Source organism: Hibiscus syriacus, unplaced genomic scaffold, assembly GCF_006381635.1.
Source record: "Hibiscus syriacus cultivar Baekdansim isolate YM2019G1 unplaced genomic scaffold, ASM638163v2 tig00111213_pilon, whole genome shotgun sequence".
Classification (NCBI taxonomy): Eukaryota; Viridiplantae; Streptophyta; class Magnoliopsida; order Malvales; family Malvaceae; genus Hibiscus; species Hibiscus syriacus.
In genome coordinates, this window is record NW_024063022.1 from 1,963,904 (window position 1) to 2,035,992 (window position 72,089).

A 72,089-nucleotide genomic window follows, 5' to 3' on the forward strand; every position below is an offset into this window, starting at 1 on the left:
TTAATTAGAGTGTCCTATTTTAATAATTTCCATTTTAGTCCTAAATGTTGATGATGATTTTATTATGATTCCAGTGCCTAGTTTGTGTGATATTTTTCTTTATGACCATATTTTTATGGTTTTACAGTTTAATCCATGAAGTTACTATCTTTTTAGTCCAGCTATTCATTCACATATTCGATTAATATCCTATTACTTGCATTTAAGTTTCCTGTATTTATTGTATTTTGTTTAAGTCCTCGTTGGTTTCTCTTTACTGTAAATGCATATTGTATTGGGATAACATGTTGTACGAGGAATTTATGGAAGCGTACCATAACTAACAAGGAGTCCGTTTTTGAGAATTATTTGTACAAGACAAAATATATTTTTTCCATCTCAATGATTTTTCTTTTTATATTTATTTAATGTATGTAATTCATTAAAAATTAGGGCAATATTATCTTGTATGGAGAATCCATGGAAATACCCCTTAACTGACAAGGAAGGTATTTTCTAGAATTATTTGTACAAAATAATACCCCTTTTAATTTATATAAAAAGGATCTTAATTTAAATGTATATTCAAATTTGCCAATTTCAATATTGTTAGGATCGAAGGAAGCTCGAATTGACAACCAAAAGAGTTGCAGGGGTGAATTCATAATAATTTGTTTAGGGAGTAAGGAGAGTAAAAGATAAGACAATGAACACAAGAATTTATAGTGGTTCGATTTCTCAATTAAGTCTACCTCCACTACCTTAGCTCCTCACTAAGGATTTTCTAACAAATTCACTAATTTGTTATTTCTTTTTCAAGGATCAAGAGTAACCTGTACAACTCCCTATCTTTTCAATTGGCTAAGATAGAACCAATCCCCTTGTACAAAAGGTAAAAAGAAGTAAACAATAAAACCTCTCTAAGGTATGATGTTTACAAATTTAAGCTCACTAAAACACAAATATTTACAAGAGAGATAGAATAAGATTGAAAAACTCTTATCTTGTGTTTGATTGCTTGGATAGGTGTTCTTACCCTTCTTCAAGTGTCTTGAACTTGTATTTATATGTTGGAATGTTGTTGTGGCATTTTCTAGAAGTTAAGAGCGTTTTGGAGCAGTTGGGGATCAATTTTCGTGCAAAATAAAGCTGCCTAATAAAGAAGGTATCGGTACTCCTAAAAGAGAGTATCAGTACTACCTTCATTATTTTTAAATCAACTAGATGTTACTAGCCGTTGGGGCCTTATGGTATCGATACTATGCCTATGGTATCGATACTACTATACAAAGTAGTAACGGTACCCCTTTCGGTATTAATACTATTTTTGCATTATGGAATTTGAGAAATGCTGGTAGTATCGATACTACTTAGTGAGTATCGATACTTCCCTTACCTTTGGTATCTGTACCATATGAATAGTATTGGTGTTATTCATGAGATATCGACACTGTAAGAACAGTATCGGTACTTCTTGTCCAAAAAAACATTTTGTGCTCATTTCCACTTTTAAGGACTATGAATTATTTTCGAAAACTTTGAATCAAGTCCAAAAACATTTTTCCTTAAATTGTTATATCAAAATATAGTTCAATAATCTCCCCCTTTTTGATATAACAAAACATTTGAAAAATTATTTTTGGTAAAACTCCCCCTTAATTAAATATTTAATGAAAAAGATACCAATTGTTGGAAAATATGTGAAAATGTTCAGCTCTCCCTTTTTCATTAAGAAATTGAATTTTCAAACCCATACCTCTCCCCCTTTTTGTTATATAAAAAATAATTCAACTTTAAAGTTCTAAAATAACTTTGGAGAGTAAGTGATAATTTGTACATTAAAAACCATTTGAAAAATCAAAGCTTCCCCTCAAAAAGTGCATTCCAAACAAAAAATTAACTTTAAAAGTTTGACACTTAAAGAAAATTGATTTTCAAGAAAGAATAACAAACATGTTAGTAGCACATGAAATCCAATACATTCAAGTCTAAAATATTTTATGAAATGCCAATTATTGAAATTATGTACATGTGCATAAAGCTTTCCAAAAATGTTATGCATTTGAAAAATAGATATCAATTGTTAGAGATATATCATTTATAATAAAAATCACTTGCATAACCATTTAAAGACTAAGGTCAAAAATTTTAAAATTTGTAAAGCCAAAGCATTTGAAAAGTTGATATCAATTGTTAGAGAGATATAATTTGCATTTAAAACCAATTTTGACCACAATTAACTATGATGAACTAAAAATTATGAAAAATCATTAAAACTTTAAAATGTTCATCATAAAGCATTTTTCAACAAACATGAGATTAAAACAGTTCATAATCATTTAAAATCAAAACTCAAGCATGCATAAACTAAATGAGCAACCAAATAACCAAAATATAAGCATTAAGCTTAGAGGTTACCCATTCCTTTTTGAGTGTGACTAGAGCATATTGATTTCTTCATTTTCATCACCATTGTTCCCACACACCTACAAGAGACATTTAAGTAGATTTTGGTATCCAAATTGCTTTGGATCCTTGATCGTTAGTTTCAATGCCCTTTGTTCCATTAGGAACCCATACTTGTCTAATTTTAAAAGATTTTATTTTCTTTGTGGGACAAGTATGTTCCAAATGACCATAAAATGGCAATGTGAACATTTTTCCATTTTAGACATAATGAGTTGTTTTTATAAATGAATTCTTTTTGTTTTGTTAAGCTCTCAAGCTTAACTTTCAAATCAAAATTTTCTTTTTTTCTAAATCATTGATTTTAATTTTTGAAATTTCTAAATCATTTTTCAAAATTTCATTTTGATTTTCAAAATCAAATCATTTTCAACTTTAAAATTTGAAATTAATTTCTTATATTTGGAATTCATGGTCTCAAATTCCAAATACAACTCATTTTAAGCAACTTGTAACTCATCAAAAAAAAGAATCAAATTCATTTGAGTTAAAAGTTACCATTGAATCTTCTTTGAAGGCCATGAGGCATAGGTTGGCTACTTCATCTTCATCATTGGAGTCATCTTCATCACTCCAAGCTGCCACAAATTTATTTTTCTTGCGTGATCTTTTTTTCTTTAGGAGGGGACATTCATACTTAATATGGACCATCTTTGATATTCGAAGCACACCGGGGGACTTCTTCTTGATCGATTCATGCTTCACTTCCTTGGAAGTCATGAATCTTTTGAACTTTTTGAAGAGCTTGGCCATTTCTTCTTTTTCATCATCGCCTTCATCCACCTCTTCATTTGAATCTTGATAGCTCTCATTGGTGGACTTGAAGGCAATGTCTACCTCCTTCTTTTTCTTGTTTCACTTCTCTTCATATTCCTCTTTTCCTTCACCGTCAACTCATGAGTAACTAGAGAACCTATAAGCTCATCGAGAGTGAGAGACTTAAGATCTTTAGCTTCGATAATCGTTGTCTTCTTTGATTGTTAAGACTTTGGAAAATAGTGGATCATCTTCCTCACAAGATTTTCATTAGGGATTACTTCTCCAAATCCCTTTAGACCATTGACAATTACAGAAAATCTATTTGTCATAGCTTTGATGCCTTCGTCGGGTTTCATCTTGAAATTCTCATAGCTATGGTTGAAAAGACTTATCTTGGTTTCCCTCACTTTGTTGGTTACTTAATGAGTGACTTGGAGCTTATCCATGTATTCTTGGCATTGGAATAAGAGGAGACTCTTCCATATTCATCCCGACCTAATACACAAAAAAGGATGTGCATAGCCTTAGCATTGAGCTAGAACTTTTTCTTCTCTCTATCACTCCAATTGTCCATATCGTCGGTTGGAATGGTGTATCCTTTCATGATTGAGTTTTAAGCTCCTAGATCGTTGGCTTGAATGGATAATATCATCTTATTCTTTCAATAGGCATAATATGCTCCATTGAAGTAGGGTGGCATATTGATCGGTTGTGAATCTTTAATGTAATAGGCACCGGAGGTTGAAGCCATTTCTTTGTCGGTTGCATTGGAAATCGGTAGAGCTTCTTCAAGGATAATCTCAAGGTGGTTAAACCTTCTAATGAGTCAAGCTCTTATACCAATTGTTAGGATTGAAGGAAGCTCGAATTGACAACCGAAAGAGTTGCAAGGGGGTGAATTGATAATAATTTGTTTAGGGAGTAAGGAGAGTAAAAAATAAGACAATGAACACAAGGATTTATAGTGGTTCGACTTCTCAATTAAGTCTACCTCCACTACCTTAGCTCCTCACTAAGGATTTTCTAACAAACTCACTAATTTGTTCTTTTTTTCAATGATCAAGAGTAACCTTTACAACTCCCTATATTTTCAATTGGCTAAGATAAAACCAATCCTCTTTTATAAAAGGTAAAAAGAAATAAACAATAACACCTCTCTAAGGTAAGCTGTTTACAAATTTAAGCTCACTAAAACACAAATATTTACAAGAGGGATAAAATAAGATTGAAAAACTCTTTACTTGTGTTTGATTGCTTGGATAGGTGTTCTTACCCTTCTTCATGTGTCTTGAACTTGTATTTACATGTAGGAATATTGTTGTGGTCGTTTCTAGCTGTTAGAAGCGTTTTGGAACTGTTGGGGATCAATTTTCGTACAAATTAAAACTGCCCAGTACAGAGGGTATCGGTACTCCTAAAATGAGTATCGTTACTACATTTTTTATTTTAAAATCAACTAGTTGTTATTAGCCATTGGGGCCTTATTTTATCGATATTATGCCTATGGTATCGATACTACTATACAAAGTAGTATCGGTGCCTCTTTAGGTATCGGTACCATTTTTGCATTCTAGAATTTGAGCAATACTGGTAGTATCGATACTTCCCTTACCTTTGGTATCAGTACCATATGAATAGTATTGATATTGTTCATGAGGTATCGATACTATAAGAACAATAGTGGTACTTTTGTCCAAAAAAACATTTTGTGCTCAATTATACTTTTAAGGACTTTGAATTATTTTTGAAGACTTTGAAAACTTTGAATAAATTCAATTCAAGTCCAAAAACATTTTTCCTTGAATTGTTATATCAAAATATAGTTTAACAAATATTCAGATGACGTATAATCGCTTAGGTACTGATTTTGGGCACTGTAGGGGTGCTAATCCTTCCCCACACATAATTGAATCTCAAACCTTTTTCAAAACGAGTTTCTGGTTAAACGCATGTCACATTTTATCTTTTAAAATTATTTTTCTTAAAATTATTTTTAAAAGATTTTTTTAGGTAATCAACCTACCTAACCCGAAGGTCTATGGCCACTTCGATTCTATTTATTTGTTCTTTATTTTAAAAACTCAATATTTCCTAAAATTAAGTTAGATCGCTCCCCGCCATAGCCCTAAAAAAGGCTTGAGGATCATTCTGACTACTTGGCGACTCTATTGGGGACATTAGAGGGTCATGCCGTAATTGATTATATGTCATCTTTGTAGTTAAAAATGGTAAATTTTGAATGATATTTAAGTTTTGATCCTTATATTTTGTTTGCATCACATCATGTCGTACATCTTTTAACTATTATTAGTTGTACTAATGTGTGGTTTCCATTGTTTAAGATTTCTAACCTTTTTAAGTTTGTTTGTTTTTGGATGAGGCAAAGGATTATGAGTTTCCCCTTACAAACGCTAAAACCATGGATATTTAGAGCCTTCTAACTCTGCTCTGTCTCGTTAGGTATGGGTGAACACTACGCTTACGTGTGAAAAATTAATTTTCTCCCCACGGGCTTTAGCAAGTAAACTCTAGGGTATATATGCCTTGTGTTTATGAACGAAAAATTAGGTTTCCTCGCATGGACATGGGGAAATGCCGTTTAAGCCTATAATGGGTGAAGATCAAGGGTCTGGCAGGCCCAATGGGGCACCAGCAAATGACAATTCTAGGAGCCTTTTAATAGTACCGAAACTCTGCCCTTTTAATACCAAAATTCTATAAATGGTTCTTCAAAAGTCACAAAGGGGAAACTCATTCTAACCTTTTCCTCATATTTATTTATTTATTTTGTAAAAAATGAGTATACGGTTAGGTTTTATATTTTCGTATGAAGCCCGTGACTAGATGGCAGAGGTTAGGATTTATATGATGAACAAAGTATGGGGGTAGAAAACATATTTGGGTAGGACTATTATAAATGCATGTTAGTGTAGATACTATTTTGGGTAGGATCTTTTCTTTTCGTAAATATTTTTCTGCTTTATTGGTTGATTGGTACTAACAATTTGCTTTGTTTTATCTTATTTTTCTCAGTCTTCTGTTTACATTTCCATTTTCACATCATAACTAGATCAGGTGTTAATTCGCAAGTGATTGACCAAATTAGAAGGTTTTTATATTGACATAAGAGGTCCATAACTAAGTAGTCAAATTCATATGAATAGCGACGACTTACAAACAAAGTTGATCGACGAAAGAAGAACTCAAAGTCGATCGATGACTCATATTAAATGAACAAAGATCAAAATGGTACCAAATAATCTTATTCTAGTTGAGTTAAGAATAAGAAGATCCTTCACGAGATATCAAGGCCTCTTTCCTCATGAATAATCCCACGAAAATGGAGGTCTAGAGATCCAACAATCACAGTAAATGAAGAAAATGAAGCTCCTTTGTCTAGTGTAAGGAAATCTTATAGTCTGATGAAGATTGTTATATGGTGGTCGCTTTTGGAATTAACACCTTATGCATTTGCATTTGCATTTGCATTGGCTTTCTTGTTTTTCATCAGCTCATTAATTAATTTATTTTGTTATTATTGTCTTTGTAATAATTTTTGTCATTATGTTATCTCATTTATACTAACTTGTTTTTATTTTGCTTTTCTTTCTGCGATATCATAACATTTTTCATAGGTGTTGATTTGTGAGTGGTTATCAGGATAAAAGGTTTTCATGATATACATAGGGTTTCATGATCAAAAAGACTATAACAAAACTGGGTAGTGGCATCTTGAGGAACTTCGAAAATATTAGAGAGTTATGTACCCAAAGATCATATGTCCGACGAAGAGCAAAGGGAGATAAGAGACATGAGAGAGAAAATATCCAAGATAATGGATAAAATAGCTACTTTGGCCAAATGAAAAGAGACATCTGCAGAAGAAAGGAAATAGCTTGATGAAAATAATCCCGCAATGTCAAATACAAAATGAACTACTTTAAAACAAGTTGATCCTAGCTAGTCTAAGAAATCACACCCAATCACCATTCGTATCAATAAGTTGTCTGGAGACACCAAGGAAATAGTGACAAAGGTAGAAGTTTAGAAAGAAGAGAAGAAGCCATGCAATCAGAACTCATTGGTGTCTGAAAGTCTACTTCAAACGTCAAGGGGAATAAACCTGAAGACTTCTATTCAATCCAAGACAGGAGGTTGCTCTCATTTTGATTCTATCCCTATATCATATAAGGAGTTATATGATAAGCTTTTGAAATCCTGAGAGGTGGCCCCAAATTATGTGAAACCTTGGTAACCTCCATATCCAAGTTGGTATGACGTCAATGTTCGTTGTGAATATCATGTCGGAGCCCAAGGACAATCCATTGAGAATTGCACTGCCTTCAAGCATCGAGTTTAACACCTTTTGGATCATGGAATATTGGAGTTTGAGATCAAAGGTCGACCTAGTTTGGTAGTTGATTGTCATTTTAAAGGGGAGCCAAATATGTCCAAAGTTAAAGGTATCAGTGGTGACAACTAGGAGAAAGAATGTTTCTGAAGCTCAAGTGCATCATTTGAAAATTGAAAATGATAAAATGAATAGAAAGATGGAAGCCATGCATGATGGTTTTCAAAGGATCGGTCAAGCTTTTGAAAATGTTGGTATAGGAAATACCCCATAGGAGTGGCCAAAATGGGTCATTAAACTAAAAAACGATGTTGAACAATGGAGAAAAATTGCAAGACGTAAGAAGGTCGAGCCAATAAATTCTCTTATGATTTACATATAGCAGAAAAAAGGTGTAATACAGCCATTAATGATTTTGGAAGATGTCAAGCCAAAAATCAGATGTTGACTATGTCCATAGCCAATATGGAAGCCTCATATCAACGCCACAAGCGTCATAATGATGCTGAGCTAGAAGCCACTAAAGCTAAGAACAAGACATTGATGAAGATTGCAGATGATTACGAAGATCTTGTACAAAAACTTCTTGACCACAAAGACTATCTTATAAGTGAGAATGAATAATATTGTCTACAGATATGAGAATTGGCACATAAGATGAATGAAAAAGACGATGTCATGAAAGAATATGTCACCCAAACAAGCAATGTGGCTCACAAATTGGTCGATTTAGCTGGCTTTGCAAGAGAATTGAAGCAGATTGACAACTCAACACCTGAGCATGAGTGGAAGCTAACTTGGTTTTTGAGAGAGATATAGAAGTTAGGAGTGAAAGTTGTCTCTTATATGTAAAGTTTTTGTAATGTGTCGAAACCTTTTTGTTTAATGAAAGTTGTTTTAAGATGGTCACTCTGGAATGATACCTTTTGCTTACGTACATTAGCATCGCATTTGTTTATTTAAGCATTTTACCTGCATTAGTTATAAAAACAAGGAAATAAATTATGGAAGGTTATGTAGATCATTCATTCATACTACTTCCTCATCATCACGAACAAAAAAATAGAAACAATGGAATAATCTCATAAGGAATCACAAGATTGGTTGCAAAAGCAGTTGACATGGTAACAACAATATATGAGGAATCAAGCATCGAGTACTCTACAAGAGGTATCAAATCAAATGATTCAGGTCTTGGCAACCAAGGCTACTAATAGAAAGAAAATAGTTGATAAAGGATATCAGTGTTATCAAACTAATGCGTTGAGAATGATAACCTACCTAGGAATTGAGAACCATGAATATGAAGTTTGGGGCATTCCACTAAGAACTGTGGGGTATCGAAGAGCAATTTACATAATCTGATCGATTCGGGGGCATGGTCTTTTAATGAGTAAGTGTGGAATTAGATTGTAATAACCCTGAAGATCAAGTCGAGCACCTATATATCTGATGAGTAATGGGGCATCCTAATCTGGAAGAGACCATTTCATCCATCATGAATCTTTTCTCACTTGCATTGTCTTGTTTGAGTGTGTTTTTGTTCTTTCTTTCTTTATTTAACTAAATAATCTGTAAAATTGCTTGTTGATTGAACTTATACCTTTTGAGGTTGTGAGCAATGAGTAAGTTTTAATCTTGAAATTATCTAAATATAAATGTGATTAAAGGTTCTTTAAATGATTAGAGTTATATATCTTTGACAAAGTGACAAGATTGAAAACTGATAAAACAATGACCCTTGAACTTACCCAGAGAATACACTCGAACACCATACCCTTCTCTTGTAGGGACCAATATAGTCTTTTACTCTCATGAGGAAATGATCAAGAAGCTTGGAATCTAGGTATGCATAGGAGCAAACAATATGGGCATCTTTTGTGTATGACATTGCAAAACTCACTAGACTATACTTCTACTGAGGACGTTCAATGTTGATCCTAATTTTCACAAATGGAATAGTGGAGTATATGAATTTAGTATAGGTTAGTTGTTTGGGAATTGAGCACTAAATATGGGATTCTCTGAACATCAATGACACCTAGACTATAATAGGTTATTCTTGATGAGCTTAAGAAATTATAAATCTGAATGCTCAAAAGGTTAATAAATTATTATTATTATTATAGATTATAAAATAAAGCTGAGCTATTCCACTAAAGTAATTGGTTATAGAGGAAACTCAAAAGCCCTGGCTTTATGAATTGATTGCATTCAAACCATGACATTGCTTGAGTACTCGATAATTTGGTGTTTGCTCCACTACGATTTCCAAGTCGAAGATTTTGTGATGAGATGAACCCTTCAACTATGCCTGGACAAAGGCAAACTAAATAAATTCCAATAAGTAAAGGCTCTAATGCCTATGGTTAATCTAATAATAAGTTTTAGTAAAATGGACTAAGGGAGTTAGGAACACCTATTATAGTTGACCTCACACAAGCACTCAGGAATTTTATATTTAGACTAATGTCTCTACACTACCTCTACTAAAGGAGTCTATAAAACTTGAACAAATGGAAGATTTCAGAGTACTGAAATAAAAGTATTCTAAAAATTCTAGTAATTGATTATGCTAGTTGCGTCATTTGTCCATATCTGATTAAAATACCAAGCCAAGAAAGAGGGGCATGTTATAATGTTCACAAGGACCAAGAAAGAAAGGACATCCTAGATAGATTAAACCTTAGAAAATATGAAGTCAACCTAAAGCCAACCCATCAATCTTGACACTTGTAAAAGAGCTATAACTTTGAAAATACTAAAGTAGCTATTGATTATTTTGATATTATGTGAACTCATGTTTACGATTTGCTTCAATTGTGAGCCTGGATTAAGGAGCAATACTTTACAAAATTCATTTTTTCTTTGATTTCTAAAATAAAATAAAGGAGAAAACATTTTCAAACAGGACAATCTCAAGTGAAAAATTCATTGAAGCCAGTGAGGCTCATTCTACCTCTATTGGAGAAAAAGAATAAGCGATGTCATAATAATGAAACATTCCAAAATCTTGAAAGCAAATAGTATGAAATGGGCATATCCCATCTCATAGAAAAAATGCAAGAAATTTTGTTAGAAGAATTGATCACTTCTTAAGTGTCCATGGCATCATGAAGAGAAGCCCTCAAACTATTCGATAACATTGTTGTTTAGTGAGACCATAATGATATCATTCAAGATTAAGATGTTTGGGCACAAAGAGAGCCACGAGTACGCACATTGGGGCATTACCAAAATCAGGCCTCGCATGATTCATACGATTTAAATCAAACAGACATTGAGAATGAGCCTTACAACTTGGAATGTTGGGATATTTTTGAAGGCTCATATCATCCAGAAATGATAAATTTTGGGACATTTTTGAAGGCCCATATCATTCAAGAATACAATATCATTGAATTGAGCAAACAGCAGAGAGGTGTGAAGAATGAAAATGGTGAAACGGGGACAATGGAGCTTACTATATGTGATTATATTGTCCATCATACAATTGTTTTATTCTGGTGATTACCCGTGCATTAATGTTGACAAGCCAAAACTTCCCACTTATATTACCAGTGAGCTTTGTTCTTTGGTGCCCTTATAATACTATACAAAAGCTCTAAACACCATGCAAAGAGCTTCCCTTGTTGAAAAATCTAGGTATAAGCAACATAAAATGATGAATAAGTTGTCAAATGTTTTATAAACTAGTAACTATGGTGTTGAACCAATGTTGCGCTCATGTGGTATTCCCTTAAAGTCTAATTTTACCCAAGATAAATATTGTCTTCTACAACCTCCGAGGTTAAAAGTGAGGAATGAAGAATATTTATGTCCACGGAATGGGCGATGGAATTTTAACAACAAGAAACTAGTGGAGCCAACTAAGATTGAATTACGGGATGTTGTTAAACCTCTCGACATGATGTGATACAAATAACCTTGTTCGAGATCTGATTAGATGTGGAGACATGAAAGGAATTAGGATAGACATTCCCTTTTATGTGTTTCAAGAGTCAAATCAGAACATGCACTGATCTCTTATTGATTTTTATGAATCTTGTCTAGTTTGGCATAGTCACATACATAGTCTCCAAAGCCTGAAATGGTAGATCATCTTTTCAAAGATGAAAGCTCTATTAGATTTCTACAAAAGTTTAGGCGGAAAAAGCCAATCTTATCAGGGGCAAAAATATTTACTGAAGGTAAGAAAAAATTTAAACAAGTTAAGAATTGCAAGAGTGCACGCTGGTGTAAATAAAAAGTAAATACAACTTAATCAGGAAGAGAACGAAGATCGCTCTTGCAGTCATTCCCACCACAGATCAAGAAAACATGCATTTATACATGATACATGAATTTGTATCATACATCATTCCATAAATATATGATAAATTTTGATCTCTCTCATGAGGATGTCTTTAAATTCTATTTTGAGAAATATTTTGTCTCTCTTAAGATGGTTTCCCTAGAAACTTCAATCGTGACCTTCTTAGAACATGACTTCTAGAAAACTCAATCTTGTCTTACTAAAAATCATTTTCCCTTGAAGCATCGACTTGACTCCCTCGTGAAGAGGAGTCAACCTTTCTATGTTATTCTTGACTCCCTCATGAAGAGGAGTCAATCTTTCAATGTTATTCTTGACTCCCTCGTGAAGAGGAGTCAATCTTTCAATGTTATTATTAACTTTCTCGTGAAGATAAGACAATCTTTCAATGATTCTCTTGACTCCCTCGTGTAGAGGAGTCAATCTTTCAATTTTATTCTTGACTCCCTCATAAAGAGGAATCAATCTATCAATGTTATTCTTGACTCCCTCGTGAAGAGGAGTCAATATTTCAATGTTATTCTTAACTTTCTCGTGAAGAGAATTCAATTTTTCAATGATTCTCTTGACTCCCTCTTGAAGATGAGTCACTCTTTTAATGTTATTCTTGACTCCCTCGTGAAGAGGAGTAAATCTTTCAACGTTATTCTTGACTCTCCCATGAAGAGGAGTTAATCTTTTAATGTAATTCTTGACTTTATCTTGAAGAGAAGTCAATCTTTCAATGATTCTCTTGACTCCCTCGTGAAGAGGAGACAATCTTTCAATGTTATTCTTGACTCCCTCGTGATGAGGAGTCAATCTTTTAATGTTACTCTTGACTCCCTCGTAAAGAGAAGTCAATATTTCAATGTTATTCTTGACTTTCTCGTAAACAGAAGTTAATCTTTCAATGATTCTCTTGACTCCCTCGTGAATAGGAGTCAATCTTTCAATGTTATTATTGACTCCCTCATGAAGATGAGTCAATCTTTCAATGTTATTATTGACTCCCTCATGAAGATGAGTCAATATTTCAATGTTATTATTGACTTTCTAGTTAAGAGAAATCAACCTTTTAGTATTATCATTCTTGACTTTCTCGTGAAGAGAAGCCAACCGCTCAATATTGTTATTTTTTTACTTTCTCCTAAAGAGAAGTCAATCTTTTAGTGTCGTTTTCCTTGACTTTCTCATGAATAGTCAATATTTTAGTGTTTTCCTTTTTAACTTTCTCACAAAGAGGAGTTAATCTTTTAGTGTTGTCCAGCTTGACTTTCTCACGAAGAAAAGTCAACCTTTTAGTTGTGTTATTCTTGATTTTCTCACGGAAAGGAGTCAACTTTTCAGAAGTATCCTTCCTCAATTTGACTTTCTCGTATAGAGGAGTCAATCTTTGTGTAATGTTGTATTCAATCCTGACTCTCTTAGAACTGGTGTTTTAGAAAGTTCAGTTTAGTTTTCCTAAATATTGTTCCCCAAGGAACCTTCTCCTTGAGGTTTTTAGGCTCGTTTATTTAGAAACCTCGCATTAGTCTTTCTTGAGATCGTTTCCCTATAAACCTCAGCCTTGTCTTCCATATGACTCTGGAAATTAATCTTATCTATGTTGGGTCATTTCGGTGAAAGTTATAATTTTGTCTTTCTCGAAGACCTTTTCACTTTCTCAAAAGATTAATAATAAATGAATTGCATTATTGCATTCATTGTTCAGATACGTTTCACTTTCAAGATGAATATTTTATAGGTTTTTCAAGAAACTAAAGATTTATGACAATTAGAAGTCATCAACCAATTGAAAGTCCCAAGAAGGGAGAGGTTCAAGTAAAACTCGAGTCAAGACAGTTTCCCATATTTAGTTGCTTCGAGACAAGTTCCCACAAGAGAAATGGATTTTCAAAGATTCTCTCAAATTCTTAACCTTCGGGTATGATGTTTTCAAATTCTCAAACATACACTAATGGTTGGTGTTATTTGATTTTTAGATTCGATCTCCTTGAAGACAAAATAAGAAAATTGATCCCGATTCATTTCTTTCCAAAGAATGGTGGAGTGAATCAAATTTCTTTGAAAGATTCGGTTACCCGAAAAAATGGAACAAATTTTTCCTCTATTAGATTTGGTTTTCCCTGAGAGCAAATGAAGCAAATCAAATTCGGTTCAACCTTCCCTGAAGAAAAGCAAAGTGAATAAAAATTTTCATATCTGATTACCCAAAAAAGTGTAGCAGATCAAGTTCGATCTACCCTGAAGTGGTAGTGGAGCGGATTAACCTTTTGATTTCCTCATAATCGGTAAAATATGCCCATCCTTGATCTTTGCTCTATTCTCATTGCACAACAATGAGAAAAGGGGGCAGTTGTAGATGCTCATTTTGTCCAGGGATTCCTTTCGAGCTTTGATTATGTTTATATATAATTATATATTATTAATTAGATTGAATATTTGGTTAATTATTTAATATGTATATTATTATTATTATTATTATTATTATTATTACACGAATATATATATATATAATGTACTAAAATATAATTTAACTATTACAGGCCCAAAAACAAAAATTTTACAAGCAGCTCAAAATAGGAGGCCCAAACCCAGTAGCCATGACCCAACCCTGGATACAGCCCAAGCTGTTAGGGTTTAGAGGAAACCCTAGTTTTCCCCTCTACCCAATCGTCACTCAATCTGGATCGTCAGATCTGAACCCATCCAACAGTCCATATCTGGATCAACTAGGGGTTTTACTCTAATATTACATTAGTTTTCACCGCCAATGCATCACATCCGTTGGATCTAATCAGCGATCCAACGGACCAGCTTTACCTAAGGACATCATATTGTTTCGGATTAGCTCGTGCATTACAAGAGCGCCTCTCCAGCACGTGCTTGTGGGTCTGATCCACTCGCCCGTGACTCACCGGTTCCCAAGGTTTTCCATCGTCACAGGATTTTATGCGGGTCACTGAAAGGAGACAAAAGGCCTCAGGGTTAAAATTTTTTGAAATCAAAAAAGAAAGAAAAAGGCTTTCAATTTAGAGATAAAGAGAAAAGGAAAGAGTCATTTTTTGAAGAGAGAAGAACAAAGAATAAACGGGGAGAAGCTTACCATCCTTCTTCATTTGTTGGAGGGTCAAACGTCGCTGGAAGTTTGAGTTCGTCAAAGGTACATCCTTAGATCTAGAACGATCCACTTGTTTTTAGGCTTATTGGTATTCGGATCTAGGTTTAGGTGAAGGAGATGATGGTTTTAGGGAGGTTTTTGTAGGCCCCAACCGCCGTACACGACGACGAAATGCTCTGGTGAGCGATGGTCGAAGGCTCTTGGCCTCCCCCGATGAGGGGTAGAGAAGAGAGAGAGGGTAGAGAAAAAAGGTTTTCTCTTTTAGGAGAAATAAATGAAATGATGCCAAATGGAGATCTAGGTGCATTTTCGGCCATGAGTTGGGTTTATATACTCGAACTCGAACGAAACCGTTTTTGGGAAGAAGAGTGAGCGTTTTAGCGCGTGGGTAAACCCATCCTGAGTCCTTCTAACATTGTAAAGATTCAATTTGGTCATCGAAATAAATTTTTATTTGTTTTAATTTGCACTTTAAGTTTTACCCATGTTCTGTTTTAGTCCTTTTCTACTGGAGATTTTATTTTTAGGATTGTTTTAATTTGAGTGCCCTATTTTAATAATTTCTATTTTCGTCCTGAATGTTGATGATGGTTTTATTATGATTCCAGTGCCTAGTTTGTGTGATATTTTTGTTTATGGCCATGATTTTTGTTGGTTATTCATTCACATATTCGATTAATGTCCTATTACTTGTATTTAAGTTTCATGTATTTATGGTATTTTGTTTAAGTCCTCGTTGGTTTCTCTTTACTGTCAATGCATATTGTATTGGGATAACATGTTGTACGAGGAATTTATGGAAGCATACCATAACTAACAATGAGTTCGTTTCCGAGAATTGTTCGTACAAGACAATATATATATATCAATGATTTTTCTTTTTATATTTATTTAATGTATGTAATTCATTAAAAATTAGGGCAATATTATCTCGTATGGAGAATCCATGGAAATGCCCCTTAACTAAAAAGGAAGGTATTTTTGAGAATTATTCATACAAATTAATACTTCTTTTAATTTATATAAAAAAATATCTTAATTTAAATGTATATTCAAATCTGCTAATTTCAATATTCAGATGACGTATAATCGCTTAGGTACCAATTTTGGGTGTTGTGAGGTTACTAATCCTTCCCCACGCGTAATTGACTCCCGAACCCTTTTCAAAACGAGTTTATGGTTAAATGAATATCACCTTTTATCTTTTAAAATTATTTTTCTTAAATTTTTTTAAATATATATTTTTTAGGTATTCAACCTACCTAACTCAAAGGTCGATGACGACTCCGAATATATTTATTTGTTCTTTATTTTAAAACCCAATATTTCCTAAAATTAAGTAGAATCGCTCCCCGTCATAGCTCAAAAAAAGCTCGAGGATCGTTCCGACTGAAATCATTAGTCGCTTGGGAGATTAACTCGGCTAAGGGATCATCGAATAATTCTTCACCAATCAGGCGACCTCGAGCCATACCTACAAGCATGTCAGCAATCGAATTCACATCTGTCGTTATAAGAGAGAAACGAAGCTCCCAATTTCGCTTCTAATTTGGTGGGCAAGGACAATTCCTTGTGTAGCTATAGTTGATGAAAATAAGAGGTTGAATACATCGGCATTACCGGTTTCTATAATCACCTTTTAGAAGCTCAATCTCTAAGCATGCTTTACCACGTACCTTATGTACCGCCCAAAGCTTTGTTGAAAACACCGAAAAATTACCAATACTCTTTGCAAATCCAAATAACCATCTACCTTGCTCGCCTCTTAGGAACCCCCTGCAGCAGCATCCAAATCATGTAAGAAATATATTTTGAAGTTAAAAAGTCTGGGTTTGAGATTTTTGAAGAAGGAAAAATTCATGTGTTTTTGCATAGATTTAAAATCGCATTAAAAAATGTAAAGTCCAGTCGAGTGACTTAACTTTTGTTTTTTTCCTGAAACTTTATTGATCAAATTGAAAATATACGGGTGATGAGAATGGAAACTCGTTCAAAGTTAGGCGACTAAACAAGTAGTTTACCCACATTTTTATTTCCTTTGTAGTTTTGCAGAAACTTCATTCAAAATTATGCCTTTTCAGGATTATCTTATAGTTGAAATGTATGCCCGTGCTGGGTATGTTTTGCCTAAGGTACTTCAAATGCCAAGATCGGAAGACTAAGGTGGAAGAAGAACAGGATTATTTGATAAAATTGATCACATTATATACTATTTCATCTAAAAATATATGTAATATAACAAAATATTAGAACATAAATTTAATCTCAAAGTCTATTAGATGTGATAATTAGGGATGACTCGTATTCTTAGAAATTTCAAATTTTAATATTGTTTAAGTAATTATTTTAATAATTTTTATTTATAATTTAATTTTGTATTCTTAAATTTTTAAGATACTAGTTTTTAAGTTCACATTCGTAAGATAAATTGTGTATTTGTTCGTGTCAATAACTATGTAAAATCATGGAAAATTCTATGGAACGCGTCGTATACCGCAACATGCCACTAAAGTGATATACCGAAATATATCACTAACTAAATTATCCTTATTAGGTAAATATTAAAAAGGATAAATTATAGTTTTGTACCTAAATTATCATTTTATTTAATTTTAGTATTTAAACTTTAATTTTTAAAAATTATTGATGGTAACGCTTATGTGGCATGACATATCAAGTTTTTTGTTTTTTTTAATTACAACATCACCTTCTTTATTTTTCAGTATTTCTTGAGTATCTTACATGAGAAACAAATTACTCAATCATTGAGCTAAACCAACCATTTGTGTAAATTTCACCACATTTTGAATTTAACTTATATAACAATATCACCACAAAACCAATAATTTTTTATGATTATAAGATTCAAATTTGGGGACTTTAAATTAATCACGGAAAACTTACTCATTCAACTATAGTGTGAATTTTTTATTATACTCAACTTAATACTTATACATTATTAAATTAAAAGTTAATTTTCCACTTTATTTAGAAATAAAAAATAATTCATATGTTTTTATAAGATAATATATGAAATAATTATAAAAATATATATTTTTAATAGTATAAATATATTATCTATTTTTAAAAATTAAATTATTTTTTTTTGAAATAATATTATTTTTAAATTATATATTTAATTTTAAATAATTTATATTTAGGGTTAATTATATGTTTAATATCCAACTATTATTTTAGTTATGTATAATGCTATTTAAATTTAAATAGATAATTTAAAAGTAATATTATTTCAAATAAATAAATAATATAATTTTAAACTAATTTTTTAAATATTTTCAGAATATTATAAATAAATATTTTATAATAATTTAATATAAATTTTATAAAAACATAAAAATAATTATTTAATTATTTTTTATTTTAAAATAAAGGGAACTTTTTTTCTTTAGTTTAATATTTATACAAGTAAATATTATGTTTGATATAATAAAAATAGATTCACATTATACTTAAATGACTAAACTTTTTACCATTAATTTAAAGTGTCACATATTCAGATTTTATAATTATCAAAAAATATTGATTTTATGGTGATATTATTATATAATTTAAATAAAAAATATGATAAAATTAATATAAATGAATAGCTTAATTCAATGGTTGACTACCTTGCATTTTTTTTGTAAGAGGCCTTGGTTCAATTCATGCTAAGAGCAAGAATAATTTCTTTTATTTTATCCTCATAATTGGTAAAATGTGTGTTAAATAATGAAAAAAATTGGCATGTCATACCAAATCATATTATCGTTAATGATTTTGAAAAAAAAAGTTTAGATACTAAAACGAAATAAAAATGATAGTCTAAGTACTAAACATATAATTTATCCTTTTAATATTTACTTAAAAAGGACAATTTAAGTACGTTTCAATCAGGGGCGGAACTAGGAATTTATTATAACGAGGGCTAAAATAATTTTTATTTTATATAAATACAATTTTTTAATTGAGGGGCTTGATAAATTTGTCTTTATTTATTTTATTAAAAATTATTATTTTATATTAATTAATAATTATAAATATAATTGGCAGGGACAAAGATCCCCTTACCCTCCCCTTGGTTTCGCCCATGATTTCAGCACATCGTTTTAGTGGTATATTGATGTGTGCGACGTATGTAAGAGTAAAAAAAAGGTAAAAAGAAGATAGGCTTACTACTTTACATATAGAATGTAATAATGTTGATTAGGTAAGATTCAAATGTTTTTTAAAGCAACTTCAATGCAATTTGTTCTCTGAACCAATCCTTCTTTCCATTGTTTATGTGAAAGACAAAGGATTGTTTTATCTATTAATATTATTGGTTAAATGTGATCTGTATGGATCAAGAAAAAATGTTCGAGTTGTCAAGTCGAAGATTTTCTGACAATTAAATCCTCTAATTAGGGGTATTCTGTTAAAGTAATAGGCTAGGTCAAGAGACCTAACTTTATGAATAGGATTACATTCAGATCATGACACTAGTCTCTATGTGTCGAGGCGAATCTCCCAACAAATCAAAGTGAATATAAAAATATTGAACTTAACGAAGTATAATTTAAACAAAGGCATTAAGGACTAAAATAAATTTGAATTGAGAAGTGTTTCAATAAAAGATGGACTCAAGGAGTTGAGAAACATTTTTTATAGTCAATTTCACAAACACTCAGGAATTTTGTTTTTAGACCAATATTTCCGCACTACCTATGCTGAAGGAGTCCATGAAGCTTGAAAAAATTGAAGATTTCAGAGAACTGGAATAGAAGTGTTCTAAAAGGTCTAGCAATTGAATATGCTAGTTGCAACATTTTTATCCATATCTGATTAAATGCTAAGCTAGACATGAGGCACCTGTACAACGTTCCCAATGACAGAGAAAATAAGGACTCGATGACTGAAGCCTTAGAAAAATATAAAGCCAGCCAAACCAACCCATAAATCCAGACACTTGTCAAAGGATATAACTTTGAAAATTTAAAGAGCATATGATTCTTTTGATACCCAGTGAACTCATGTTTTGTGATTTGTTTCAATTGTGAGCTTGAATTAAAGGGCACCATTTTGTTTTATAAAATTCTTCTAAATCAGAAGAAAAAGATGTCGAATGTTGAGCTCACAAACTCAGTGCCACACTAATAACCAAACTATACTATATGCGTCCATTATATGATCATGCTCGCTAACATAAATATTTGTATACAAAAATGAAAATCTAAACATGCATACAAGGGTGGGCATTATAGTGTGGTCGGAGGGTTTCGTTACATCACATAGACACACACCCCACTACCCTACCTAGGGTGACATCCATAATTTCTATATCGGAAAGTTCACCCAACCAACCTACTTCATACGAGTACTTGTGGCATCTACGACTGGTCGGTAATGAAGTGCCTTGTGCACTAATTAAGAGTTGTCCAGACATTCTACCACGTAAGCGTTTACCTAGCTACTAGAGTAGCTCAGGTGTCATGATTGTTTCTCGACCACCACACAAGGTAGGTTTTATGATTCCCTAATTTATATCGTTTCTAGAAGTAATTATAGTCATTAGTGTTGTTCTCACTTGGAGTCTTATTTATGAAGTTTGGATGGACTTTGATCTCCTAATCCAACTTATTTGATATGTGATAAGTTTCATACCCAAGTTAGGATGAAGGTATTGATATTGACCCTAAAGTATGAATATTAGTCTCTTAGGTATTGATACTATCTTCTGGGTATCGATATCGAAAATAGCTTTGATGTTTGAAAAATTAGCTAAGTGTTGATACCCTTAATTAAGGTATCGATACCCTCACCCCAGTATCGATGATCCCTTAAGTTTCAATACCAAAATGGGCTACTGGAATCCTAAATTCTAAAATGGTACGAAACTACCTTAAGTATCGGTACTCTTGGGATAATATCGATACTCTTAGAATGAGTATCGATACTCGCAGCTATAACACTCCATTATTTTGATTAATTTATGTTCCTAATAATTAAGAAAGACTATCGATCTTTAAATTCGTTGTTGACCAATTCAAACTCAAGATTTATTAGATATTATTTTTTATCTATATATAATTAAAATCAGCGTATAAATAGCAAGAAACTTTATATGATGATCACAAAACATATTTAACACACCACGTGTAACCTAAAAGGCGTTACCGTTCCATTGATGCTAGTTCTTTCCCTCCTGCATTTTCCAATGTTCAATGGTTGGTTCATAAACTATTACATCCATGTCACAAACGATATACCTTTATTTCATTCGCCACTGGACAAGTCGAATTTATATTTTCAATGCAAGCTGGTAATAAGGATATTGGTGATAGACCTATGCTCAAGGGGCAGGACTACACCTGGAATACCAAGATAAATTTTGTTCGGTCAACCCCTTTATATTGCAACGCACGATGGGTGGATCACAAGAGGATAACCTTCGACATTTTCAAGGCCAAAAGAGACAGATCTCGATGCAAAAAGTACCATAATTCTTTCTTGTGTTCGGTGAGGACCGATGGAATTTGACAAATGTCATAATTGTCAAATAAATAAGACATTTTCTTATATAAATAAGCTATAAATGTAAAGTAGGAAAGAAGGGGTCGATCGGATTAAAAAATTTCTAATTTTGAATTGATTAAATTGTGATCAGGAAGAAATTAAAATAATAAAAATAGAAAAGGGGTTTAGAACAAATAAATAAATTGAATAAAATTAAAGTAATGAAATCAAAAAAAAATAAATTGTAGAAATATTAATTATGATGAGAGATAGCATTTAGTTTTACTTTGTCTCAATTCTTATTGATAAGAGAAATAGATTTTACTTCAGATATTTGTTGGTTACAGTCTACAAGGCCTAACCCTTGTAACTTACTCTTCTATTTGATGAATTAATTTCCAGATCCAATCATTGGAAATTAATCTTTATTTGGATTAGCAACAACTATCGATGTTAATGCCAATTCTTTCTTTAGTACTGGAAAAGCTCATGTTCGGTTTATGGTATCTCAATGAGAATCGAACCCAATCTTTATTTTCCTTAGCGGATTGTCGCTAAGTTATTTTGAGTGAGTTTTATGAAAAACCAATTCGAAAAGAAAAAATAAGAGTTAAATGCGAATGTTTTAGTACCAATTTTTCATGGATAATAATAGGAGACATGTAACGGTCGAATGAGTTGGTTACTGTTAATAGGGACAAAAATTAATACATAAATTAAAGTGAAGTTTTTTTTAAGCTTTTAATGACAAAAGAGTTACACAAACTAAAGTTCACAAGAAAGAAATGACCTCTTTTTTTAAAACAAAAAGAAATAAAATGATTACATCATCAAGACCTTAACAATTTAACAACTCAATACTTATATCAAAGCCAAAACCAAAATTCAATATTAGAATTAAAATATTTTTAAATTTTAAAAGTAAAATATTTATAAAAATTCTAAAATTCAGTTACAGTTAACCCTAAAAGATTATATATATATATATAATAGTATTCCATGCTTTTATGCATATAATAAAGGTAAAGAACATAGGCATACTACTATTATATATAAAATGTGATACCATATCTACATTATCAACTATTTGCCTAATCATCAATTTCATTGTCTTAATACCATGTTTCCTACTTTTATTTGCACTGCAAACTAGAGATTGAGATATATTTAAAATATATATTTTTTGTTCATTTCATTAGTAAAATAGATGATGTTATCGATTAATCTTTTTATAATAATAAAATAATCTGATTATTTGTATTGTAAGGATTATATTTTTTTAAGAATTTAAGCCATCTTAATGCACTTTCTCCTCGAATTGATCTTCTTGAGTCATGAAAAAAAATGTGATTGTTTTTTATTAGTATTTTTAGCAAATTTTGATCCGAAAAAATCTATCAATTCTTTATTATTTTTTAACTAATTTAAACCAAAATTTTATTAGATATCATTTTTATCTAAAAATAACCATATAAGATTCAAAATCAAAATATAAATACTAGCAAACCTTATATGATGATCACAAAACATATGACAAGCAGCATGGGCAATCTCAAAAGTATTACTCTCCCATTGCTGCTAGCATTCTCCCTCCTCCTTCCATTTGCAGAGAGTGATTGGTTCATGAACTATCATATTCACATCACAAACGATTTACCTTTACGTAATTCACCACCCAACCAGCCGAATTTGTTTCTACATTGTAAGTCCAAGAAGAGGGACATCGGCGACAGACCGATGATGAAGGGGCAAGATTACACGTGGGACACCAAGGTTAATTTTTTCCGAACGACGCTTTTCTTCTGCAACGCACGATGGGTGGGTCACAAGAGAATATCTTTCGACGCTTTTGAGGCCAAAAGAGACGAAAAAAAGTGCTTGGAGTACCATAACTCTTGCATGTGGTCGGTGAGGGCAGATGGGATTTATTTCAGTAAAGATGATGCCACTTGGTTTAATGCATACCGTTGGTAAAAGTTAATCTATAAATTTATATTCTCATCAGAGAATATATTAACAATCAGTTGCATTTATTTGTTTATTGTTTAATTATTTATTAATTAAAGAAATTATAACTTCATCAACTATGAAATTTTGAATTTCATATTAATATTTATATAATTAAATATATTAATTTTGGATTAATTCAAAATTAAAAATAGGTAGTTTACTCGAGCTAAATCTATTAAGTTTAGTTGATTATCCATTAAACTTCATCAATTATCCAATTTTAAAATGAAATTATTTTTCTAAATAATTTTTTTGGAGGACGAATTCGATTATGGTAAAATATAGATTTTTAATATAGTATCTAAGATCATAATTTTGTCATCATGAAGCAAATTCAACTATGGTGGTAGTTAATTTTTTTTTATGTATTATGGGGAATTCAATTATGGATGCAAGTTTAGATAATGATGATTTAATCATAGGTTTAAGTCACATTTGAGGTCTAAATTACAAGGTATTTTTAAGAAAAATGTATGAAATTTAATTTCAGTCAAAGTCGATTTTTTTTAAATATACTCCAAAACTATTTTGAGAAATAATGTTATTTTAAAGTTATTTGAAAAATTAATCTTCTACCAATATTATTTTCTTTAATAAAACTTACTTTGCTATAAAAAAAAGAAACTTGATTTCAATCACAAACCATAGCTGACCTCAAAACTTGATCCCTTAAGTTGAATGGGTTTTGTTTATGCAAGAACAATGCTATATGGTGTTATGAATATCCAAGATGGATATCTTGGGAAGAATGGATTTTCTTTAATTTTAAGATTTTAGAGCTATATTTTAAACGTATTATTAAAAAATTTGATGATGATATTTATAATTTTTAATGAAATTTGTTATTTTCTTATATTATATTTAAATTTATTTTGAGTGTGATTAACATGTCTAATATTTATGTTGGTTAATTGATCCCATCTTCATTCATACATCACACAATTGGACCGCTTGCATAGCAAGAGTTACAAAATAACTTATATATTCAAATTTGTTTAAACAATCTTATACTCAATCCTTACTATTGTTAATAGGAAAAACGATAATTGTTTTTCTATTAATATTATTGATTAATTTATGTCCCTAAGATTCAAGAAAGACTATCAACTATGGTAAAATTCAATTTTTTATATAATAGCTAAGATCATAATTTTGTCATCATGAAGCAAATTCAACGATGATGGTAGTTAATTTGTTTATGCATTATGAGGAATCGAGTATAGATGCAAGTTTAGACAATGATGATTCAATCAGAGGTTTAAGTCATCTTTGAGGTCTAAAGTACGAGGCAATTTTTTAAAAAAATGTAGGAAATTTAATTTTAGTCAATATTAAATTTTTATAAAAAAAATACTCCAAAACTATTTTGAAAAATAACATTATTTCAAAATTATTTAGAGAATTAATCTTTCTCAATATACTTAAATTTTATCTTATAGGAAGACCATCAAAGGAGACCACAGTATTAGAATATAAAATTTTTAGATAAATTTTCATCGAATTTGAGTGTATTTAATGAAAAATCAATTCAGAAAGAAAAATGAAATGTGGATTTTTTTTTAGTTTCAATCTTGTTGCGAATGACGATCGATGAAAGACAATAATTGTTTGAAAACGACGACTATAGAAGTAGATTATGGCTTATAGGGACCAAAACAATACAAAAACTAAAATTTAGTGCCGAAATATAAAGTATTTTAAAGTTTACCGACAAAAATTGATATACAACCTAAAGTACACATGATAGAAAATGATCACGTTGGTATGCCATTAATGATTTTACGGGTTTGTACTTGCAATGAAGTCAAAAATTAAATCAATACTAGAATTGAAACATTTTAAAATTTAATGATTAAATCGATACATGACTGAAATTTATTGGCATTTGGAGTAGTTGACCCCAATAAAATTCCTTAAACCTAATAAACACAGTCTAAGATTGTCTAAGCCCAGCCCAAATAATAGAGAAGCGCGATAATTAATTATTTTTGGGATAAGCACCTGCCCCTTGATTTGAGTTTTGCAGAAGCTTGCTTCCTGTATTTTGAAGAAGCTTCAAGCTTGCTGCTTTACTTCATGACTTTCTTTTGAATGAATCCTTTTAGTCTGACGTGAAACTTGTAAATCTTCAATGGGATTTCTCTCACTCATCGTCTTCCTAATTTTCACTTCAATGGCGAATTCAGATAATCTCCAACAAAGCATCATTCTTGAATGCCTTTCGAATCATTCAATAGCTTCCCCTTCAATCGCTTCGGTTACTTACTTCCCTACCCATCCTTCCTACACATCCACTCTACAATCATACATACGAAACCTCAGATTCATCTCTCCCACTACCCCTCAGCCTCTCTTCATCGTGGCGGCCTCCCATGTTTCTCACATCCAAGCTTCCATCATTTGCTGCAAAACCCACGGATTTGAAATGAGAATCCGCAGCGGCGGACACGATTACGATGGACTTTCGTATGTCTCAGAATCCCCATTCATGATCCTCGACTTGTTCAATCTTCGATCCGTAAGTGTCAATTTAGAGGATGGGAATGGAACTGCTTGGGTTGATTCAGGTGTCACTTTGGGTGAACTCTTCTATGCAATCGGTCAAAAAAGCAAGACCCATGGTTTCCCCGCCGGTGTTTGTCCGACAGTAGGTGTTGGTGGTCATTTTAGCGGCGGCGGATATGGTAACATGATGAGGAAACATGGGTTGTCTGTCGATAATGTTGTCGATGCGAAACTGGTTGATGTCGGTGGCAATGTTTTGGATCGAGAATCAATGGGGGAGGATCTGTTTTGGGCGATCAGAGGAGGTGGTGGAGCTAGCTTTGGAGTTATACTTTCATGGAAAATCAAGTTAGTTTCTGTCCCTGAAATTGTTACTGTTTTTAGAATTGAGAAGACATTAGAGCAAGGTGCAACTGATATGGTTCATCAATGGCAATATATAGCTGATAAGATAGATGAAAATTTGTTCATTAGAGTTGTTCTGTTACCGGTGAATAAAAAGCATTTGCAGTCCATTAAAGCTAAGTTCATTGGATTGTTTCTTGGTAATGCTAAAGAACTGATTTCAGTCATGAATGAACATTTCCCAGAATTGGGTTTATTGACTGAGAATTGTATTGAAACGAGTTGGATCGAGTCGATACTGTTTTGGTCTAATTATCCCATTGGAACATCCATGGAAGTGTTGCTTGAGAGACAACCTCAACAAGAAAAGTACTTGAAGAAGAAATCGGATTACGTGCAGGAACCGATTTCGAAAGAGAATCTCCAAGGGATTTGGAAGAAAATGATTGAACTCAAAAGACCTGCATTGACATTGAATCCTTATGGTGGGAAAATGAGTGACATTCAGGAGTCCGATACCCCGTTTCCTCATAGAGCAGGGAACATATATAAAATCCAATACTCGGTCACCTGGAAAGACGAAGGCGACGAGGCATTGAACCGGAGTTTAGATCAGATACGAAAGCTTTACGAGTATATGACACCTTATGTGTCTAAGTCTCCCAGGAGTTCATATCTGAACTACAGAGATGTGGACATAGGGATCAATGAAAATGGCAATGCAAGCTACTCGGAGGCTGTTATATGGGGAAGAAAGTATTTCAAAGGCAATTTTGATAGATTGGTACAAGTGAAAAGTAAAGTTGATCCAGGTAACTTCTTTAGATATGAACAAAGCATTCCATGCCTTGGATCCTGGAAGAGTGCCCTTTCAGAATAGAAATCTGTTTTTATTTGGATAGCAGCTGCTTCAGCATATACACATAAACCTTGACTCTTGATTATTTGTAACTTAAATTGTAAAACTATATGTTGACTTGTTTTCTTGTTTTTGTTATATCTTTTTCGCTAATAAGGGTTGGATTCGTCATTATAACAACAAAAATATAATTATTAGATTAATCTATATATAAAATTGAGAAAAAAACTTAGTATAAGTTCAAGCCTAAAAAACCATGCCACTCCATCAGATACTAATATATCTATCATAGTTACTCACTCCAGTTCATCCTATGAACCTGTTTTACAACACTACATTCGTAACGCTCGTTTCAACACTACTTCCACACCCAAGCCCCTCCTTATCGTCACGCCTCTGACTGAATACCTCGTCTCGGTAGCCGTCTTATGCTCCAAGAACATCGGGTTTCAGCTCAGAATCCGAAGCGGCGGCCATGACTTCGAGGGTATCTCTTATGTATCCGAACAACCCTTTTTTGTCCTCGACATGAAGGATCGGTCGGCTTGGATTCAGGCCGGTGCGACCCTCGGGGAACTTTATTATAACATATGGGAGAAGAGCAAAGTCCATGGTATTCCTGCTGGGGTTTGTCCTACTGTTGGTGTTGGTGGTCTTATAAGTGGAGCTGGGTATGGTAACATGGTGAGAAAACATGGTTATCGGTGGAGTAAGTGTGGATGCTAAGATAGTTGATGTTGGCTGTAAGATTCTCGATAGAAAATCCATGGGGTAGGATCTTTTCTGGGCCACCAGAGGCGGTGGCGGAGCTAGTTTCGAGGTGGTTTTAGCTTTCAAAATCCAGCTCATTGATGTACCCTGAACGGTGACGGTGTTTAGAGTTGAAAGGACCTTGGAACAGAACGCAACTGACGCTGTTTATAAGTGGCAAACCATTGCTCCAACAACAGATGATGGTTTGTTCATGAGGAAGCTTGTGCAACCGGTTACATTAAACAAGCAAAAGACCATAAGAATCTCGATCTATGCACTGTGTTTAGGTTAGGGCTGCTAATGATGTTGTTTCTTTGTTGGCCAAGGATTTCCCTGAATTGGGTCTAGGAAAACAGGATTGCTTCGAGATGAGTTGGATCGAATCAACTCTATGGTGGGCTAGTTTCGACAAGGGAGCTTCGCCCGATGTGTTGCTAAAGAGAGTCTTACCATGTAAAGTTCATGAAGAGGAAGTCAGATTATGTCAAGACCCCGATACCAAAACAAGGGCTGCAATGGCTTTGGGAGAAGACGATTGAACTGGGAGTGCAAGGGTTGGTTTTCAATCCATATGGAGGGAGAATGAAGGAGATCAACGCCACGGAAACACCGTTCCTGGATCGATCCGGGAATCTGTTCAAGATACAGTTTTCGATAAACTGGAAAGAGGCAGGCTGGAGGCTGACGAAAGGAGCAAAGACTTGGTGAAGAAACTTCATGGTTAATTGACTGGCTTTGTGTCAAGGAATCCAAGAAATGCTTATTTGAACTATAGGGATCTTGACATTGGGATTAGTAGGAATGGTAGTTACCAAGAAGGTAAAGTTTATGGGGAGAGTTATTTTGATGTGAATTTTGAGAGATTGGTGGACGTGAAGACTGCCGTAGATCCCCATAATTTCTTTAGGAATGAACAGAGCATTGCACCTCGTACAAGCAATGAACCATTGCCCCTAGTACAAGCAAGTCATGGAACTAAACAAAACCTTTTACTATTATGATTATATTGTTTATAGCCATAGCTCATATAATATATTTATTTTTCTAAATGCACATTCTAATAATAGAGGGATTAATGTAATATGAGCCTTAGGTGGCGTTTGTTTTTCTAAAAAAAGTCTTTAAAGCTCTTATGTCTGCTCTGCGCAGACCACGCGCAGACATTAGACTTCGCAGACCGTTTGTTTTTTAGAAGACAGTAACTCTGAAAATGTCTGCGCGTCCTCTTCTTGGCGCAGACGTGGCCTTGTGTCTTCAAAACTCTTCCAACCTCTTCAAAGACATTGCTGATGATGAAGACAAGCCTGAAGGACATGGTTCTGTAGCGGATCGAGAATATATGACACAGCTACGAGATGAAATTGTTGTGCAATTAATGCAAAATATGGATTGATTTATTTTAAAAATTTATTATTGTAGTTGTATGAATTATTTAAATTTTAGTATTGTAAAACTAAAATTATTTAAATTTCAGTATTACAAAACTCTTTTAAATTTAAAAAATCAGTTTATTTATATTTCAGTTTATTTTAGCAGTCTGCAGATGTTAAAAAACAAACAATCTTCTTCTTGCAAACTGCAGACCGCAGACTTTTTATCAACCTCTTCTGCTGTAGATGCCTGCAGATGTGGTCCGTAGATTGCAGACCTTTTACCTCTGAAAACAAACAGCACCTTAGTGAACTCTAATCCTTATTTAACTCAATAATTGTGGTCTTGGATGGTAGAAAAAGGAAATCTATAATAACCAAAATATCATTGGTGGTAACTAAGCTAATAGTCTCTTCCATTGAATTAAAATAGAAAAAAAATCATAGATGACAAATGACTTAAATCTTGATTAACTTAACTTGCAAAAGGCAAAGCACAATGACACTTTCCAAGTTGGTCAATGGATCGATCTTGTGTTGTGTTGTGTTGTTGAGTTATTTATTTACGTGGGCAGCCTCGGATCCTGCCCATCAATCCCTTCTTAAATGCGTAAGCGGGTTCATAGAATCCCCAGATGTTTCCTCCATTATCATTCCCAACCCCAACCCCAACTATACATCCGTATTGAATGCACGGGTTCATAATGCTCGTTTCAACAGATCTTCCACGCTTAAACCAGCTATCATCATCGCTCCATTGCAGGAATCCCATGTTTCCGCCGCTGTAATTTGTTCCCAAAAGGTCGGTTTCCAGATTAAAACCCGCAGCGGCGGCCACGATTATGAGGGCTTATCTTACGCTTCTTCTGATAAACCCTTTTTCATGCTCGACGTGTATAATCTACATTCGGTATCTATCAACATGGAAGATGAATCCGCCTGGGTTCAAGCGACTCTCCGCGAACTTTATTGTAGCATATGGGAAAAGAGTAATGTTCATGGATTCCCTGCCGGGGTGTGTCCCACGGTTGGCGTCGGCGGCCACATTAGCGGTGGCAGTTATGGTATCATGATAAGGAAATACGGCGTGTCTACGGACAATGTTGTGGATGCCAAGATAGTTGATGTCAAGGGCAAAATACTAGACCGAAAAGGCACGGGAGAGGATCTTTTTTGGGCCATAAGAGGCGGAGGAGGAGGCAGCTTCGGTGTTATTTAGCCTATAAAATAAAGCTCGTCCGTGTACCAGAGACGGTCACCGTTTTCCGAGTCGAAAGAACATTAGAAGATAACGCCATCGAGGTTGCTTTCAAATGTCAAACCGTTGCCCCGACAACGGATAGCAATCTCTTCATGAGGATGCTCTTGAAAGCCTAGACGAAGAAGAAGAAAGCGACGATGCAAGCATCGATCTTGGGATTGTTTTTAGGCGGTGCCAATGGTCTTGTAACCTTGTTAAACAAAGATTTCCCGGAACACCAAGTGCACCACCAAAGACAACTGCACCGAGATGAGATGGATCGACTCGGTTCTTTGGTAGGCGGATTTCGATCTGGGAACACCACCAAGTGCGTTGCAAGATAGAAGCAATAAGGACACCAAATTCGCCAAAAGAAAATCAGATTACGTGCAGACACCGATTCCTAGAGAAGGGCTGGAATCTTTATGGAAAAAGCTGAGTGAAAATGGAAAAGTGGGATTGGCTTGCAATTCATACGGTGGGAAAATGAACGAAATCAAAGAAACGGAGACTGCATTCCCTCATTGCGCAGGCAACTTGTACAAGATACAGTATTCGGTAAACTGGGATGAACCCGGAATGGAAGCGGATACGAATTACACGAACCAGGTGAGAGTGGTTCACGAGTTCATGAATCAGTTCGTGTCCAAGAACCCGAGGAGGGCTTACTTGAATTACAGGGACATCGATATGGGTACCGCTAAAACTTGGAGCTATGAAGAGGGCAAAGCGTATGGGTTGAGCTATTTCCATGCAAACTATGAGAGGTTGGTCGACGTGAAGACCAAAAGTTGATCCCAATAACATCTTTAGGAATGAAAAAAGCATTCGTCCTCTCTCACCTAACACCAATTAGGACTAGTTTAGCGTCCTCATAACCAATTAGGATTAAACCACCGAAAAGGAAAGTTATGTATGTATGTATGTATAACTGATGCAAAAATATGGTATAGTTATGTAATTCATACGGATTTTATGTATATGGTAATTTGTAAGTTTTGTTAAGAATCATAAAGATGATTCTATGCACACATTTGTCTTTTATTTAGATAATTAGATCATCCATCTGTCATTTTTTAATATGTAGATGGATTAAAAGTTGGTTTTTTATATTTATAAATTACAATTTAATATCATGTTTTTAAAGAATAAAATCATTTTATTGAATGAACTTAAAGAGGGTTATAAGTTTATCCATTACCTAACTCGACTCAAACTTAACCAATTCACATAGACTTTTCCGCTTTTTTGTTTTATTTTTCCGTTCATCTATCTACCTATAAGACTTCTATTTTTTCCCATATTTCAATCAACGCATCTATCTAACTCTCACTTAATTTGCAGCGTTTTTAGTATTCTGTCTTAACAATCACAAAGAAATGTATTACAAGATATTGTGAAATTATCAATTATATTGTAAGTTAATTAAAGAGCATAAATCATAGAGTAATTATATTAGGTTTGTAATGATTTATGCTCAATTCTTAAAAGTATTCAACCCAACCATAGAATAATCATTTGATTATCAAATATTCGAGATATAAAATAGAATATTTTTTAAGAATAAAAGATTTATGCACTCTCTGAATCTCATACTTTCATAATATAACAGGTTAGTCTCTCTCTTTTCACAGACAAATTATAAATCGTCAGTTTTATCCTTTTTTTTCTCACCATTCAACCATTACAAATTATCATCATACGTATTGTACATTTACACCAACTACAGAAAATTAGATAAATATAATTATAATTATTTTGAGAAAACGACAATAAGTAACATATTTTTCAAAAAAATGTGATCTTCTAGAAAGGAAATATAATAAGCGTAAAAGCAATCATTGATGAAACAAGGCCTAAATTTAGAAAAATCTGAAAGCACTTGCATGCGAAAAGTAAACGGTCAAATATTACTTATATGCACCTTTTATACAAAAGGCTGACTTTATTTGTCAAACAAAGTTAAAAAAAATAAATAATATACGTTAGATCAAGTAATAAAAAATTTAATATTTTAAATAGAATATTAGCTTAGATTTTATTAAAAGAATTTATCGTTTAAAATAACATTTAAATTGATTCTATCTTAAATTTATTTAAAAAAAATATATAATTATTGAACACTGAAAAATTTAGATAATATATGTATATATGAAAATTGTTTATATTAAAATTTTCTATATGTTATGATATAACATCACGTTTTCTTTTGTTGTTTGAATATTCTTGGTACGTATGTTGCGTTAAGACTTGTTGATTGCTAAGACCGCGTATGTTTGGGTACTTTTCCACAGCTTTGAAGGGCCTTATAAATTGTTGTCACCTACATGCATTGTTACCCGTACCAAAACGCAAAAACAAAGCACAAAAATGCATAGTTCAATGCGGCTTTCACTTTCCCTTGCGCTGTTTCTTGTTCTGTTCAACTTTTCCCTTTCATATGCAGCCTCGGATCCTACTTATCAATCGCTTCTCCAATGCTTAAGTCAATCGATCCCATCCCAAAATGCTTCTGCCATTCTCTTCTCCAGCAACAACCCTTCCTATGCCTCCGTATTGCAAGCGTACATCCGTAATGCTCGTTTCAATACCTCCGAAACGCCTAAGCCGGCTATCATCATCACTCCGACGGAGGAATCCCATGTCTCCGCCGCCGTGACCTGTTCCCAGAAGGTTGGTTTCCAACTCAAAGTCCGTAGCGGAGGCCACGATTACGAAGGGCTATCATACGTTTTCGGTAAACCCTTTTTCATCCTCGACATGTTTAACCTACGTTCGATATCGATCGATATATCGAACGAGTCCGCCTGGGTTCAATCCGGTGCAACACTCGGTGAACTTTACTATAACATTTGGGAAAGCAGCAATGTCCATGGATTCCCTGCTGGGGTATGTCCCACCGTCGGCGTAGGTGGACACCTTAGCGGGGCTGGTTATGGTACCTTGATGAGGAAATACGGTGTATCATCGGACCATATCATGGATGCCAGAATAGTCGACGTAAACGGAAAAATTCTAGACCGGAATGGCATGGGGGAGGATCTCTTTTGGGCTATAAGAGGTGGTGGAGCAGCCAGTTTCGGTGTTGTTTTAGCCTACAAGGTTAAGCTCGTTCGTGTACCGGAAACAGTGACTGTTTTCAGAGTCGATAGACTATTAGCAGATGACGCCAATGCCACTGATGTAGCTTACAACTGGCAATCCGTTGCTGCAACAACAGACAATAATCTGTTCATGAGGATGCTTCTGCAACCCGCGACGAGAAACAGGCGAAGGACGGTGAGAGTATCAATCCGGGGACTGTATTTGGGCGATGCCAATGGTGTTGCAACCTTATTGAACAACGATTTCCCTGAGTTGGGTTTAACCAGAGAGAATTGTACTGAAATGAGATGGATAGACTCAGTTCTTTGGTGGACAAACATCGATGTGGGAACACCAGCTGCGGTGTTGCTTGACCGAAACATCAATGACGCTGATTTCTTGAAGAGGAAATCCGATTATGTGCAGACACCAATTCCCAGAGATGGGTTGGAATCACTGTGGCAAAAGATGACACAACTTGGAAACGTGGGGTTGGCTTGCAATGCATATGGAGGGAGAATGGACGAACTCAGTGCTACCGAGACACCGTTCTCACACCGAGCCGGAAACTTATATAAGATACAATACTCGGTGAACTGGGACGAAGCCGGAAACGAAGCTGACATGAATTACACAAGTCAAGCGAGAGAGCTACACGAGTTCATGACTCAGTTCGTGTCGAAGAATCCGAGGAGGGCATATTTTAATTACAGGGACATCGACATCGGCACCACTGAGAACTGGAGTTACGAACAAGGGAAAGTGTATGGGGAGAGTTATTTTACTGGAAATTATGAGAGGCTGGTCGATGTGAAGACTGCCGTGGATCCTAAGAATTTCTTTAGGAATGAACAGAGCATTCCTCCCCGGACATGAAGACAATGATTATTAGATTGTTGTAATTGTAATACGCAGATGATAATTTCGTTTATTAAAGACAATGATTATTAGATTGTTGTAATTGTAATACGCAGATGATAATTTCGTTTATTAATAATGTACTTTCATCTTCTTAAACAAATATCTTCCGTGTAGTGAACCAAATTTTGTGGTTGTGCATGCAGGGGCGGTTAGCCAAGCAAAGCATGGTCCTTGGTTTACGTGGCTTTCAGCAGCTCGAGGGTTTAAATGCATTAAAATAGAATTAATTACTTGCCCCACTCCTCTTATAGCTACAGCCTACAGGCGACATTTTTGACTTATTTTTATTCAACTTAAGGGATTGTGGATTATTGCATTGTTGCTTGGACTAGTTTTTCAGCTAGTGTTGGCGTTGCCATTAGTTTCCCACTTGTGCCCTGTCTTGATTTGGATGAAGAAAAAAGTATTTCTTCAAATTATATAAACGAATCTTAGTATCTAGGTTTAAAATTATGATTTTGATAATAAAAAAATTATATGCGACTATCCTTCATTTAGAATAACGAAATCTGAGTTGTCTAACAGAAATCATGACCTAGAAACGGTACAATAATAGTAGATTCAATAGCATAAATCACTTTACCATCGTTACTAAAAACTGAATTTCATGAATTCAAAATAAGAAATATCATCGGCTGTCGTTTGAGTGTAGCCGATTAGACAAAAGTGGCCCTTGCCCAGATGAAACAGATTAACGGGGCATGATTTGCAAAATTGGAATTTGGATAACAATAAGATGGGCAACCATTTGCCATTGACCAGATCGATGTATGACTAATACTAAAATAGGAGTAAAGAAATAGTTGAATGATAAATGATAATATTTACCCATAAGAAAATACACTGTCATTTAGTTTTTAATGGCGCATGAGTTTATAAAAATATTAAAAATTAAGTGCCGAAACGGATCAATCTAAATAATTTAAGTACTAAACACATAATTTATTCATTATTTTTTCAGTTTCAAAAGTAATGAAATCAAGTCTTGATCTTAATTTTTTTTTTGGTTTAATTATCTTTTTAAGATATTTCTATTCTAAAATTGGTGAAATTAAATTCGGATTCTTTAATTGTTACAATTTAATTATTTTTTAAGATCTCATATTATGTGTGATTGACAAGCTAAAAAAATAAGAGACCATTTAAAGAGATTACATATATAAAAGAATGCAAATGATAGGTCATTAAGATTGAACATGAAGCGTCTGAAACTCAATAAGCTTATTGTTAACAATAAATACCCAATCCCACTCTTTGCAAACTTGTTCGATGAGTTTGAAAACACAAGATGTTTTCCCAAGCTAGACTTTCTAGGTAATATGACTTGCATGAAAGATTTCAAAAGCTCACTTAAAACTAGGGATGGCAACTCAACCTGATGGGTTCCGACCCGACCCGACCCGATCGGGTTGGATTTTTTAAAAAAAAATTCGGGTTCGGGTCGGGTCGGTTTTTTTTAAATGCACTGTTCGGGTCGGGTCGGGTTTAGGGTAAAAAAATCAGACCCGACCCGACCCGAAAAATATATATAATTTTATCTTATATATTTAGGGATAATTACAATAATATCCCTCCATATATAATTTTTTTCAATTAAGTCACTGTTTTCATTGAATTAAATTTTTTTTTTATTATTTCGGGTCGGGTCGGGTCGGGTCGGGTTTCTAAGTCATATATTCGGGTCGGGTCGGGTCGGGTGAAACATTAATTTTGTCGGGTCGGGTCGGGTCACGGGTGGAGAACCCTTTCTTCTCGGGTCGGGTCGGGTGGCCCAAAAACCCGACCCGACCCGACCCATTGCCATCCCTACTTAAAACTAGGTCAATCTTACTTGATAAAATAAACTTGGGCAATTTTATGCAAAAATCATCCAAATAATTTAAAAAAAACACCATTATAACACTCTTTTTCTAATATTTATCAAACTAACACCCTTTCTAAAAACAAAGTAGGGAGGCACATTTGGGATAACATGCTTTACACCTGTGGCAAAAAAACTTTGTTGAGGTGGCATGACACGGGAATCACATCTCATAAGGCGAGCCTTTCTCAAATTTTCATAAAGCATATTTAAAACTAATTAAAAAAATAAAACTCTAAAAATCAATAATGTAATTTGATACAAATTAAATCCTTGAGTTTAAGAACCTAATGGAGTTAGTTTATATAGGAATAGTAGTATGCTTAGGTTATATTTACTAACAACGTGAGATAGAATTCTTCTACATTTTCCTTGTAATCTTTATTTTTTTTTTAATTTTACTTAATCTACTAAGTTAGAGTTTTTTATTTTTACTATTGAAATATAAATTAGAGTTCATATATAATTAAAATTGAATATCTTTTATATGTTAAAATATTTAAATATTTTTTTATTATGAGTTAAATTTATTTAAGAAATATTTTGATCACAATATTGTAATTAAAATTAAAATTAATTGAATAAGTTATTCACATAGATGACCAAAGAGTGTCAAAGAACTAGATAAGTTATAGAATCAACTACAAGTAAATTCATTGATTAGTTACAAATATATTTCATATTTTGGACTGCTAAAATGCATGAGCAATGGTTCAACAACATTCCAATTATTCGATGATCAACTATATAACACTCAAAGTAAGATTTCATACTATCGATTTCAACAAAATTGCATGCTTCTTTATTGTACACAAAACAAAGTAACAAACTATATCCTTTTATCGAGGAAGACCAAAATCACTACAAGAAACATAGTTCTTTCGGGCAATGAAAACTTACAAGCTTAGTTGACCATAAATTTCATAAAGTTTGTCACCTACTTCAATTTGCTTCTTGGTCATATGCATAAGAAATAAACCTATAAGTGTGCCAATTTCTTTCAAGTAGCATCAATAGAGTTATTGGGACACACAAAGTGCTCAATTCCATAACCAATTAGTAACTATAACAAACCTAATTTAAATATTCTCATCAAAAATATTTCTTAACAAAATTTAACTTAATAAAAAAATAAATATTTAAATATTTTCACATATAAAAGATATTCAATTTTAAATAATATGAACTTTAATTTATATTTTAATAGTAAAAATAAAAAAAACTCTAACTTAAAAGATTAAGTAAAATTAAAAAAAATTAAATATTACATGAAAAAATGTAGAAGAACTCTATCCCACATTATTAGTAAATATAACTTAAGGACTCCACTATGCCTATATAAACTAACACCATTAGGCTCTTAAACTCAAGAATCTAATTTGTATCAAATTACATTGTTGTTCTTTATAGTTTTATTTTTTAATTTGTTTTAAAGTATATTTTTATAAATATATTGAAAATTTGGGAAAGGTTCATCCCATGGGACGCGTTTCCCATGTATCATTAGGGGTGTATTCGGTTCGGTTCGGTTTGGTTTTTTACCAAAAATTGAACCGAACCGAAATAAACGGATTTTCAATATTTAAATCGAAACCGAATAGTTAAAAAACTGAAAAAACCGAAACTGGTTTTTTCGGTTCGGTTCGATTTTTTTAACGGTTTGGGTTTTTCGGTTCGGTTCGGTTTATCGGTTTTTCAATAAAAAAATCATTTGAAACTATAATATTTTTTACAAAAATTGCCTATTCGGTTCAATATGGAACAAATGGGTTCCATATGGAAAACCCGAACCGAACCGAATCAAAAAAATGAAGCCTTTAAACCGAACCGAAAACCGAACCGTTTAAAGCCAAACCGAACCGAACCGAACCGTTTTACTCGGTTCGTGTCGGTTTTTCGGTTTTCTCAGTTTCGTTGCTCAGCCCTATGTATCATGCCACTTCATCAAAGGTGCACCCCCTTGGATGTACCTTTTTTGCCACATGTGCAAAAGCGTGTTACCCAAATATACCTCCCTACCTCGATTTTTGAAAGGGTGTTAGTTTGGTAATATTGGGAAAGGGTTTGTTAGAATGATGTTTTTTAATTATTTGGTTGATTTTCAAATAAAATTGCCATAAACTTGAACAACCTTATTTAATAAAACAAAATTAAATAGGTACGAGTATTCGATAATAAAATCAAATTAGTTGAGCTTACAAGTCTTATTTCATAATTCAGACTTTATTTGAAATTTAGTTGTCACATGTGCAAAGCGTGTTACCCAAATGTGCCTCCCGATTTTAGAAAGGGTGTTAGTTTGATAATATTGGGAAAATGGGTGTCAGAATGGTGTTTTTTTTAACTATTTGGGTGATTTTCAAATAAATTTGCCATAAACTTGGACAACCTTATTTAATAAAACAAATTTAAATATGTATGAGTATTCGATCGAGTAGAGTGAATAAAATTAAATTTGTTGAGCTGACAAGTCTTATTTTATAATTCAGACCTTATTTGAAATTATTTTAAGTCGATTCTAGTTGTTTAAGTTTGTCTTTAAATTTTATTGTATTTATATAATATTATGATACATATTGATTTCAATTTAAATAAATTTCTCTAATCATATAAGATATGCATATATAGGCAATGTGAATTATTTTATTAAGTCATACAACCTTAAACCTAGTTGTGAGCATCGTAACAAACTAGGTTGAAAATGAACACTACATTTTCCAATAAACCACAAACTCACCCAACAAACCAGCAAGCAAAACACCCGAATGATAACAAAATTTACTCCTCATAAAAACTCCTACACTTACCAAAACTTGTGTTTGTGTCATCACCATACTCAAGGCACCAAACATCAGACTCTTGAAATCGAGCTGGAGATGGAATCCCTTCTTTCAGCACTTCAGCTTCACTCGTATTTGAGACAGAATCAACTTCCTCTCATTCTTTATCATTTCTTCCTTCAACTGAGATTCCAGATTGACCTTTGATCTCTCAACTTATATAATCCAATCTGCCTCCACAAAACTTCCAAAGACATCATAGATGCTTGAAAACATTCTGTTACCAATTTGGATAACAAATCTAGAACCAAATCCAAACAACATCGCCACTATTCAAAACAAAAACCTCGACCAAACCAGAATAAAAACCAGCACTATTCAAATAAAAGTGATCAGCAGCTGGCATCAAATACAACGCTCCGACCCAATAACAAACCAAACAGACAAGTCGATACTAATCTCCAACATAGCAGCACCCATCGATCAAGAAAAACGATTGTAAGCAACAAGGCCTTCAAGTGCATACCAAAGTCACTAATGATAAGTAATCACACCAAGAGCACAACACAAGCCAAAGCATAAATATTACTCCAACCCCAAAACAATTACCACTCGCCAGCGCCGTGAACAACAGAAAAAAACACCTATCGGTTGAAAGAATAATCTTCACCTTGTCGTGGCCAAGCCCCCAGCCCTCCCCGAAGCTTCAAAGAACTAGCGAACCAGGATAGCAGTCTGATGCTGCCCCCCTCTTCCACTCTTGGATATTCTCCCCCTCTAAAGGCCACGACCCCTTTCCTCTAGTAAGGCAATTTCCCGAACCACTTCTTCCTTTGAACCGATGATTTGTAATCCCAATTTCTTCCTCAGATCCAGCGTAGCCCTAGGTTCCTAAATCAATAATTTTCACCTTGCTAGCAATTCTGAATCGGTTAAGAATCTGCCTTATAATTCCGAAAATTCTATTTCTTTATCTTGCTTCCAGGACTCGCTCCTTTTTCTTCTTCTGCACTTTAGCCAGGGTTTTCTCCTGCAGTTTTGCTAAAAGGCCATATCTTTTTTGTTTACCCATAGGCGGCTTGAATTGCAATTCACACAAAAAAGCATTCATTTCATGTGACCCCTGCATACCCCTTATCATCTACAAAACTTGGGTTTGATATGTTATTTAAGCGATCAACTTCTTCGGCCCAAGACAAAACCCCACTCGGCCTTGCTGCTACCTCCTCCCCCGAGAAGTCCACGATAGGCTCATTATCAGTAGAATTAGACTGAATTAAATCAGTAGAATCATTCGGTGGATCCACCAACACTCTACTGGAAGTGGGCTCCAAAACCTCTAGCGAGATCTAATTAGCAGAACCACTTGACCAAGATATTCCACCCTCTTTTTCGTTCAAACACCTCTTGTCCCCCAATAATCGATCCAACTGCCAGCTCACACACCCAAGATAGCGTTGCCCTAGCTGCATACCATCTAGCTTCTTCTCCGCTCAATATGATTCAAAATATTTGCCTCGGAATTTGCTTTATTTCTGCTTCTTTTCTTACCGTTCATTCAATTTACTATTTTGCTTTGTTTGATGGCAGGTCTACCCATTCATATGTTGTGAGTTCTGTAGCTCATAATCTTGACATTCCGATTGAGCCCACTATCTGTCTTGTTACTGTACAATTAGCAGTGACAATTTATCGAAAATTGTCCTCTCAACCTTTGAGGAGAGATCATTCCGGTAAATCTTATGGAACTCTCATTGGATGAGTTTGATCTTATTCAGGGTACCGATTGGTTGAATGTCGAGTTAATATGAATTATGAATGCAAGAGAACAATTCTAAAGACTTCTGATGATATGAAAATTGTTCTGACTGATGAGCGTCGGGGTTATCTATCCAATGTTATATTAGCCTTGGCAGCTGAGAAAATGATTTGGAAGGGTACTATAGCATACCTTGCTTGTATTCTGGATTCGAGAAAACCTACTTTTGAAATTGAATAGATACATACTGTGAGAGACTTTTCGGAAGAGTTACCGGGTACCACCTGAGAGAGAAGTAGAGCTCAGAATTGAACTGTATCCGTGTACTGCACTAGTGTCCATGGCTCCTTATTGCATGACACCTAAGGAATTGAGAGAACTCAAGGTTCAGTTACAAAAGTTGTTAGATCGAGGGTGTATTCAGCCTAGTACCTATCTGTGAGGAGCTCCTGTGCTCTTTGTCTAGAAGAATGATGATACTTTGTGTATGTGCATCAATTATCAGAAGCATAATAAGTTGGCAATTAAGAATAAATACACATTATCGCGTATCGATGATTTGTTTGATCAGTTCCATGGTTCAAATAATTTCTTCGAGGTTGATCTTCGGTCTGGCTATTATCAGCTTAAGGTGAAAAATTCTAATCTTCCTAAAATGACTTTCGAAACTCGTTATGGTCATTATGAGTTTTCAGTGATGCCATTCGGGTTGACTAATACCTATGTTGCTTTTATGGATATGATGAATCGGGTATTCTAACTGTATTTAGATCAGTTTGTTGTTGTTTTTATTGATGATATCCTAATTTATTTGAAGTTCGAGTCTGAGCATGATGAGCATTTGAGGGTTGTTTTGCAAACTTTGAAGGAAAAGTAACTCTATGCGAAGTTCACTAAGTGCGAATTCTGGCTTAGCGAGGTAATATTATTGGGTCACATTATTTATGCTAAGGGTATTCTGTTGATCTGAAAACGATTGAGGCTATTCTGAACTAGAAACAACCTAAGAATGTGGGTGAGGTTCATAATTTTCTAGGTTTTACAGGTTATTACTGTAGGTTTGTAGATGGATTTTCTATGATTACAACTCCTTTGACGAAACTTCCAAGGAAGAATGTTTCATTTGTTTGGGATGAAGCTAATAGTCAGGTTTCGACCAGTTGAAATTTGTTTTGACTCAAGCACCAATTTTGATCTATCCGGAGTCTGGGAAGGATTATATAGTTTACAGTGATGCTTCATAGACTGGTTTAGGTTCTATTATGATGTAGGATGGTAGGGTAGTATCTTTAGCTTATGCGTCGCGTCATTTGAAGTCACATGAGTGTAACTACCCTACTCATGATCTCGAGTTAGCTAATGTACTTTTTACGTTGAAAATCTAGAGGCGTTATCTTTATGGGGAGAAGTGTTAAATCTTTACTGATCATAAAATTTGAAGTATCTGTTGGCTCAAAAATATCTTAATTTTAGACCACGTCGTTGGTTAGAGTTTCTAAAGGATTATGATTTCGAGATTTAGTATCACCGTGAAAAAACTAATATAGTTGTTGATGCTTTGAGTCGTAGAGCGACTACTGATTCGAGGGCAATATTCACTAGCCTGAATTTATATGATGATGGTACTTTGTTAGCTGAAATCCGAGTTAAGTATAGGTTAGGGAATGAGATTAAGTCAAAGAAATCTCTAGATGCATCCTTATTGTCGTTTGCAAAATGAGATGAGTAGGGTTCTAATTCTGAGTACACCTTCAATGAGGATGTTATTGTGTTCCAAATGATCCTGAGTTACGAAATACTATTTTACGAGAGGCTCACAATAGTCCCTATTCTATGCACCTGGGTGGAGTTAAGATATATCAAAATATCAAAGAAAGGTACCATTGGTCTGGTTTGAAAAGAGATGTCATTGAGTATTTGGTTAAGTGTCTAACTTATCAGCAAGTAAAGACTGGACATTAATTTCTATGTGGTTTACTTTAACCCATTCAGATTCCCGAGTGGAAATGGAAGCGAGTGAATAAGAATTTGTCAGTGGATTGTTGTTAACGTAATCCAAGAAGGATTTACTATGGGGTACATTGATCGTCTCACCAAGTCTGCTCATTTCATTTCGGTTCGGACTAATTTGTACTTTGGACAGATTGACTCAGTTGTATTTATGAGATTATTCGTCTTCATGGGGTTCTTTTATTTATTATTTCTGATTGAGATCCAAGGTTTACGTTGCAATTCTATAAGGCTTTTCATGAATCTTTGGGTAACCAATAGAATTTAGTACAACTTATCACCATTGAGAGGATGTATTATAGATTTTCAATACAATTGGGAGGTTCTGTTGCTTTTGGCTTAGTTTTCCTACAACAATAATTATCAGACTAGTATTTAGATGACATCATATGAGGCTTTGTATGGTTGTAGGTGTCGTACTCTGTTATGTTAGACTGAGTTATATGAGAGGAGGGTTGTAGGGTTGGATCTTATTCAGGAGGCTGAGAGTAAAATTAAGTTGATTCGAGTCATGCTTAAGGCTACTTTTGATAGAAAAAGTTTTATACTGACCTAAAAAGGTGAGATATTTGTTCAATGTGGGTGATCGAGTCTTTCTAAAGGTATCTTCGTGGAAGAAAGTTCTCAGATTTGGCCGTAAAGGCAAGTTGAGTCTAAGGTTTATTGGGCCTTATCAGATTCTGTGTTGAGTTGGTCTTGTTGCTTATCAACTTAAGTTGCCTCCTTAGTTTGAGTGCATTCATAATGTCTTCCATGTCTCTATGTTGACTTGTTATCGTTCATACCCATCATATATCTTCTCCATTGAGGATGTCGAGCTGAGACGTGATTTGAGTTATGAGAAAAAGCATATTTAAATCATTTCTTTTAAGGATCGTGTTCTAAGAAGTCGACATATACTAATGGTTAAGGTTCAATGGAGTAACTGTAATCTTTCAGAGGCCACCTGAAGACTCGAAGGTCGATGAAGGAACAATTTCCTCATCTTTTTCTGCTAGGTAAAATTTTGAGGCCAAAACTTTCTTAAGGGGGAGAGTTGTCGCATTCCAATTTTATATACTAATTTAAGATGTTTTAAAATTTCAATATCGTTTTGGGTATTTTGTAATTTCAAGGACCTATAGCGTAGTTTACTCAATTTTTAGGGTAATTTGAACCCATACTCTTTTTCCCTATTCCCTATTCCCAATTGTTTTTCACCACTTTTATTTTTTTTTCTCTATCTTATTTTCTCTCTCCACCATCACCCCTATTCAATTTTTCTAAATTTTGTCAACATTCAAGTCGTCGTAACTCTCACTGCCGATGTCATTGTGTTCGTCTCGCCATCGTCATTCACTTGACACCCTCAGTTTTTCATTTTTTTGTCATTAGCGTTGGGTGAGGGAGTTTAGTTTTAGAATTTTAAGAAAATTTAATTTTGTGGTTCTCTGCCACAAATCGACCTCGATAAGTTATTTCCTGTACATTAAAATAATATTCTAGAAATTTCAATTAAAAACTAGCCACCGAAGGGGTTCCCATACACCCCCACACGCCGCCGTACGCGTGTGGGACTACTCCGGCGGTTGAAGCTTTGAACCGACTGAATAGGTTGTTCCTGGAACGAAATGACTAGATCGATTGACCTGATTGACCGACCCGACTCATTTACTATTGTCAAGTTGACTTTTTTCAAAGACCCATAGCTTTATATTTTTCGACATCTTGAGTTCATTTTGCCAAATTCTGACCTGAAAGCCCTGTTTTGGGTCATTTATCCCTTAAAGTCATAATTATGTTTTGGGTCATTTATCCCTTAAAGTCTTGTTCTACTTAGTTTGATTTTGCTCTTTCGTCTCGAGATACACATAAGTTATGTTTAGTGATTTTATAGCTTATTTATGTTTAGCTGTTGGTATCCATATTCATATAAGGTTATTAGTTTTAGGTCCCCACTCTACATGACCTAGTGCGACTGAATGTGGGAAGCGTAAGGCGTAGCCGGTGTTATTTAGCTACTATAGTTGTGTCCCCTTTACCTGTTCGATACTTTGATATGTTATGCTATTATGTTATATGTTACTGTTTGAAACATTGTTCGAAATCTGATTATATTTATGTGTTACATTTCTAATTTCTGAATAATGTTGCATCACATAATCGGTTTATTGATGCATTTTTTTATTTTGCATGGGAATAATTCCATATCCTGATTTTGCAAGGGATTGATTCCCGTCCTGGTTCTGCATTAGATTGATTCCCCGTCCTAATTTTGCTAGGGATTAATTACATGTCCTTATTCTGCATGGGATTAGTTCCCCGTCCTATTTCTACATGGGATTATATCCCTGTCTTGTTTCTATTAGAATCCTTTTCGGAGGGTTAAATCCCCATTCTAATTCTTGTATTCTTACTTGGGTAACTCTTTGAAAGGTATTATTTCATGTTAATAATGCTACACTGATTAATAAATTTTGATATTAATGTTTATGCATTATTTGTGCTATTATATATACATATATATAATGATATATGTTTTACTGTAGAGCACACATTGGACTTTTTAGCTCACTCTTTTAGTTTCTATCTTTTCAGATCCTTTCGACCTCTAGGATTACGATTGGTACCTGGAGAATCATTCATGATGAGTAATTTATTTTGTCACTATTTCATCGTTAATTACTCCTTGTTGATTGTTTGATATTACTGATTTGAGTTGTTTTTATTCGATTATGTGCAAGACATTAATTTCCAAAAAATAACATTTAAAGAGCAAGTTTTGCATTTGTTTAATTTTCTGGAATCAAGGCAGAACTCATGAGCATGACTTAGGGCATGATGGTGTCTAACGTGGCATATTCTGGTAGTTCAATCAGTGATAAATTCTAGAAGGTGATCCAGTTAGCATTATCCAGAAGGGAGGCACGCAGAAATTACTTAGGATTTATGTTTGCATTTGAATTCATAACAAATATTTGAGAACTATCATTTTGTTAGTTAGGATTTTATTATTTTAATGTTTTTATGATTATCCTTAGTTATTTTATTTTATTTTCCTTAGGTAATTTGAAAGCTATAAATAAATACCCTTTAGGGTAAAGCTTGAGAGGTACTTGGATTCATTTTTTTCTTTTTTTTCTTTTATTTTTATAAAAAAATTATTCTTTCCATCTTTGTTTTTACTTTAATTCTTTACTTATTTTCTTTTAAGAAATGCTAAGTATGATTTCTATCATTCTTAGCTAATTTTCTCGATTAGCTGATGACTTAGCAACGACTCAATTCATTTTGTGAGAATTGAAAATCATTTAATATCTTTAGATATCATTCTCAATTTTCTGCAAACTTGGATTGGCAATCGACCTTTCCTTTAAAAATCTCAACACTTTCATTTCAAAAATACGATAAAACATACTTTTATCAATACATTCGAGGTTGACTCATCGCAAGTCATCCTCATATATTATAAGTATATAATAAATGCACTCACCTGGTATGCCTCAATATTATGGCTTAATGTAGTCCGACTATTCTGTAACTTTATCCTTGCCTTTTTGTTTGCTTGTCTTAGGAATTTGATTACGATCTACACAAGCATCCATAATCACACATACAATATAAAATACAATGTTAGTATATTTTCTAACATTTAACAAAATAATAATACTCAAAAGTACTATTATTTTCGAATTCTTTTAAAATTCATCATAATTTTTCCTTTTTATTCATAATGGGCCCTTGTCCTAAATTCTTAAATTAAAGCCCACATAAGCCCAAAAATTTCCTAGCATTAAACTTACAGCCCAAAATCTCAACAATACCCAAAATAAACCATCCACTTAAAATTTTAGACTGAATAATATCGGTACCCCTACTACAATATTGATACTTATCTCCTATGGTATCGATACCCACTTTAGTATCGATACCATTTTTGCATTCTGGAAATCCAATTTTCAATTACAATATCGATATGTTCCTCTTGATATCGATGCCTCCACATCAGTATCAATACTACTTCAATCAATATCGATACTGTTCATCGTATTCATACTCTTTCCTTCAATTTAACCTTATAGTATTGGTACTGTTCTTCCAGTACCAATACCCTTACCCATATTTTACTTATTTCACTTTGATTTTTACCCAAATTTCACCTAAATCTCTTACTCTTATCTCCAACCATGCCATCAAACTCATTATTACTTATCCCAACTAACTTACATTAATAAATCTCCTTATAACATCCAAATTCTCCAAAGAACATTTAAAACTAAAAATCATAGAAAATATTCAAACATGTTTTCAATCACTTATAAGGCTCCAAATTTCTTATTTACATCTTTGACAAGTCAAATATGGTTTTAAAATCCGATCACTAACCAAATTTTATCAATTCACTAAAAAACCCATTTTACTAATTCACTAACAATTCACTAATCTCTTACTTTTATTCATCCTTAAACTTTCCTTAAGCTTGTATATCACTCAAGGCTTCAAAACCAACCCAAAAAATGAAAGGAATAACCAACTTGAAACATATCTTACCTTAGCAATGGAGTTACGGGGAAGAGAAGAAGAAGAATAGATAACCAATGTTCCAACCTTTTCCTTTCCCCTTATTCAACACTTAATAAATATCTCTAAACAATAAATATTAAAATCATTTCTTGCTAAAAGACTATAAAGCCCCTCTATTCTTCCATCCTTAATAATAAGTCTTAATCACAATTTCCAAAATAAGTCATTGTACTTTTCAATTTATTCAAATCAAACAACCAATTTTTAAATCCTTATATTTTAGTCACTGGCCTAATGTTTGGGGTATTACACAATCAACAATCTTATGGTATGCTAATATGGTTAATTTTTTAGCCACGAGGGTTGTAATACCCCAAACATTGGTCAGTGACCATAGTGAAAGTATTTAAAATTTTAGTGGGTTAATTTGAATAAATTGAAAAAACAAGAATTAAATTTAGAGATTTTGTTTAAGACTTATTAGTAAGAATGGAAGAATGGAGAGACATTAAGGTCTTTTAGAAGGAAATGATTTTAATATTCATTTTATTTGGGATATTTATTAAGGGTTGCATAGTAAAAAAATGGAAAGAAAGCTGAAAATAACTTGGTTCTCTTCTTCTTTTTCTTCTTCCCGTCGTCCTCGTGCCCTTCATGGCCAAAGGTAAAATTCCTTCAAGTTGGTTTTTCCTTTCATTTATGGGTTGGTTTTGAAGCCTTAAGTGATATAGAAGCTTATGGAAAGCTTAATAGTGAATAAAACTATGGGATTAGAGATTTATTAGAGATTTAATATGAATTTTTAGTGATTTGATGAAATAGAGTTAGTTATTGGAGTTTAAAGGCATATTTGACTTGTCAAAGAAATAAATAAGAGATTGGGAGCTTTAGAAGTGATTAAAAACATGTTTGGAATTTGGGGGTGATTCTTAGTTTTGAGTGTTCTTTGGAGATTTTGGATGTTAAAAGGAGATTTATAGATGTAAGTTAGTTTGTATAAGTGATAATGAGTTTAATGGTATGGTTGGAGAAAAGAGTAAGAGATTTAGGTGGAATTTGTGTAAAATTCAAAGTAAAAGAGGTAAAATATGGGTAAAGGTATCGGTACTGTAAGAACAATATCGATACTATAAGGTTAAATTTGAGGAAAGAGGATGAACACGATGAACATTATCGATACTTATGCAAGTAGTATCAATACTGATGCGGAGGTATCGATACCAAGAAGAAGGTATCGATACTGTGATTAGAAAATGGATTCTAGAATGCTAGAATTGTATCGATACCGAATTGGGTATTCGGTACCATAGAAGAGAAGTATCGATACCAAATGAGGGGTATCAATATTATTCAGGCTGAACTGTTAAGTTAGGGCGAATTTTAATAGAATTCGAATTTAATAGTACTTTTGAGTATAATACTTTGGATAAATGTTAGTAAGTATAATAACATCATATTTGTATGTGTGATTATGAATGCTTGTGTAGATCATAATCAAGCCCCTGAGCCAAGAAAAGAGAAAGGCAAGGATAAAGTCGCAGAATAGTTGGACTACGTTTGAGCATTATAGAAAGACAAACGAGGTGAGTGCATTTATTATGTATTATATGTTGTGATACTTATAGATGCCTTTTGTTTAATGTATATGTTGGATTCTCCCTATTGACACTATGTGTGCAACCCTGTGAAATTCATAATGAGTTTATGAATTTATTCATAATGAGTTTATGAATTTCCGTATTAGCACTATGTGTGCAACCCCACGAAATTCATAATGAGTTTATGAAATTCCGTAATGGCACTATGTGTGCAACCCAACGAATTCATAACGAGTTTATAAAATTTCGTATTGGCACAATGTGGCAAGCCCACAAAATTCATAACGAGTTTATGAATTTTCGTAATGGCACTATGTGTACAACCCCACGAAACTTATAATGAGTTTATGAATTTCCATATTGGCACTTTGTGTGCAACCCCACGAAATTCATAGAGAGTTTATGAATTTTCGTATTGGCACTATGTGTGCAACCCCACGAAATTCATAATGATTTTATGAATTTTCGTATTGGCACTATGTGTGCAACCCCACAAAATTCATAATGAGTTCATGAATTTCCGTATTGGCACTATGTGTGCAGCCTACATAATTCACAATGAGTTTGTCAATAATCGTATCGACACTATATGTGTACCCTGAGGATTTCAAAATGAGTTTGTGAATTTCCATATTGGTACTTAGGTGCAAATTTATGTACCATGCATTCTCATTTAACATATATTGGGCAAATACAAGAATAATTTGGATAAATACTGATTGATAAGTATGCTGGGCATACTAAATATGGTTTCGTAGGTTATGTAAAAGAAACTTGGTTTACCAAGACAACTTTATGTATTATTATGATTTATATGAGTTAATTCGTATTTTTATATTTATGATATACTTATGTTTTGATTTCACTTTATTATTATTATGCCTCACTAAGTGAATACTTAGCGTGTGATTGATTTTCACATGTAGGTAAACGGCAGGATTATAAGTAGAGAGTACATAGCAACTCCAAGCATCAAGAAATATACTATAATATTAGTAAGACATCCTATGATGATAGTTTGACTCAGTTTAGTGGCATGTACTTATGAATATCCTATTAGCTGTATTTAAATATTTTGGAAACAGGGTTGTAATAGATTAACTGAATCGTCTTGTGTTGATTTTAAATATGGATAATATGAACTAGTATTACTAATTAAAGTAGACGTGTTTAATATATATATATATATATATAAAATTTAAGAATGTCTTATAAACTATATTATTAAATGGTTTTATCTAAAGAAAACGAAATTTTACTAATTTTCAAGTATCGAAAAATGTTTCAGTAGTCATGTGACATCTGTGACTCGTGTACAAAAACGTATACGAGAAATGTATATTACATTTATTGGTATCAGAGCTACATGTTTAGTCATTTCTGGACATGAAATGAGTATTAATTTTGTTAAGAATGTATACATGCCACTAGGATGTCAAAAGTTTACTGGTAGTCGTATTTATATACTGAGATGATGCTTATTAGGGAGTAAAGATTACCCTTTACTAATGTAAAATGAATTTGCCTCTGTTTAGATGTCAGAAACTAAAAATAAAGTTGATAATGTTAAAAAGAAGGTCGAGATCGAAATAGACCGAAAACAATATGACATGACTTCAGTATCTCACCTTAGAAGAGTAGAAGCTGCTAGGGATTTTCCTCTATTATGTTGAAGAAATGCCCCAGCGTTTAACAACATTTTTGCATTTAAGAAATCCATTAAAAAGTTTGAACGATTTATAAGAGAAGTTGAATCGGATGAGGATCCAAAGTAGATTTTTTAATCTAGTGATGACTCTAATGTTTCTTTAGGTAAGCTTAAATAATTGAGAAATATTTAAGTTAAGCATTAAATTGTTTAAAGCATTATTGAGTAGAGTAAGAGGAAATGAGTGATCGATAAATATGTTATCCGCCAAAAGCTTAAATAAAGCTGAGTTATTAGTGAATCAAATGATTATGAGTTTGTATAAGAATAGATGTTAAGTTTTAGGAATATAATACCCCAAATATCAGGCCAATGACTTTATTAAAAAGATTTAAAATTTGAAGATTTATTTGAATAAAATAAAAGGGTAAGAAATGATTTAGAAATAGTGTTTAAGACAAATTTGTATAAATGGAAGAATAAAAGGGGCATTGTGATCCTTTAAGGGGAAATGAATTTAAAATTCATTTTAATTAGGGTATTAAAGTATAGGAAAAAGGAGAAAGTAAACATTAAGCTAATTTCTCTCATTATTTCTCGTATTCACGTGTTCTCCATAGCCAAAGGTAAGGCTTTAAATATCTAGTTTTCCTTTCGTTTTTGGGTTGTTCTTGAAACCTTAAGTGATATGGAAGCTTAAAGAAGGATTATGGAGGAATGAAACTAAGAAATAGATGATTTATTTGAGATTGAAGAAAATGGGGTTTTGAATGGTATGTTGGAATATGAGTTTTTATTGATGTTTATTAGTAGATTTGACTTGTCAAAGACGTAAATAAGATATTAGAAGCTTTGGATATGATTAAAAACATGTTAGAAAATTAGTATGATTCTTAGTTTGAGATGTTCTTTGGAGAATTTAGAAGTTATAAGAAGCTAAACGGAGGAAAGTTGGTATAAGTAAAGAATAATTTAATACTATTGTTGGAGGTAAAAGTAAGGGAATTTGACCAAATTTGGGTAAAATTCGAGCTGAAAAATGGAAAATATGGGTAAGGGTATCAATACTGATAGAACAGTACTGATACTATAGGTTTAAATTGATAGAAATTCGATGAACAATATCGGTACTGATGCAATTAGTATAGATACTGATGTGGGTATCGATACTAAAAAAAGGTATCGATACCATGGATTCCAGAATATAGAAATGGTATCGATACTAAAAGAGAGTATTGGTACCATAGTATAGAAGTATTGATATCATGGTAGGGGTAGCGATTCTATTAAGCCTGAAATTGTAAGATAGGCTGAAATTGTAATAGAAATTAAAAATAATAGTACTTTTGAATATTATTAAAGTATAAATGTTAGAGAATATACTAACATTTGTATTGTATATGTACTAAATGGATGCTTGTGTAGATCATAAACAAGCTCCCGAATCAAGGAAGAAAAAGGGTAAGAACAAAGTTGCAGAGTAGTTGGACATCACTACAACATACTAGGGAGACATATCAGGTGAGTGCACATATTGTAATTATATTGTATGAGGAACACTCACAATAAATCAATCTCTAATGTTTGAATTAATGTATGTTTTACTGTGTTTGATATATGTTATATTATGTATGAAATTACTATTATGAATAATTTTAAGAGTAGGAACTGCTCTAAAATAAAAGGTTAATTGCCTAACTGTGCATTTGGCAGAAAGGTGCCAATAATGCAAGTTAGATGAAAGGTTAAATGCCTTTAGATGAAAAGTTAATTGCCTAACTGTGCATTTGCCAGAAAGGTGCCAATAATGCAAGTTAGATGAAATGTTAAATGCCTTTAGATGAAAGGTTAATTGCCTAACTGTGCATTTGGAAGAAAGGTGCCAATAATGCAAGTTAGATGAAAGGTTAAATGCCTTTAGATTAAAAGTTAATTGCCTAACTCATTTGGCAGAAAGGTGCCAATAATGCAAGTTAGATGAAAGGTCAAATGCCTTTAGATGAAAGAGTAAATGCCTAACTATGCATTTTGGTAGAAAGATGCCACTAATGCCAGTTAGATGAAAAAAATATTGCATTTCGGCTTAAATGGTGCCATATATTGGTTTAACTAAAAAAATTGTAAAGGATTCTCACGAAGTATACGAATTATCACGGTTTTGATAGTCATGACATGATTATGAATAAATTGTAATTCATTTACAGTATTATGCATAACTAAGTAAATACTTAACGTGTGTTGATTTCATGTGTAGGTAAAAATCTAAGATTTGCCGAGTAAGGAGTGTAGTAGCAACATCTATCATCAATTTAAGGTTGATTCGTCAGTAACATTAGGACAATCATATTTATTTTGAAAATTAGCTGGCATGTAATTGAAGTTAAAAAAATGTTTTGTAATGAATTTAAAGTGATAGTTTTTAGTAATATATTTCAATGAATGTTTTATCATTGTATTAAAATGCTAGTGCTCCTGCACATCAGGGGATGCCGGTGCATGAGTTTGGAGCTTTTATATAAGCTCTCGATGCCATTCTGACATGATTTCAACCTCCTTCGCCCTCTGCTCCTCCAATACCAAGAATGTTGATGCCAAAGGAGCTAAAGAGTTTAGGAGCTGCCAAATTCCATGGAGAAGAGGATGAAGGTCCTATGGAGGATGACTTATAACTGAATGATGTAATGATAATGCTTGAAAGTCTACACTACTCGAATTTAGAGAAGCTGGGTGGAGCTGTATCATTGCTAAGGGGATCAACTCGATTGTGGTGGTCAAATACTATAATGTATGCACCACTAGAACAATTGACCTGCAGTTCTTCCAGTAAGAATTTAACAATAAGTATATTGGTAAGAAATTTAGACGAGTGATGCTTATGAAGTTCCTTTATATTAAACAAGACGATCGAGAAGTATATGAGTACGAGGCTAAATATAATAAGTTGAGCCGTTTTGCTACCTAGGTGGTTCCCAATGACAAGGCTCGACATGATTGGTTTATTGAGGGATTGAGGCCAAAGTTGAAAGAGATGATGCTGGCTTTGAGTTTGCCTAGCTTGCAAGAAGTTATAAACCAACCAAGGCTATTGAAAGAGCTCAAGAGGAGACATTTGCAGACGGGGAAAATGATTAGAAGGCCTTTAACTCCCCATCATGTTAAGAGAGGCAAGGGCTTGAGTTCCCGATATACTGACAGAGATGGTTCTATTGTAACTTCACAGAAAACTAAGCAGTCTCAGTCTTTTGCTGCTAGCTCGGGTAGATTAGTTGGAGAAAGAAATTTATGTCATACATGTGGTAGACTGCACCGAGGAGTATGCAGACTTCTCAGTGGAGCTTGTTTCCAATGTGGCGAGACTGATCACTTTGCCTAAAACTGTCGTAAGAGATATGGGGATAATTCGACACAATCTGAAAGATTTGTGGCAACCTCTAATAAAAGCAGAGGAAGGGGTAGATCCATGGGACAAGCTAAATCAATGCAACGATAAGAGACTCGGGGAGTTGCCATAGTTTATAACATTAAGACCAATGAAAATTAGGATGACCCAGAAATCATAACAAGTACTTTCCATCTTTTTGATGAGCCTGTATTTGTTTTAGTTGACGATGGTTCTACACACTCATACATTAGTACAAAGTTGGTTAGAGTTATAGGAATTCTTTTAGAACCAATTATTAGTGAGATGATAGCGGTAAACCCTATTGGTCATAGTGCGAGAGTAACTCAGGTATGTAGAAAATGCCCTATAAAGATTCAAGGGATTGTGTTCTTGGTAAACTTAATGGAGTTTCCTTTCGATGAATTTGAAATCATTTTGGGTATGGATTGGTTATCTCCACATTATGGATGGGTCAATTGTCATAAGAAGCGATTGTTTCTAAAAGATACAGAAGGCTTAGAAATCATAGTGATCGGTGTGAAAACGAAATCATCATCCAATGTGATATCAACCATGACTGCAAGAAAATTGATGTCAAAAGGGTGTATATCTTTCATAGCTAATGTGATAGACACTTGAATATTAGACATTAGAGTAGATTATATCCCTACGTTAGGGAATTTCCAGATGTTTTTCCTGAGGAGTTACCGGGATTACCTCCAGATTACAAGGTGAAATTCAAGATTGAGATTTACCCGGGTACAAACCTATTTCTTTGGCTCCATATCGGATAGCTCCAATGGAGTTAAGAGAATTAAAAGCCCAACTACAAGAGTTACTCGATAAGGGATTTGTGAGACCCAGTGTTTCTCCTTGGGGAGCACCTGTGCTGTTTGTGAGAAAGAAGGATGGGTCTATGCGATTATGCATCGACTACTGACAGTTAAATAAAGTAACAATAAATAAAAAGTATCCTCTTTCGAGGATTAAGGATCTGTTCGATCAATTGAAAGGCCAAGAAGCGTTCTCTAAAATAAATATAAGGTCAGGGTACCACCAATTAAAGATAGAAGAGGATGATGTTTCAAAGACAAATTTTCAGACTCGGTATGGACACTATGAATTTGTGGTGATGCCATTTGGATTGACTAATGCTCCTGCAACATTTATAGACTTGATGAATCGAGTATTCCAACCTTACTTGGATCAATTCATGGTAGTATTTATAGACTATATTTTGGTGTATTCCAAGTCAAGAGAAGAACATGATAACCATCTTCGAGTAGTTCTTCAGATACTTTGAGAGAAGAAGTTGTATGCCAAATTGTCCAAGAGCAAATTTTGGTTAGTTGAGATTCCTTTCCTTGGCCATATAGTCTTAGCAGAAGGCATAAGAGTAGATCCTAGAAAGATCCAAGCTATAATGGATTGGCAACCATAAAAATAATGTTTCTGAAGTCTGAAGTAGATCCTAGGAAGGATTATAGAGGATTAAAACTAAGAAATGGATGATTTATTTGAGATTGAAGAAAATGGGTTTTTGAATGGTATATTGGAATATGAGTTTTTATTGAGGCTTATTAGTAGATTTGACTTGTCAAAGAAGTAAATAAGTGATTAAAAGCCTTGGATGTGATTAAAAAACATGTTAGAAAAGTAGTATGATTCTTAGTTTGAGATGTTCTTTGGAGAATTTAAAAGTTATAAGAAGCTAAATGAAGGAAAGTTAGTTGGTATAAGTAAAGAAGAGTTTAATAGTATTATTGGAGGTAAAAGTAAGAGAATTTGACCAAATTTGGGTAAAAATCGAGCTGAAAAATGGAAAATCTGGGTAAGGGTATTGGTACTGATAGAACAGTACTGATACTATAGATTTAAATTGATAGAAATAAGATGAACAATATCGGTCTGATGTAATTAGTATCGATACTGATGTGGGTATCGATACTAAAAGAATGGTATCGATAACATGGATTCCAAAATTTAGAAATGGTATCAATATTGAAAGGGAGTATCGGTACCATAGTATAGAAGTATCGATACCATGGTAGGGGTACCGATACTATTGAGCTTGAAATTGTAATAGAAATTAAAAACAATAGTACTTTTGAGTATTATTAAAATATAAATGTTAGAGAATATACTACTAACATTTGTATGGTATATGTACTAAATGGATGCTTGTGTAGATCATAACCAACCTCCCGAGTCAAGAAAGAAAAAGGGCAAGAACAAAGTTGCGGAGTAGTTGGACATCACTACAGCATACCGAGTCAAGTCTTCTTATTAAATGATGTGGATATTTTGACTTTCTTAGTGGAGAGGGAAAATGTTTTAATTGCTCGAGAATATTTTCAATGGATCCAAAAAAGTTACACAGATTACCTCCAAAATAAAATAATAAATTTTAAAATAAAGGTATTCTGTTCAACTTGATCTTGAGTGAGATGATAGCGGTAAACCCTATGAGTCATGAGGCAAGTATGAGATCATATTGGGTATGGATTGGTGTCTTAACCTTATGGTTGGGTTGTTATCTTAAGAAGCGATTACTTCAGAAAGATACAAAGGATTTGGAAATCATATTGGAAGAAAAGAAAATTCATCACCCAATGTGATATCAGTAATGATTGCAAAGAAATGATGTCAGAAAGATGTATAGTTTTTCTGGTTAGTTTGATAGATACTTAAGTATTTAAAGTAGAATTTTATGATATTCCCATAACTCAGGAATTTATAGATATCTTTTCAGATGAATTACCTGGGTTACCTCTAGATTGAGAGGTGGAATTCAAGATTTATGGTTAACAGGTTGTTGAGCATGTTTCTATGGATTCATATCAAATGATTTTGAGCGAGTTAAGATTCCTACAGGCTCAAATATAAGAGATGATTGCTCAAGATTTGTTCAGACCGAGTGTTTCACCTTGGGGAGTATTTGTGCTATTGGCTAAAAGAAAGATGAATCTATGTAGTTATGCATAGATTATCGACAATCAAAGGAGTTAACAATAGAAAAAGAACAAGTACCCTCTTCCGTTCATTGATGATTTTTTATGTATTCAAAGTCCAGAGAGGAGCATAATGCTTATCTTTGTATTGTTCTTTAGATTCTTTGAGAAAATAAGTTGTATGCCGAACTGTTCAAATGTGAATTCTGGTTAGCATATATTGCTTTTCTTGGCCATATAGTCTCCTCAGATGGCATACGAGTACATCCCAAAAAGATTCAGGCAATAGTGGACTGGAAAACCCAACAAATGTTTATGAAGTTCGGAGTTTCTTGGGGTTTGCTGGTTACTAACGAAGGTTCATGAATAACTTTTCGATTTTAGCTTCATTGTTAACCAAGTTTTTAAGGAAATATGTTTCTTTTGTTTAAACGGAGTAGTGCCAAGAGAGTTTTGAAATGCTAAAGAGGATTTTAATAGAGGCACCAGTGCGTGTACAACGTGAGTGGGGTAAGGATTATGTTGTTTTTAGTGCTGTATCTTAGAATAGCTTGGGATGTGTGCTTATACAAAAAGGTAAATTTACGGCCTATGCCTTGATAAAGTTAAAGACTCATAAGAGGAATTACCTTACGCATGGTTTAGAGTTGGTATAAATCGAGTTGCTTTAAAGATTTGACGCAATTACTTGTATGGTGAGCGGTGCTATGATTATACAAATCACAAAAGCCTAAAGTATTTGTTGACTAAAAAAGAGCTGAACTTGAGAACAAAAAAGATGAATAAAGCTTTTAAAGAATTATGAAGTGATCATTGATTATCATCCAGGAAAGGCAAATGTTGTTACAAATACACGTAGTCGAAAAAACTTTTGCAGTTTTGTGAGTTATGAATGTACGACTAGTGTTGAAAGAAATGACACTGTTGGCTGAATTAAAGATAAAGCCGATGTTTTTAGATTGGAAAAGACAATTAGAAAGGAATGATGAAAATTTCTTGGTAATAATTGCACAAGAAGAAAATGACAAAATTAAAGACTTTTGAGGTTAGGTCTGATGGATGTTTGTACTATCGTGAGAGACTTTGTATTTCTGATGAAGAAGGTCTAAAGAAAGATATTCTTTTTGGCGCATTAAGTCAGTTGACTATGCATTTAGGTGGAAACAAAAAGTACCAAGTTTTAAAGAGTCGGTTTGGTGGCCTGTTTTGAAAAGAACCATCTCAGAAATTGTGGCAAAGTGTCTGACATTCCAATAGAGGAAAGCTGAACATCAAGTATCTTCCGGATTGTTTCAATCGATCTTGATTCATAAATGGAAAGGGAAAACAAGTCATTGTGAGCTTTGTTACAAGGCTACATTTGACACATAGCAAGAAAGACTCAATATGGGTGGTTGTTAATAGATTTACCAAGATAGACGTCATTTTGGTACGAACATATTATTCGATGGATAAATATGATGAGTTATGCATATAAGAGATAGTTTGGCTGTAAGGAGTGCCAATATCGATTATATCCGAAAGAGATCCAAGATTCACTTCAAGATTTAGGAATTTCTTGCATAAAGCTTTGAGTACTCGATTGAATTTCAGTACAGTCTTTCATCCGTAGATGAATATTTAGTCAGAGTGTACTATATAGATATTGGAAGACAGACTGAGGGCATGTGTGATTAATTTCTAGGGATCATGGGAAAAACATTTTCCTTTAGCATAAATTGTCTACAACAACAGTTATGAAGTGAACATCAAGATGATTCCTCTAGTTAAAGTGTTTTGGTAAAAGCATAAAGTCAAAAATTCGAGGATGAGTTTTCTTAAGGGGGAGAATTGTAATACCCCAAACATCAGGTCAGTGACCACTATGAAAGGATTTAAAAAGTTTAGTGGGTTAATTTGAATAAATTGAAAAGTACAAGGATTTAATTTAGAGATTTTATGTAAGACTTATTAGTAAGAATAGAAGAATGAAGGGGTATTATGGTATTTTAGAAGGAAATAATTTTAATATTCATTTTATTTGGGATATTTATTAAGGGTTGAATAGTAGAAAAAGGGAAAGAAAGCTGAAAATAACATGGTTTTCTTCTTCTTCTTCTTTCCGTCGTCCATGTGCCCTCCATAGCCAAAGGTAAGATTCCTTCAAGTTGGTGTTTCCTTTCATTTATAGGTTGATTTTGAAGCCTTAAGTGATATAAAATCTTAAGGAAAGCTTAAGAGTAAATAAAACTAAGAGATTAATGGTTTATTAGAGATTTAATAAAATGGATTTTTAGTGTTTTGATGAAATAGAGTCAGTTTGTAACACCTATTTCCCGTATACGTTTCCATACACAAGTCATAAGTGTCACATGACTTTTCAAAACATTCGATCATTTGTAAAACCCATAAAATTTTGTTTCGAAATTAAAACAAAACATTTTATTACAAAAATAATATATTCATTGAAATATATTACTAAAAATTATCACTTTAAATACATTCCATATCATTTTTCTTAAAGTCGATTACATGTTAGCTAATTTTCAAAATAAACATGATTGTCCTACTGTTACTGATGAGAGTCAACCTTAGATTGATGATAGCTGCTACTGTACCCCTTACCCGGTTATTCTATGCTTTTACATACGATTGAAATCAACACATGTTAAGTATTTTCTTAGTGAGATATAATATTGTAAAGAAACTGCAATTTTATACATAAGTATATCATGGCCATTGAATTACGAACTAAATCACATACTCCATAAGGATCAGATAAAATCCTTCTCAGTTAAACCAAATTTCTTTCATACAATCATCAAAATTATTCTTAGTATGCTCAACATACCTATTTTTCTTTATATTTTCCCAATTATATTTTATTTACCCTATGCATGTTAAATGAGAAAGTAATACACATGTATTACACCAAAGTTCCAAATGGTCATTTATCTTTTATAAATACCATGAGTGGCACCTTGTATGTCGTTAATATACCGTTATACATTTTCATTTGTGGTAATCCTTTTATGCCGATAATTCACTGTTATGCATTTAACTTGCATTAATGGCACCTTTTCTGCCAAAAATGCACCATTTGTCATCTAACTTGCATTAGTGGCACATTTATACCAAAAATGCACCGTTAGGCATTTAACTTGCATTAGTGGAACCTTGCCGCAAAAAATGCACCATTTGTCATCTAACTTGCATTAGTGGTACCTTTGTACCAAAAATGCAACGTTAGACATTTAAATTGTATTAGTGGCACCTTTCTGCCAAAAAATGCACCATTTGTCATCTAACTTGCATTAGTGGTACCTTTCTACCAAAAATGCAATGTTAGACATTTAACTTGCATTAGTGGCACCTTTCTGTCAAAAATGCACCATTTGTCATCTAACTTGCATTAGTGATATCTTTCTACCAAAAATACAACGTTAGGCATTTAACTTGCATTAGTGGCACCTTTCTGCAAAAAATGCACCATTTGTCATCTAACTTGCATTAGTGGTACATTTCCACCAAAAATGTAATTTAGACATTTAACTTGCATTTGTGGCACCTTTCTGCCAAAAATGCACCATTTGTCATCTAACTTGCATTAGTGGTACCTTTCCACAAAAAATGCAATGTTAGACATTTAACTTTCATTTTAGAGCAGTTTCTACTCTAAAACTTATTCATAATATCATTTCCATACACATTATAAACATATATTAAATACTATAAAACATACATTAAATCAAAACCTTTGAGATTTACTGATTGCGAGTATCCCTCATCCCATAGAATTACCATAGATGCACTCACCTGATATACCCCTAGCATGTTGTAATGACGTCCAACTACTAGGTAACTTTATCCTTGCCCTTTTTCTTGCTTGACTCTGGAGCTTGGTTATGATCTACACAAGCATCCATTAAGTACACATACATACCAATGTTAGTATACTCTCTAACATTTATACTTTAATAATACTCAAAAGTACTATTATTTTCAATTTCTATTACAATTTCAACATATCTTACAATTTCAGGCTCAATAGTATCGGTACCCCTGCCATGGTATCAATACTTCTACTATGGTACCGATACTCCCTTTTAGTATCGGTACCCTTTCTACATTATGGAATCTATGGTATCGATACCCACATCAGTATCGATACTGTTTATCAAAATTCTTCAAATTTAAACCTATAGTATCGATACTATTCTTCCAATACCGGTACCCCTACCCAGATTTTCCATTTTTCATTTCGATTTTCACCAAATTTTCGTTTAATTCTCTTACTTTTACCTCTAACAATACCCTTAAACTTACCATTACTTAATCCAACTAACTTTCCTTCATCTAGCTTCTTATAACATCCAAATTCTCTAAAGTACATCTCAAACCAAGAATCATACTACTTTTTCTAACATGATTTTAATCACATCCAATGCTTCTAATTTCTTATTTACTTATTTGCCAAGTCAAATAAACTAGTAAATCTCAATAAAAACTCTTGTTTCAACATATCATTCAAAATCCCAGTTTCTTCAATCTCAAATAAATCATTCATCTCTTAGTTTTAATTCTATTTAACCCTTCCGTAAGCCTCTATAACACTCAAGGTTTCAAGAGAAAATAAAAAACGAAAGGAAAAACTACATATATGAAGCCTTACCTTTGGCTATGGAGGAGAATACTTTCACGGGGGAAGAAGAAGAGAATTAACTTAGTGTATTTTACACGTTCCCCTTTTCTTAAATACCCTAATTAAAATGGATTTTAAATCCATTTCCCTCTAAAGGACCAAAATATCCTTTCATTCTTCCATTCTTACTAATCGATCTTAATTACAATTTCTAAATCATTTTCTTATACTTTACCATTTATTTAATTTAATCCTCTAAAATTTTATATCCTTTCAAAATAGTCACTAACTTGATATTTGAGGTATTAAACAATTATTGGAGTTTAAGGCATATTTGACTTGTTAAAGAAGTAAATAAGAGATTGGGAGGCTTAGAAGTGATTAAAAACATGTTTGGAATTTGGGTGTGATTCTTAGTTTTGAGTTTTCTTTGGAGATTTTGGATGTTAATAAGGATATTTATGGAAGTAAGTTAGTTTGGATAAGTGATAATGAGTTTAATGGTATGGTTGGTAAATAGTAAGAAATTTAGGTGGAATTTGTGTAAAATTCGAAGTAAAAGAGGTAAAATATGGGTAAGGGTATCATTACTGTAAGAAGTACCGATACTATAAGGTTAAATTTGAGGAAAGAGGATGAACACGATAAACAATATCAATACTTATGCAAGTAGTATCGATACTGATACAGATGTATCGATACCAGGAAGAAGGTATGATACTGTGATTGGAAAATGGATTCCAGAATGCTAGAATGGTATCGATACTAAAGTGAGTATCGGTACCATAGAAGAGAAATATTGATACCAAATGAGGGGTATCGATACTATTTAGTCTGAAATGTTAAGTTAGGATGAATTTTAATAGAATTCGAATTTAATAACACTTTTGAGTATAATAATTTGGATAAATCTTAGTAAGTATACTAACATCATATTTGTATGTGTGATTATGGATGCTTGGGTAGATCGTAGTTAAGCTCTCGAGTCAAGAAAACATAAAGGCAAAGATAAAGTCAGAGAATAGTAGGACTACATTTGAGCATTATAGAAAGGCAAACCAGGTGAGTACATTTATTATGTACTTATATGTTATGATAGTCATAGATGCCTTTTGTTTAATGTATATGTTGGAATTTCTGTATTTGAACTATGTGTGCAACCCCACGAAATTCATAATGAGTTTATGAATTTCCGTATTGGCACTGTGTGTTCAACCCCACGAATTCATAATGAGTTTATGAATTTCCGTACTGGCACTATGAGTACAACCCCATGAAATTCATAACGAGTTTATGAATTTCCATATTGGCACTATGTGTGCAACCCCACAAAATTCATAACGAGTTTATGAATTTCTGTATTGGCACTCTGTGTGCAACCCCACGAAATTCATAATGAGTTTATGAATTTGCTTATTGGCACTATGTATGCAACCCCATGAAATTCATAACGAGTTTATGAATTTCTGTATTGGCACTATGTGTGCAACCCCATGAAATTCATAACGAGTTTATGAATTTTCGTATTGTAACTATGTGTGCAACCCCACAAAATTCATAACGAGTTTGTGAATTTCCGTATTAGCACTATGTGTGCAACCCCACGAAATTCATAACGAGTTTATGAATTTCCGTATTGACACTATGTGTGTAACCCCACGAAATTCATAATGAGTTTATGAATTTTCGTATTGGCACTATGTGTGCAACCCCACGAAATTCATAACGAGTTTATGAATTTCTGTATTGGCACTATGTGTGAAACCTACGTAATTCACAATGAGTTTGTGATTGACCGTATCGATAATATATGTGCACCCCAAGGATTTCAAAATGAGTTTGTGAATTTCCATATTGGTACTTAGGTGCAAATTCATGTACCATGCATTCTCATTTAACATATATTGGGCAAATAAAAGAATAATTTTATAAATACTGATTGATAAGTATGTTGGGTATACTAAATATGGTTTCATTGGTTATACAAAAGAAACTTGGTTTACCAAGCCAACTTTATGTATTATTATGATTTATATGAGTTAATTCATATTTTTATATTTATGATATACTTATGTTTTGATTTAACTTCATTATTATTATGTCTCACTAAGTGAATACTTAGCGTGTGATTGATTTTCACATGTAGGTAAAAGCCAGGATTAGAAGTAGAGAGTACATAGCAACTCCAAGCATCAAGGAATATACTATAATATCAGTAAGACATCCTATGATGAAATTTTGACTCAGTTTAGTGGCATGTACTTATGAATTTCCTATTAGCTCTATTTAAATATTTTGGAAACTGGTTTGTAATAGATTAATTGAATCGTCTTATAAACTTTATTATTAAATGGTTTTATCTAAAGAAAACGAAATTTTACTAATTTTCAAGTACCGAAAATGTTTCAAAAGTCATGTGACATCTATGAATCATGTAAGGAAACATATACGGGAAATGGGTGTTACAAGGGTTGTTCCATCTGATCTATCATGTTCCGAGGTAAGCCAAATCAACCAAGAATATTGACTCTAAATTTGGGATGATCCTATCTCTTAAAACATTGCTTGATCAGGTAATTCGGTGATGTGTTACTGAAAATGAGGTGAATTATATCCCTATTCTTACTCTCGTTGAGGCCGCTTTGGACCGAAGCAAACTGCACATAAAATTCTTAATTGTTGTTTTACTGGCCTAACATTCTTTGTAATGCTTATGTATTTTGCAAATCTTGTGAAAAATGTCAGTGTGCCGATAATTTAAGCTGTTGAGATGAAATATCTCTTAATCTGATTCACGTTTGTGAAATATTTGATGTGTGGGGTATTGACTACATGTCTCATTTTTTTTTTATTTTTTTGGTAATTGTTATATAATTATGTCTCAAAATGTGTAGAAGCTAAAGCTACTCATAATAATGATACCAGAACTACTATTGAATTTCTAAAGAAGTTTTTTCCAAGTTCACTCGTCGAGAGCAATAATTAGTTACCAAAGAAAACATTTTATTAATCGGATTATAGAGGCCCTCGTGAAGAAGTATGGTGTCACTCACGGATCACAATGGCTTACCATCCTCAAACTAATGGATAAGTGAAAGTTTTGAATCGATAAATCAAGTCAATTCTTGATAAACTTGTGAAATGAATCGAAATGATTGGAGGTTGAAATTAAATGATACTTTATGGGCATATCATACTACTTATAAAGGTCTAATCAACATGTCTCCATACTGCATAGTTTTCGGTAAGCCGTATCAATTACAAGTTAAGTTGGATTATAAAGTTTACTGGGCGGTAAAAGAATGTAATATGAAGATGGATGCAGTCGGCGAAGCGAGGAAACAACACATTCAAGAACTTGAAGAGATTCATCGCAATGCTTACGATAGTTCCTAGATATACCATGACAAAACTAAAGATTCTCATGATCGTTGTATTTCATTTAAATCTTTTACTGAAAAAGGTTATGCTTTTTAACTCTAAATTGAAAATCTTTGCAAGTGAATTACGGACAAAGTGGTCAGGACCTTTTACAGTGACTCAAATATTCCCTCGTTTTTGAAATTAAAAATCGTGACTTAAATGTGGTCAGGACGAAGTAAATTGGAAATCGTGGCGCAATTGAAATTCAAGATGATTCAGGAGTTTGTTTCAAAGTAAATGGTTAACATTTAAGCTGTATTATGTGAATAATCAAGCTTGACTGATCGAGGAAATTATTTTGGAAGAACTTGTAGTATGAACCATGTCGTTGAGCTAAACGACATTAAACAAAGCGCTTTAATGAGAGACAACCCATTTTGTATTTTAATTTTTCATGTTATTTTAATTTATTTTGATTTTTTAATTCATTCGAGTATTTCTCTTATTTTATTTTTAATTTTTTAGATACCCTGATAATTTTAATCGAATATAAATTGAGTCAGATGGAGTATTTTAATCGAATATAAATTTTAAACAAAGTGTCGAGTGGAGAAACAAAGTTGAAAGCCCTTTAATGGGCACACCATTCCATTAAACAGTGCACGTTAGCATTCCCCTTTGGCGCCTTACGCAGGTTAGAAAATCCACATCCAAATATTCATTCCTTGTCGCCTAAATAACTACCTTTGATCGGTCTATTAAACCACTTGGGACCCACACATTATCTTTTAAATTTTCGTTTCAAAATTTAAAACAGTTTACTCCCTAAAACTCTAAAGTCTCAAGTGACCCTATTATTTTAATGACCTCAACCCCTTTTTATTTTTCCAATTACCGCCACCTCATCTCTTCCTTGTTTCCCTTAAAGCAAAAAGCCTACACGTATAAACCACATACTGATCCCTTGCAATGCCGTCATTCTGCATTCACATCTCTGTCATTGGTAATTGTTTTTGTAACAATCTAAACTCGAATGGGCCTAAAATGTCACATTAGTGCATTGAGACAACCCCTAAATTTTAAAACATGTTTATTTTCATTTCAAACATACAATATTGTATCAAATTAGACATAAGTAACAATTATAAAAACATTTTATAAACCCAAGCTCCCTAACACATAATTTAAAATCAAAATAGTACAAACTTAGAGTTGAATAACGAAATAAAAGAGCAATGTCCTATGAATACATAGGCACACTAAAGCTATAGTGCAATACTCTGAATGAGGTACTGGAAGTCCTGCTATGACGGTGCTCCATGATTGACTCTAGCTACTGAGCTACGAACAGAAAACATCCGAATGTTGAATGATAACTCTTCAAAAGAGTTATCTTTCTAGTATTTTCTTACCTAAGATTAGCTTGAACTTGAGCATTTCTAGGAACATTTATAATCAAAATAGTATAAACTTAGAGTTGAATAACGAAAAAAAGAGCAAGGTCCTATGAATACATAGGCACACTAAAGCTATAGTACAATACTCTGAAGGAGGTACTGGAAGTCCTGTTGTGACGGTGCTCCACGAATGACTCTAGCTACTGAGCTACGAACGGAAAACATCTGAATATTGAGTGATAACTCTTCAAAAGAGTTATATTTCTAGTATTTTCTTACCTAAGATTAGCTTGAACTTGAGCGTTTCTAGGAACATTTCAGGATCATTTTTACTTATTTTGTATCATTTACATGTTGGTATTAAGTTGGTGAATATATGTTGATTTTTCGTGTTTTTGCTGGGAGTTGATGTACTGATGATGTGGGCTTTACTCGATGTTGCAGGTTATGATGTGTTGCGATGCTGTGCTAAATTGTTGAACAGAACTTGGTGTAACTGATGACTCAATAGGCGATGATAGAGTGTTCTAGATTTGGATAGTTATCGAAAACAATTGTAAAATGGCTGGAAAATATAGAAAAAAAATCATATTTTTCCATTTGGAGGACGATTTGACTTTTTGGAGCTATAAACAAGACCATCATTCACACTTTGAAGGGTTCTCTCCAGTTTTATTTTCCACCGTATTTTCTTCATAATGATAACTTAAGTCCGTCTCCAGGGAGGTGCATCAACAATGAAGGAGAAGAAGGGCCAATCTGGGTTCAACATTTGGTTTATTGTTTTTAATTTGAGAGAAGAAAAAATGATATTTTTAATGTTGAATGTTTAACACTTTTATTTTAGGTGTCAAGCATAAGGTGCTTGATGAAATATTAGAACTATTATTTTGGTTTTTTGAATTATGATTATGATGTTGTTGTTTTTATACGTTGTTGATTAGAGATAATGACATCTAATGCATGTGATTTTCTGTTGATTTAGAGATAAGGTTGATTTAAGTTGCATGCTAGTTTTGTAGCAACATAAAAAATAACGAGAGTATCAATTTTCATATAGAGATATATGAGCCTATATTTATGTTTGGTTGATGGCTTAGGAACTTTGTAATGAGAATTTGAAATTGTTGAGTGTTAATTTAATTGTTGCATAACTCATAATCATGATCATTTAACCTTAATGATACGATGGCAGCCTAAATATAGAAGCATCATGGGTCTATTGGTTCTTAATGCTCCTGTAATTATTGTAGCATTACTCTGCTTGTTAGCATTGATATTTCCCACCTCTCAGTCTTGCTTGTTAATCATTGTTCTTGATACTACTTTTCTATACTTAGCTCTACTATAAACAAATTATTTTATGTGGGTCTGAAATTCATAGCATTATTTTGCTACCACTTTATTACTTGATTTATGACACGTGCACTTATGTATATTACTGTATCAATTTTTTAACATCGGGGTTTTGGTGCCGTTTATGGGGAGCATCAGTTTTACTTTAGAGTTTAGTTCATTACTTACTAATTGTTTCTTTTCTTTTGTAGGTACTTCTCTTTTCTTAGTTTTATTGGTTTATGTCTCGAAGTGACAAAGAATTAGAGCCTTATGATCCAGAAAGAGAAAGAACATTTCCAATACGTCGAAGAGAAGCTGCTAGAAATCAAATATTTATGGTTAAAAATGGTAATAATGATCTACCTTCGCTACAATATAGAGATAGAGATGGGGATAAATTGTCAGGTGGCAATGCAGATAGGTCATAGCAATTTTATGATATGAATGATTGCAACCACCCATTCGAAAGCATGTAGTGCCAACTCTAGACAATCTACATCTTGGAATTGTAAGGCCAGCAATACATGCTGCGAACTTTGAGTTGAAGCCGATTATGTTTCATATGTTGCAATCTATAGGGCAATATGGTGAAACTATTACTGAAGATCCACGAGCACATCTCGGAGCATTTATGGAAGTCTGTAACTCGTTTGTGCAACACGGAGTTCCCGAAGAAGCGTTTAAGTTGAAACTTTTCCCTTATTCATTGCGAGACAAAGCAAGAGTGTGGCTAGCATCGCTACCTCCAAGCACCGTAGCATCCTGGAATGAGTTAGCACATAAATTTTTTTCTTTGACTTTATCCTCCCAAAATGACTGATAATCTACAAAATGATCTTGCCTCATTCAAGAAGATCGAATATGAAAGTTTATACGAGGCATGGGAGAGATTTAAAGGTTTGATACAAAAGTGCCCAATGCACTTATTCCCACATTAGACTCAAATAGAGATGTTCTACAACGGGCTGAATATACATACTTGTATAGTAGTCAATGCTTCAATAATTAGGGCTTTGCTAGATAAAACCTATAATGAAGCTTATATCATATTGGTAGAATATCAAATAATGATTGCCAATACCCGAATACGAGGAATGTGTTCGAAAGACGTAATGCTATATCAGTGGATTTTGATGCTTTCAATTCAATGGCATTCTATATTTCAGCATTGACAGATATGGTGAATAAATTACAAAAATATGGGGTAATATATGAGGTAAAAGTTGCAAGTAGCGTTTGTTGTGTTTATTGTGGAGATAATCATAACTTTGAATAGTTATCTCAAAATCCCGAGTCCTTTTTTATATAAGAAATTATAATATAAGCTTATGGAAATACATACAATGCCAATTTTTGAAATTGTCCTAACCTATCTTGGAGAAGTCAGAATGCCGCCAATCCACAATAATAACATTACTAACAATCACAACAGTATAACCAACCAGTGATACTACAGTCTCAGTTACAACAACAAGTTGTATAGTTGCCACAAAGATAAAACTATCAAGGACATTATTCAAACAAAGGTTCTACTTCTCTTGAAACCCTACTAAAAGAATTCATTCCAAATATTGAGGCAACAATAAAAATATGAACCAATAAATAAAAGGAATGAAGCTTTGATCCAAAGTCAATCAGCATCGCTGAGGGCATTGGAATATCAAATGGGGCAGTTAATGAATGCTTTAAGTAATAGTCAGTAAGGGATATTGTTGAGTACCAACGAGAATCCAAAGACACTTGGGGAAGCCTATTGTAATGAGCAATATAAGGTCATTACCACTCGAAGTGGTCTTCACATGGAAAGCACTGTTAAAGAACCTAAAAGAAGGATGACAAAAGTACCAAGCATGACAAGACTAAGAGGGAATTAGATCTTGAGACGCCCAGGTCAATAAGATAGTGAGAGAAGTAGGACAATGCAATAATACTAAACCATTACTAATAACAATGCCTACACTGCTTGGTGCCCCTCTAGCTGTAATGCTACAGTAAGCTCAACCATTAGTGCCTCCTCCATTTCTGTAATGTTTCAAAAAGACGAAGGAGGATCTGCAATATCAAGAATTCATTAAAATACTTTGACAGCTAACAATCAACATTTCGTTGATTGAAGCATTAGAACAAAATTCAAAGTATGTCAAATTTCTTAAGAAAATCCTTTCCAGGAAAAGGAAAATTGGGGAATTCTAAACTGTTTCTATTAACGAAGGGTGCAGTGCCATTGTAACAAGTCAATTACTACCTAAGCTTAAAGATCCAGGAAGTATTACTATTCCCTGAATCATTGGTGATAAATTTATGGGTAAAGCTTTATGTGTGACTTGGGTTCCAATATAAACCTAATGTCACTGTCTATTTTTAAGAAATTTTAAAGTGGGAAGCCCGACCAACCATAATTACTCTACAGCTTGTTGATTGATCAACTGTACATCCAAGTGGAATTGTGGAAAACGAACTTGTAAGAGTGGATAGATTCATTTTTCCAAATGATTTAATTATTTTATATTGTGAGGCCGACAAAGATATTTCCATCATACTCAACCACCCATTTCTCGCTACCGGATGTGCACTAATTGTTGTGGAAAAAGTGGAGGTTAGTATACAATTAAATGATGATCCTATAACTTTCAATGTTTTAAGCAATGTTCAGTATATAAGTGACTACTCACTTGATGTTATTGATATTTTTGTGCAGGAGCATTTGGATGAATATCATAACATCAAGATTGCTACTAGCAATGCTGTAGTAATTGAGAAGTTATACGAAGAAAAGGAGATGAATGCTATGGAAATTTCATACAACATGTTAAATCGTTAGAAATGTCTGACAAACCCATTCGAGCTGTTAAGACATCTATTGTAGAACCACCTATCCTATATTTGAAGCCTTTACCTGAGCATCTGAAGTACTCATTCCAAGGAAAGAATGACACATTACCAGTCATTTTGGTCGCACAACTTACACTAGCACAGGAAGAAAAACTAATCGTTGTGCTAAAGTAGCACAAAAAGGCCATCGCCTGGAGTATTGCCAATATTAAAGGCATCATCATCCCAGTATATTGTATGTATAAAATTCTATTAGAAGACATTAATAGTAGTTCAATTAAGCACCAAAGAAGCTTTAATCCATTTATGAAAGAAGTAGTCTGAGAGGAGTCTATAATATGGCTGGATATTGGTATTATATACCTTATTTCAGACAACAATTGGGCCATCCCTATGCAATGCATCCCAAAGCTGAATTAGTTCTAACAAGGACCACTACTGGTTGGAGAATATATGTGGACTATAGAAAGCTGAAGAAGACGATAAGGAACGACCACTTCCCATTACCGTTTATCGATCAATTGCTAGATCGTCGTGCTTGGAAAGTTTTCTACTATTTTTTAGATGAGTATAATGGTCATAATCGAATTGCTATAGCACCTTAGGATCAGGGGAAAACTACATTCACCTATCCTTATGGTACTTTTGCCTTCTGAAAGATGTTTGGTTTGTGCAATGTTCTAGTACCATTTCAGCGATGCATGATGGTAATATTTTCTGATATGATTAAAGACAATTTGGAAGTATTTATGGATGATTTCTCTATTTTTGGACAAGCTTCTGATCAATTGCTTAATCATTTGGTTGATGTGTTAACTTGTTGTGAATAAATCAACATGGTTATAAATTGGGAGAAATGTCACTTTATAGTCACTGAAGGTATAGTGGTGGGGTATCGTATCTCCATTTGTGGCATTGAAGTAGACAAAGCCAAAGTAGAAGTTATTGGGAAGTTACCGCCTCCCACTAATGTGAAAGTTGCTCGAAGTTTCTTAGGCCATGTGGGCTTTTATTGATGCTTCATCAATGATTTCTCTCAGATTGCTAGACCATTATGCTCGTTGCTGGAGAAAAATAGAAATTTTTTATTGATGATGAAGTGCTAAAGGCTTTCGAGACAATCAAGCTAAAATTAGTTATATCTCCTATAGTTGTAGCACTAGATTAGAAGAGTCTTTTTGAGCTTATGTGTGATGTGAGTGACCAAGCTATTGACGTAGTGTTGGGGGAACAAGGAGAGAAAGTATTTTATGCTATTCATTATGATAGTCGAATCTTGAATACTGCCCAAATGAACTATACAACAACCGAGAAGGAATTATCAACATTATTTTTTGCTTTTGATAAATTTCGCTCATATTTAGTTGGAACAAAGGTGATTGTGTACACTGATCATTTAAATTTAAAATATTTATTTGTTAAAAAAGACACCAAACCAAGACTGATTCAATGGGTGCTCTTACTGCAAGAATTTGATATTGAAATTTATGACAA

General features: G+C 33.4%; 3 protein-coding genes and 2 pseudogenes across 3 annotated transcripts; all 5 read left to right on the top strand.

Annotated features, from left to right (window-relative positions):
- Positions 1-22,995: 22,995 nt before the first annotated feature.
- Positions 22,996-23,439, top strand: LOC120156212 (self-incompatibility protein S1-like). The gene has a single exon (XM_039167604.1). It carries the CDS (start codon positions 22,996-22,998, stop codon positions 23,437-23,439), a length of 444 nt encoding a protein of 147 aa, XP_039023535.1.
- A 2,068-nt stretch (positions 23,440-25,507) lies between these two features.
- LOC120156059 (berberine bridge enzyme-like 8) lies at positions 25,508-27,244 on the top strand. The gene has a single exon (XM_039167470.1). It carries the CDS (start codon positions 25,607-25,609, stop codon positions 27,203-27,205), a length of 1,599 nt encoding a protein of 532 aa, XP_039023401.1. The 5' UTR covers positions 25,508-25,606; the 3' UTR covers positions 27,206-27,244.
- Positions 27,245-27,436: 192 nt separating this feature from the next.
- On the top strand, positions 27,437-28,938 carry LOC120156213 (annotated as a pseudogene).
- An 868-nt stretch (positions 28,939-29,806) lies between these two features.
- Positions 29,807-31,403, top strand: LOC120156214 (annotated as a pseudogene).
- Positions 31,404-32,898: 1,495 nt separating this feature from the next.
- On the top strand, positions 32,899-34,563 carry LOC120156124 (berberine bridge enzyme-like 21). Its single transcript, XM_039167541.1, has one exon. It carries the CDS (start codon positions 32,918-32,920, stop codon positions 34,505-34,507), a length of 1,590 nt encoding a protein of 529 aa, XP_039023472.1. The 5' UTR covers positions 32,899-32,917; the 3' UTR covers positions 34,508-34,563.
- The last annotated feature ends 37,526 nt before the right edge of the window (positions 34,564-72,089 follow it).

Coding starts and splice junctions, on each gene's coding strand:
- LOC120156212 (XM_039167604.1), top strand. CDS start 22,996: ATGACAAGCAGCATGGGCAATCTCAAAAGTATTACTCTCCCATTGCTG.
- LOC120156059 (XM_039167470.1), top strand. CDS start 25,607: ATGGGATTTCTCTCACTCATCGTCTTCCTAATTTTCACTTCAATGGCG.
- LOC120156124 (XM_039167541.1), top strand. CDS start 32,918: ATGCATAGTTCAATGCGGCTTTCACTTTCCCTTGCGCTGTTTCTTGTT.